This window comes from Prionailurus viverrinus, unplaced genomic scaffold (genome assembly GCF_022837055.1).
Source record: "Prionailurus viverrinus isolate Anna unplaced genomic scaffold, UM_Priviv_1.0 scaffold_63, whole genome shotgun sequence".
NCBI classification, from domain to species: Eukaryota; Metazoa; Chordata; class Mammalia; order Carnivora; family Felidae; genus Prionailurus; species Prionailurus viverrinus.
In genome coordinates this window covers 1-52,859 of record NW_025927625.1, presented here as the reverse complement: position 1 = coordinate 52,859, position 52,859 = coordinate 1, and the positions used below count along the sequence as shown (strand labels likewise).

General features: G+C 62.2%; 1 protein-coding gene across 1 annotated transcript; it reads right to left on the bottom strand.

The window, feature by feature from the left end:
* Positions 1–10,720: 10,720 nt before the first annotated feature.
* SLC6A3 (solute carrier family 6 member 3) lies at positions 10,721–48,225 on the bottom strand. The gene is made up of 14 exons (XM_047848429.1): positions 47,886–48,225; positions 46,757–46,888; positions 40,122–40,347; positions 32,513–32,651; positions 31,653–31,787; positions 26,744–26,847; positions 25,436–25,560; positions 22,681–22,793; positions 21,377–21,505; positions 20,492–20,591; positions 16,812–16,912; positions 15,451–15,618; positions 14,233–14,304; positions 10,721–10,807 (listed from the first exon to the last, which is right to left on the bottom strand). Exons 1-14 carry the CDS (start codon positions 48,223–48,225, stop codon positions 10,784–10,786), a joined length of 1,908 nt encoding a protein of 635 aa, XP_047704385.1. The 3' UTR covers positions 10,721–10,783.
* Between the last annotated feature and the right edge of the window lie 4,634 nt (positions 48,226–52,859).

Sequence of the window (52,859 nt, the reverse complement as noted above, 5' to 3'; positions counted from 1 at the left end):
CTCCTGTCTCTCAGCGAAGAGAGATTTCTTAAGTAGGGCACAGTGTCCAGACGCAGGTCCCTCTGTGTTGCAGCGTACGGCCAAAATACTGGCTAAATACCTGTTAGCGTGGAATGGGACCCCCAAACCCATGTCCGCCCGGCCTGGGCCTGCTGGGGGTTGGGGGTCAGGCATCCCTCCGCCTGTGGACGTCCCCACAGCCCTCAGAGCCACTGCTTAGGGCGAGGAGGGGCTGGGGTGGGAGGTGGGAGGCGGGGCCGAGGGGCACGGAGTTGGGGGCAGGTGCCCAGGAGGTGGGGTGCTGGCCCCCGGGGGCTCTGGCTGCGTGGAGAGAAGCTGGCCTCGGCGGCGGCGGGCCGGCGTGTGTGGGGGAGGCTAACTCACCTCACCAGACAGGCAGTGGCCTTGCGTCTGCCCCGGGAGGGAGGCGCAGGGAAGGGGACGGGAGCAAGTGAGCGCACCTATGGCACAGCAGCCCCGGGGCCAGCTTCTTGCACACACCCCGGGCCTGCCGAGGCTGCGTCGCCGGGACCCATGGGGCAGCGGCAGCCCCTGGCCGTGGTCAGCAGGACAGCTCAGCTGGTAGTTTCGATCTGTTTGCATCTCCAGCTAGAAAGTCGCGCGGAGCCGTCAGAAAGCTACTCACTGGATTAAAAACCAACCCCTTCTACGTGCTGGAAACACCCTCTCAGGAGCCGGTGGCCTGCAGAGCGTCGTCCTGCGGCCGGGACCCACGCCCCCACCTGTCGGGCCCCTTGCTAGGGTTCAGCTCCCGTAAGGCTTCTGACAGCTGCCCGGGCACGGTGAGGGAGCAGAGGGAGTGGGAGAGGCCTGTCCTCCCCTGCGGTGCGTCCCCCTCGGCGCACAGACCCCAGAGCGCCCCCCCTCCCCCCCCCCTCCCCCCCCCCCCGGCGCCCAGAAGAGTTAGTTTGCCGCCTTCTGGAATGGATCTGTAGGTGACTATCACCTTTTCCTTCTCAGCTTTTAAAATGATCATTTTGTGTATAATAGAACTTTTTAGAATCTTCGATTGAAGTTTCTTGTGTGAAAAAGGCTTAACGGATATCCGAATGTTTAATAGCTGGTGGATTGTAACCCGCCTTTGAATGCGTTTGTCGAAAAGCCTCTCCAAATATTAGCCTTTGATCCAGACGGAGAAGGAGCGTGCAGTGAGGCCCCAGGGCGGAGGCGTTCTGGTTTGAACCCGACGAAGCGTCTGCCGGACCCTTCATCCACACGACTGATAACTTGAAGAGAGAGGAATTTAGCTCCTGGAATAAGTAAAATTATTTAGATTCTAGACAAATACATTTAGTGCATAAGTCAATACTGGCTGGGTTTTTAAAGTTCAGTTATAGAAACAAGTCCTTTGCATTCTGTTTGGAAAAGCCAGACTTCTAAGCAAATAGCGTTTGTGCTATTTTTTCCCATGCCTTCTGTTCACCCTGTGTGCTTGGAGGGACACCTGAGGCAGCCGTCCCCAGGGGGGCAGCCTTCCTGGAAAACACCACCCCCTCGAGAGCAGGGGCCTGCTCAGGGCAGAAGTTCCCCGTGTCATGACGGTCCCATGGTAGTCTAAGCCCCTCGGGGAGAGCAGGGGGAAGCCGGGAGGAACAGGAGGGATGTCTTTGGTCCCTCGTACGTTGCTGGAAGACCGGAGCCTGGGGAGACTCAGAGTCTGAGTTTCTGAGCAAGTTCCCCTGGGTGTCAGACTCACGGCTTTGTAACAGACCAAGTGAAGTCACAAGAAAGGGACTCTGCCCTTTCTGGGCTACGCCGCAGCCCGCGTGGGGTGGATGGCCGTGGGGGCATTGCCGTCCCCGCGTGACTTCCTGTGGGGTGCCCAGGATGTGCACCACGGCTAGCCAGCCTCCGCTGCGATCTTGGCTCTGGCGGTGGCTGTGGGAGGCGCTGGCTGGGCGCCAGGGCAGGGGTGGTGGGGAGGCCTGCCCCTAGGCCAGCTCCCGTGTCCCCTGCACAGACCGGCCGTTCCCAGGGGCCTCTGTGAGTGACCCCGGGTCCTCTAGTTGGGTGGAGGTGACAGATCTTACCAAGGATCCTGACTGACACAGCGTCCTACACTCGCTTAGGAGTCTGAGGTTCTGGCTTCCCTCCTCGGAGACACAGGTACCGGCCGACACCAGGCCGCATTTCTATGTGATTGAACGGTTCTCTAACATCAGCAGCCTCTTGCTCTGCTCTGCACCCATTGCCCTCATCTGCCGACCCCTGGCCAGTGCGTGCGGGTGTCTGTGACCTGTGGCCCCAGGGCCCTCGATTCCTGCTGCAGACAGCGGTGCATATTCCTACACTAAAGGCCGGGAGGCCTTCTGCCCAGGGAAACGGGGGTAACTCAGCGCCTCCCCCCCCCAGTCCACCGGGGCTCCGTTGCCTTTCTGTCGTGTACCCGGGCAACGAGGGCAGTCTGCTGTCCTCAAATCCCCCTCTTGGCCACCCCCACCCCTCGGGACCCAGTCCCTTCTCAGACTTGCCTGCCCTGGGCCTTCCCCTTCCCCACCTGCCAGCTTGGGCCGAGGGGCGGAGTGGGGCCTGGGGCGATCAAGTGGTTGCCCGCTCTACGGAGGGGGTGCAGGGCCCCGAGTCTTCAACCTGACCTGAAAATTCGTGTCTCCCGCTCTCCTTCTCCCCGCCCCTTCCTCCTGCCTCGCCACCCCTCCCCCTGCTCTGTCCCTGTGTCTCTCCATCTCTCTCTGTCTCTGATCCTCTCTTGCTCTCTCGCTCTCACGTGCACACACCTGAAGCACATGTTCCACGCAATGCACCTTGCCCTGTTCTCAGGTGCACTGACTCGTATCTTCTGTGTTGTTAAAATGAAGAATGAAGCCAGACTCACTAAACTGAAATATTCTGCCATTTCCATTCTGCGTAAGGACACCAAAAACGGCAGCTGGAAGAAGGCCGTGGCTCTCGAGCCTGGATGAAGGGACTGCTCCCCCGGCCAGCCAACTCCGCCCCGGGAAGCTGGGTGGGGGGGAGTCCAGGCAACCCCCCACCCCCACCTGCAGACACAGGCGGGGGAGCCGCTGGCTTTGCTTTGTTTTCCCAGCCCTGGGGTGAGCCTTCTCTGTGCAGTCAGGCGGGCTGGGTTTTAGGACCCTGCTCTGCGGGGCGGGCGGGTGCCCCAGGCTCTGTGCTACGGTTGTGACCCAGGGGTCTTTGGGAAGAAGAGGGCAGCGGGCAGTGTCTTCCATGGGGACAGCGGCGCACAGGACTTACTAATTAACTGTATCTCAAAAAAGGCAACCTCTTTTTCTGCTGTCAGTGATCAGGAAGCAGGTAAAAGCCGTGAACTTTGGCTGGTCAGATGCATCTACAGAGATTAAAGCGGGATTGTGGAATAAATATAAGAAAAGCCAAACACGGAGAATCCATTTACTCCGTAAATCACCTATTTCACGGATACAGAAACTTTATTAAAATGCTTCTCTCAAAGGAAAAATCACATGGCTTTTCTGGGCTTTAACAGCCAGACTTTGTGTCCAAAGGTCACTTGGTGAAGAGCATAAATCCGATGGTAAAGTGCAGCGTGGACACAGGGACTCAGACCTGCGTAGACAGGATATGGGGCAGGGGTAGGCTCTTCCCTCCCAGGGAGCTTGCTTTCTGCAGGAGGTTAGTGTGGGGAGAAAACATGGCTTCAGGGTTTGGAGGTTAATTTCACTTGTATTGAAGAGTGCCATGTCCTTGAAGAATAAATGCTAAAAATAGCATTCATGTCAAGTCCCACAGCAGGGATTTGAGATTGGACCAGAACGACAGACTTTTAGGTGTAATAGAGGACCTTTCACTCATTCATACTCCCGTCCAGCATCTATGCTCCCATCCATCCACCTACGTGCTCATCCATCCAAGTACTCCTCCATCCATCCATCACCTATCCATCCAACCATTCACCATCCATCCACCCATCCAACCATGCACCTTCCATCCATCCATCCACCATCCATCCATCCATCCATCCACCTACCTGCTCATCCATCCAAGTACTCTTCCATCCATCCATCATCCATTCATCCAATAATTCACCCATCCAACCACCCATGCATCCACTATCCATCCACCATCCATCCATCCACCATCCATCCATCCACCATCCATCCATCCATCCATCCATCCATCTACCTGCTCATCCATCCAAGTACTCCCCCATCCATCCATCCAATCATCCATCCATCCAACCATCCATCCATCCACCCATCCACCCATCCACCCATCCATCCATCGTCCGTCCATCCATCCATCATCCATCCATCCATCCATCTACCTGCTCATCCATCCAAGTACTCCTCCATCTGTCATCATTCATCCATCCAACCATTCACCCATCCATCCATCCACCACCCATCCACCCATCCACCATTCATCCATCCATCCATCCATCCACCCACCCACCCACCCAACTAACCATCCATCCATCCATCCATTCATCCACCATCCATCCACCCATCCATCCATCATCCATCCATCATCTATCCATCCATTGTCCGTCCATTCACCCATCATCCGTCCATCCATCCATTCACCTACCTGCTCATCCATCCAAGTACTCCTCCATCCATCCATCATCCATCCATCCAACCATTCACCCATCCATCCACCCATTCACCATCCATCCACCCATCTACCATTCATCCATCCATCCATCCATCCACCCACCCACCCAACTAACCATCCATCCATCATCCATCCATCTTCCGTCCATTCATCCATCATCCATCCATCCACCCATCCACCCATCCATCCATCATCCAACCATCCATCCATCCATTGTCCGTCCATTCACCCATCATCCATCCATCCATCCATCCATTCACCTACCTGCTCATCCATCCAAGTACTCCTCCATCCATCATCCATCCATCCAACCATTCACCCATCTATCCATCCACCCATCCATCCATCCATTGTCCATTCATCCACCATCCATCCATCCATCCATCCATCCATTCACTATCCAACAACCCAACCACCTGCCCATCAATCACCCATCTGCATATTCATCTATCCATTCTTCCATCTATCCATTCATCATCCACCCACCCACCCACCCTCCCATCCATTCCTCTACTCCTTCTTCCTTCCTTTCTCCCCTTCTTCCACCTATCCTTCTGTTCATCCATCTACCCATTCACCAAATCCCTGCCTATCCGCTCATCCACCTGTTCATGTAAGTGCCCACCCATTAACTCATTTTTGTGTAAATATATATTAAGTGCCACTATGAACCATGCGCGGGGCCTATTCAAGACATTGGCAAAAATGATAAGACCGACTCCTCAGTCCTTGCTCCCAGCGGAGCTCCCAGCCCACTGAAGAGAGAGACAGCACTCCCCTTCCATGGGGCGCCTGCTGGGGCCAGCTGGGGAGAGTGGAGGAGTTTAAGAAGCAGTACCAGGGCTGAGCCCAGGAGCAGGGGTTAGAGCAGACTTCTAGAGGTGATGTCCAAGAGAAGCAGGGATGGTGTGAGGGTTCGGTGGTTAGAAAGTGGGGGATGGGAGTGGAAAGGAGATTGTTCTAGACAGAGGGACAGGCAGAGGAGAAGACCGGCGAGGTGGACCCCAGCATGTGGTGACAGGGAACCTGAGTTCCCATGCTGGGCAAACCCACCACCTATTCTAGTTCCCTGGGGCTGCTGTCACAGAACAGCCAGGGCCGGGTGGCCTAAAACAACAGAAACATACTCTCTCACTATCCTAGAGTCCAAGTTTGAAGGCAAGCTATTGGCAGGGCTGTCCCTTCCCCAGGGCCCTGAGAGAGAGTTCCTCTATCCCATGTTCCTCTCCTGGCTTCTGGTAGTGACCTCTGGTCTCGGGCCACATCGCTTCATACTGTCCCTTTGTGGTCACACGTCCTTCTCCCTGCGCGTCTGCGTCTCCGTCTCTCTCCTCCCCCTGCAGGTCACCAGACACAGTGGGTTACACGGACCTCCTTCCTATGACCTCACGTTAACTAATTACGTCCCGTTAAATGTCTTTCCCACGTAGGACACCACTTCACATGTGCAATGACAACCACTTGTGCTGTCGAGTGCGTGGGGCCACGGAAATGCTCATGGGCTCGAATATCCTCCAGAACCACCCTGGCGTAACAGTAATTACATCTCCAAACAAGGTCCTGCTCTGACATGCTGGGGGGACACGAGTTCACCTCCGATGCCACCCCCGAGGTCGTTGCCATCTGCCACAGGTCCTCTCCTGCTAAGCTGGACCGTGCTCAACCCCGGGCTGACCGGCATTTCCACTGGTCCCCTTGTGCGTTCGTAAGCACTCGCACGTGCTCCTGACAGATGTGCGCACGCTTGGGGGGGGCACATAGTTGGGGGTGGAATTGTGGCATTTGGGGGGGCACGTCATCCCCGGTTGGGACTCCTGAGCAGCAGAGCCTGACGGGGGTGCGCCCGATTCGGAAGGGGGGCACCCTCAGGAGAAAGCGAGGGGGAGGGGTGGCCAAGAACAGGTCTGGTTTCAGGTGCAGTGGAGCCCGGCCTGACCCTCGGGGGGCCCGGAGCACACTTCTGCCTCAGGTGGGGTGCCCGGCTTGTGTACACCCGGCTCAGCCGGGGCTTGGCAACCGGCCACTCCCGGGCGGGCCTTGAATGCCAGGCATCTGGGCGAGGCAGTCCCTGGGGTGCTCCGGACCTAAACTGCTAGGCTACAGCCCGGGCAGGTGGGGAATGGTCACACCTGGTGGCGGAAGAAATACCGCACGTGGGGTGGGGCCCCGGAGCACCCAAAACTGGGCTTGCGACAGTACGTTCAACTTTGTAGGCCGTGCAAACGCTTTCCCGAGTAGATGTGTTCATTTGCTTTCCTGCCCGAAATGTACGGGGGCTCCCTGCCCCTGCCTGCTCACTGGCACGGGGCGGGGGGCGGACTTCTCAAATTTCGCCGGTGGGGCAGGTGACGGGTGGTGTCACGTCGTGGTCTGCCTCGCACATCCTCCCTTCTTTAACAAGTCTGAGTGCCTTTCCGCATCGGCCACGGGGACACGCGTCCTCTGCTCGGCACCTGCCCGTCTCCCTACTGGGTTTTCGTGACGTTGCAACTTATAACTTACGCACATACTTGTATACGTTTGGTTTTCATCCAGGGCTCCTGGCTCACAGCTCCCAAAACTCTGAGAGAAGAGTCATGGGAGCATCGTGGGCGACAGCATTTGGTCTCTGGTCCTCGGCTCCTGAATCACTCGCAGCCACCAGGGTGAAGTGTGTGTCTTACCCGCAGCCCTTTCCCAGCCCCGCTGGGCTTACTCGACGAGGGCACTGTGGGAAACCCCGAAGGAGCACTGATTGCCAGAGGAACCCCCCTGAATTGAGGGTTGGAAGATTCAGCCCCACCCCTGGTTTCTGGGGGAGCCTCGGCTGGGGCTGGATCGGCGACCAGTGGCCCGTGACTCAGTCCACCACAGCGCGCGGTGAAGCCTCCTAAAACCCGGAAGGACGGGGTTCAGGGGGCATCCCGGCTGGCGGGCCGGACCGCTCCGTGCAGCACCGTGCTGGGCCCGAATCCCAGAAACCCTTTGGCTGGGGACGTCGCCCTGTGTATGTCTTCCTCTGGCTGTTGACCCGTCACCTTTGACACCCTTGGTAACAAACCAGTGCTCTTTGGTTTTCTGAGATCTGTGAGCCACTCGAGCAAAGCATTGAACCTGAAGAGGGGGCTATGGGAACCTCTGACTTGCGGCCATTCGGGCAGAAGCGCAGGTGACAGCCCGCACTTGTGACTCACCCAGAGCAGAAGTGGACGTCTTGCGGGACCGAGCCCTGAGCCTGTGGGATCTGGCGGATGGTGTCAGGAGTAGCCAAACCTCCAGACAGCCCGCCGGGGTCACACAGAACTGCCCGGCGTGGGGAAAACCCCCGCGTGTCAGAACTGGACTCAGAGTCAACACTGACCACTGACCAGCAACGTCCCGTTTCTATTGACTTGTAGGAGTTCTTTATATATTTGAGGGATAAGCCCCTCGTCGCCTCTGTACGTGGCTCAGCTCTGGGAAGCACACGGCTGTCTGTCCGCGGACTGCCTAGGCAGGACCCCAGCCCGGACACTTGGGGCCAGGACACCGGCGAAACTCCCGTCATAACCCAAGGGCTGTGGAGACCGGGTCCCTCAGCAGCTCTGGGGAGGCGTGGCTCTGTGAAGGCAGCTCCAGGCACCGTCCAGAAAGGCACTGCACACGCCTGGCTTTCTGGAGGATCTCTGCTGATTGCTGCAGACCGGGCGTGAGAGCACGTGGGCGTGCACACGCGTGCTCACGTGTGATGTGTGCAGCGTGCGTGGTGTGTGTGTCCACGCACACGTGCCGTGGGGGGGCATGTACGAAGAGGGCAGCCCACGTGTCTGCAGCTTCACGTATGTGGCGTGTGCAGCACACACAGTGTGTGTACGTGCGTGTCCCCGTGTGTCCAGGGACGCGGACAACCTGGCCTCCAGGAGTTTTGGACGTCCTTCCCACCCCAAGACCTCTGGCCCCACAGCTCTCCCAGGTATGTGACGCCCAGAGGCCTCCCCGTGGGGGACCGTGGCCACCGGCGCCTGGGGGAGGGTACAGCAGGAACGGAATAGGCCAGGGTCCTGCCTGAGCTGCCGGAGGCCACGGACACTGAGTCAGAGTGGACCTTGCCGGCTCCCGAGGCACCTTGGTGACTGGTGCCTCGGGAGGCATAACCACGCTAGGGCCCACGTGGCTCATCCCCTTGGGGCAGGGTTTCTGTCCCATTGGGGTCCATTGTGATGGCTCGTCTTCACCCTCGACATCCAGAGGCTGGCAGAGGTGGAGACACCTGGGGGCCCGGGAAGGTGGGCTGCAGCCATGCAGCAGACAGGACCCCGGGGAAACAGCGCAGGAAGCTCCGGATGGTCGAGGCCTGGGTCAGCAGCACGTGGCTGGGGCCGTGGAACTGACAGGAAGACTCTCTGTGCGTGTCCCACGGTCCCTGAAGGAAGCTAGGTGTCCTTTGGGGAGGGCGATCTGGGGCAAGCATGGCCACATGGGTGGGGGCAGGAGGGCCCTGATGTGGGTGTGCCTGCGGGATCCGCCAGCTGGGGGCAGGGCTGGGGGCCTTGTAGGAGTGACCGGTGTCCTGGGAGGTGGGTCACAGCCTGGCGGGAGGGACCAGCTGAGGGGCAGAGCTGACTGGCATCTAGAGGGACCCCTCTGGCCACAGACTGGACAAGAGATTCTCAGGGACCAAGGGCAGGGAGCCACACAGGACTCTGGTGTCCTGTCCCCAGAAGAAGGGCTTGGGTTGGGGGTGTGGTGGTCTGACTGCAGGGCTGGAGTCTGCACAGGTGGGGAGCCTGCGGGGGAGCGGACGAGCGCAAGAGGGCTCCGGAGAGTCGAGCCAGGGTGGGGCTGAGCCAGTGGGCACCAGGGACACCTGTAGGTGTGGGCAGGGGGCTCAGGTTAAGGCCTGCTCCCCAGAGGCCCAGCTGTGCTCCCTGTGGGTGAGGGAGGAGCTGGGTTAGAAGAACTGACTCAGGAGTGAGAGCCTCAGGCACAAGGTGGGTGAGGCCATCGCTCCAGCCAAGAAAAGGTAGCCACAGAGCTACGGTGGTTTTTCCCACACGGATTTATTGTTGGTGATACGTCACACAAGATGCCGACAACGGACACAGACAGACAGATGCGACACCCGTTATCTATGCAGAGTACTCAGCTCCTCAGAAGGAGGTAGACCCGGTTCCTGTTGGCCACGACCCCCGACAGTCCACGAGCTGGTTTCCCTGCGCCGGGAGCTCCTCGGCCCCGGGCACCAGGGACCCCTCGCTGGGCCACCACGCGGCAGGGTTCTGACTTCCGACAGCTGCTTCCCTCCAGGCGACGCGGGCCGCAGTCTGCACCGGCGTGGCTGATATTCCTTAACTGACAACTGGAACGTTGGCAAGCAGATGTTCAGAAACCAACCCTGCGTTCTGAGAACTGGCTTTGATTCACAGGGAAAAAGGATTTAAAACAGCCATTCCCTAACGTAAACGGTGTTGTTACTGATGCGACGTGTGCCTGGGAGAAATCAAGTCCCGGGGGCCTTCCTCTCCAGGGCCCAGGTCTCCAGGCCGCCTGCCACGGGCACGCTGTGTGGTCAGGGCCCGCCAGGGGGGCACGCGCTCCACACGTGAGGAGCACGCCTTCTCCCACGGCCGGGGGTCCACGTGAGGTGGCCACGGCTGACTGGGGTTCACTCGGACTCCCCGGAGTTTTATTTCTCTTGGCTAGAAGGAAATACAGAGCATCCGTGCTGCACACGCCGGGGCCCTTGGGGGCCGCGAGCGACTGGGTGCGTGGCGTGGAGACACGTGGCGGCCCCCAGTTTGTTGCCTTGTGCGGTTTCCCCGCTGTGCCTTCTGCACAATGAGGCGAAATATGACAATGGGCTTTCTTAATTTGAGCCCAAACGGAACACCCAGGAAGTTACAAGCACTGGGCTCTTGGCATCCACAATTACCACTTTTGTCCTCAACACACGGGCGACAGCAGGACCCGCGCTGCAGGGCGGCCGGGGGAGGGGAGCTGGCGGGGCACACACGGAACGCGGACGGACGGACGTCTTCTACCTGCGGGGACGGCACAGATCTACGGCAAGTTATCACGGCGACACAGCACGGACGGCCAGTCCCGTCCTGGCGGCAAGGAAGGGGCGCAGGGGGTCAGGGCTGAGCCTCTGCGTGGTGCGGTCCCGGGAATGCAGAAGGGGGAGCCTCCGAGCAGCCGTCTCTCCCGAAGCCCGGCTTCCCGCGGCGGGGCCCCCCGGCCTCTGCGTCCTCTACACCAGCAGCCAGTGGCGCAGCTAGAAAGGAAACGGCCTCTTCAGGAGCGAAGCGGGAGCCACTTGGGTAAAGGCGGCTCCTGGGCCGAGAGACCCGCCAGCAGAGCGCCCGGCCGCCACGCAGCACGCTCAGCCGGGCACGCTGGTCCGGGGCGCCCGGGCCGGACGCCCACGATGAGCTTCTAGGAACACGCCTCGCGTAAACAGCCTTCCACGTAATGTAAATGTACGTGAATACACCACACGTGAATACTTACACGCTGAGCCTCAGAGAAACAGGTAAACAAACCCGTTGGCGAGGAGCAGCCAGAGAGCAGGGCTGCGGTGGGCGGGCCGGGGCGGGGCCCCCGGGGCGTGTGTCACGCCAGCCGCCGGGCGGACAACGCCGGCTGGCCGACCGGCGATGCCCCGGGCGCCCCGGGGCCGCCTCTGTGTGGCCTCTGAGGCCCGTCCCCGTGGACGGCCGCACCCTGCGCTTCCGTTGTGTTTGCTCGACCCCGGAGGAGTCGGGGGCAGGCCCCACTTACCGCTCCGGGAGGCCAAGACCGACAAGAGTGGTATTTAGTCCTCCGGCAAATGTCACCACCTGCTATTATGCAGCTGTTACTTCGGCCTATTTTTGAGCACAAGCCGTTCGATCACTAAATGGCAAGAACCGTATGTTTTAAACGCTTCGAAACGAGAACATGCAGGCTCGTTCCTGACGCGGCCGCACCAGGGGCGGGAAGACGCTGAGTCTACCGCGGGTGGGACAGGGCTCCCCGCCCCCTCCAGGAGGACCCGCAGGGCGCGTCTGCAGTCCTGGCCGGGACACACACTGCCCGCCGGGGTCCCCGGGGGCCTGGGCAGGGCCGTGTAGGGCAGGCAGGTGGAAGGGGCTGGAGCCCTAGAGCTCCACGGGGACGCCCCACTTCAGAGCAGTCTGCTTTTCAGGGACACAGAAGTATCTATCGATGTGCGGGGACCACACGGCGCAGAGGTCAAGCGAGAGACCAAAGTGGTGGGGACTGTGTTTGCTTCAGGGGTGGGGGGAGGGGCGCGGGCAGGCGCACGTGTTTCTCAGCGTGGCGTCCGTGTGGCAGTTCACGGGCCTTTGTCACTTAGACAAATAAATCTAACAGGAGGAACTGTGTGTGCACGTGCCTGCATCGCAGAGTTCACGGAAGTTTTGAGGGAGCCGAGACCCGGAGGACTGGGCGAGTGTCACACACCGGAGCCCCGGGGGGAACAGAGGCAACGGGCAAGGGTGGGAGGCGTGGGCTGCAAAGTTCCCAGAACCGGCGACACCCACCGGTCCACAGACCCTGGACGCGCACGATGTCTCGTGCAAAGGGAGCCGCCGAGCGCAGCCTCAGAATGCCAAAGACAGCAGCTGTCCACCGAGAACCGTGCGCGCACGGAAGCGGTCTCCTGGGTAAGGGCAGAATAAAGTTCACAGACACACGAGAGTCGGGACGTGTGTCAGGCGCCCTCCTTAAAGGCAAGTCCGAAGGACTGTTTCTTCAAGCAAGAAAACGATCCTCAAAGGGGCGATGTATACGCCAAAAAGTCGGGAGGAAAAATAGCCAACATGCACGTTAACCCAAGAGAGCACTTCCATACAACACAGCAATAATTGTGATAATAATAAGTATCTAATCTGTGGGTTAAAAAAAAAGACAGAAATTGGACGCTAATAGCATAATAAGTCCTTGTAATATTAACGATGGGGGTACTTTATATATTTAAAGTGAGATACGTACGTACGATTTCAAAGGTAACTATTAAAGGAATAAAGTATAATTATGTAAGTAAAGCATATGAGTATGTAAGTTCCAAACAGAAAAAAGGGGAAAAAGGCGAGAAAAAGCAAATCCTCCAAAAAGCGATCCATAAAAAGGTAATAAAGGAAAAAAGAAACATTAAAAATGCAGCAAAGAGTTAAAAAGATCATGGAATCAAGCCTGAATGCGTTAATGATCACAACAAATGTAAATGGACGAACCTCTCTGTCAGAGCAAAAAATTCCAGGTGTACCCCAGGTCTGCAAAAGAGGCCTGCATTTTGAGACCGTCGCAAAGTTGAAAGTGAAAAGATTACACAAGAGGGCGCCCGGGTGGCTCAGGTCATGATCTCACGGTTCGCGGGTTCGAGCCCCACATCGGGCTCTGTGCTGATGGCTCGGAGCCTGGAGCCTGCTTCACATTCTGTGCCTCCTTCTCTCTCTCTGCACCTCCCTGCTTGTGCTCTCTCTCTCTCTCTCTCAAATATAAACATTAAAAAAACTTTAAAGGATTACACAAGATATTTCTGGGAGACTCAGGAGAAACCTGGTACAGCTATGCTCATCTCATCCCAGAGAACTTTAGCAGCAAAAGCACCACAAGGGAGAGAAGACGTGTGAAGTCCCGGGGGAGACGTGGCCGTCCGAAACGTGTCTTTACCTCAGAAGCAGCCTTAGGATATAAAGCAAAAATCTGTTGGAGCTACGGGGGGAAAGCGGACAGGTACGCTCCCCAGGTGGGATATTCTAGTGTTTCCCAGTCCTCTGGGCGAGCCAAGCCGAAGGCGAAGGCGTCGCGGGTACAAGACGGACTGCAGCGACCACAGCCTAGCGGGGCGGACGGAAGGGGGAGCGCGTCAGCGGCGAGAGGGCACGTTCATCTCAGGATGCGCTAGCGTCTGCCAAGGGTCAGGGGCTCAGCCGCACACAGGCCCGCACTCGCTTGCGGGAACAGGGTCGCAGACGTCTGAGCGAACGCGACTGCTTCACACACGGACCGCAGGCAGATCAAGGAGACATCCCTACACATCCGGGGACTTGAAGGCACCTCGCAGGGTGGAGGAGTCACAATGAAAGTTAAAATACCCTTAGCACTAAGCGATCGGGAAAACACCAGGTTAAACGTGGTGGAACGCTTTGTTAGGGAAGAAGAGAGCTTGGAGACCGAGGGCCCAGGGTCTCACTTGAGAAACTCGCGAAAGTTAAATGGAAGAAATCCAAGGACGGGACAGACCCAGTTCTGCCGCAGGCCCCGTGGGACCCGGCTCCTCCCACCCCGGGCGCCCTCCTGCCTCTCTGCAGCCCCCCCCCCCAAACCCGAAGCAGCCTGAGTGACCTCCTCAGGTGGGGCTCCAGACCTCCCGGCCTCTGGCCTCCTGCCCCCCAAGGGCAAGGCCGGGCAAGGCTCTGAGCTGTTTCAGACCGTCTCCCTCCCTGGTCCCCGGTGGGGCAGCCCCCTCCCTCACGCGGGAGGCCCCCTCCCTCACGCGGGAGGCCCCCTCCCGGGGCCCGCGCCCCACGCGTGACCCCTCTGCTCCCTCTTTCTGCCCCCTTGCCGCCCCGCCTGGTACAGGGGTGCTCAGGGGGCAGGCCCGGCACCGCACGGCCCGCTCCCAGTGTTTGCTCAGGGAATGAACGTGGCCTCGTGGCTCAGAGAGGCCCGAGACGGCAGGGGGGCACTCACCCTGAACTGGCGCACCTCCCCGCTGTCCACCAGCTCGCGCTCCTGCTCAGGTGTGATGGCGTACGCCAGTTTCTAGAAGGGAAGGGGAGGTGTGGGCACAGGCGTGTGCTCGGTGAAGTGCACAGGCCCCTCGGACACGCCGTGAGGCTGGGCCTGATGGCCTGGCCTCCCCAGACCCTGCAGCAGAGTCCAGCCCGCGTGAAAGGGGAGGTTTCTGTCTCGACACCAAGCTGGCTGTGGGTTCCGGGTGAGTGAATGGCACGTACTCCCCCTGGGAGTCTCTGGGCCGGGGACCCTCCACGGTTGCCACAGCCCACCTGCCTCACCTACTGAGATGTTCTGTGGTTTGTGTTCGGAGTCTGGCCCTTGGGGCTGCAGCCCTGCCTGCTCCAGGCTGAGAGAGGGCCCCTGGCTGGGCCCCGCAGGCAGTGAGGGGTCCCCCTGCGTCATGCCAGCCTGCTTTGCCTGGGGCTCCGGTGACCCTGGGGCTCCCTCTGTCCCTACCTCCCAAGAGGTCCCGGGGAATCCCAGGGACCTGGGGCCGTGCCTGCCCCAGACCCGGCCCGACTGGCCAGGACTGCTCATTCCAGCCTGTGGGGGAGCCGTGTGGCCCCAGCAGGGTCCCCGGACTGGCCAGGGCGCAGCCACGGGGCTCGGCTGCCCACTCTCCCCAGGAAACTGTGTGGGACGCAGGCACAGAGCGGCCTCGGAGCGACCTTTCGGGCCGTTCCTTCCAAGGAGGCCTGGGCCCTTTGTTGCTTCCAGGAATCCCGGGCCAGGAGATAAAGTGGTGGCTGGTCCCCCGCCCCCTCCTTTACAGGTTGGGGAACGAGTGTGTGTGGGGGGGGGCCCAGGGCAACCCCCACCACACAGACTGGACGCGGATTCCAGCCCCAGCCCCTGACCGCTGCCCTCCCACCTTCACCAGGCTCTGTGGAGCACGAGTGTGCACAGACAGGTACACACACGTGCGCACACGGGAGGGCACGTGAGACGTGAGCACCCACGGACACGCACATAGACAGCCGCGATTCCTCCTGCACCTGCCTTCTCCGTTGTGGCCCCGCCCCTTCCACGCCTCCTGGAGGTCAGAAGTCGTGGGGGTGCACAAGCAGGAGCAGGGCTGGAGGTGGGGGGTGGGGGGTGGACGCCCACTGGGCGGTGTGGTCTCCCGGCGGGGGCGGGGCGGGACAGGGTGGGGCCCGCGTGGACACGCACCTCCCGCAGGGAGCCGGGCAGACTGCAGAGCTTGTAGGCTGCGTAGACGGGCACCATACACATGGAGGATGAGGCGATGGCCCAGCCCAGGGCATTGGCCCACTTGGGGAAGGCGTAGGCTCCGTAGTGCGGGGGCCTGAAGGTCACGACGCTCACCACGACCACAAACTAAAAGTGAGGGCAGAGCTCAGGCTGCAGCTCTCAGCTGGCAGACCACGTGGCCCGGGAGTGAGGGTTTCACGGGGAGGGTCTCCCGGGCAAGGCGGCTCTGGGGTCCGGGCCCTGCAGACGGCGCCCCTCAGAGGGTGGGGGCGCTCACGTGCCGCTCCGCAAGGGCGGGGGTGGGGTGGGGGTTGCGCGCCCCCTCACCCCTGGTGGCCGTGCCTGGCGCACGCCCTCCGTGTCACCTTGTCCAGCAGACCCCCCCCCCCCCCCCCCCCCGCGCACCACGCCCCGGCCACCTCAGCTCTCGGACCGCCGCCGCCATGGTCTGGAGGCAGGCGCCGGCCGGGGCCGTCGGCGGCTTCGGGGTGTCTGGGTGCAGCTCGGGGAGAAACCCTGTCCGTGCTGGCGGCCGGGCTCCCGCTTCCTCCTGTCTCCCTGCCTCTCCGGCTCTGGCTCTGGCTCTGGCTTAGTCTCTATCTCTCTGTCTCCATCTCTCTCTGTCTCCGTCTCTCACTAGCCACCGGCTGGCCCAGGATGGCGCGTCTGAACCGCCAGCAGCTGCAGACACGCAGCTGGGACCGTCGGGCCGGGCGGAGGGCCGAGGGGTCAGGATGCTCGTCCCGGTGAGCAGCTCAGACCTAGACCGCCCTCGAACGGCCTCCCGGGGTCACCTGTCCAGGTGCTCTGGGCCACCGGGCCTCGGTCCGCGACTGCTCCGCTCTGCTGTTGAGGAAGCAGCCAGGGACGATCCCTACTGAACCCGTGTGGCCCTGTGCTAATAAAACTGGCGGCCCCGGGCCTGATGACACAAGCCAGGCAGCTCCCAGACGTGCCAGTGGTGCCCGGGGAGAGTCCCGAGGGCGGCGCTCGTGACAGGGCCCGAGTCACTCCCGTCCTCGGCATTAGAGCCCCCGTGCCGCACCCCACCCCCGAGGTGCAGATTCGCCGGCCCTCTCTGGCCTCGCCCCCGCGGCAGAGGTGAGACGCACGGGGGGACCGGTGCTGAGGCTTCTCAGTGTGGCCGGGGGCGGGGGGGATGCCGTCAGGAGGCCACAGAGGATTTTGGGGGCCAGGCCGCCCTTCTGGCTAAGGCCAGCGTGCAGGCCCCACCCCGGCCTCCCATCATCGGGGAAGCCCAGGTGTGTGCGGCCCCGGAGGGACCCGGACCGAGCCGTGTGCGCACGCGGGGCCCTTACCAGGAGGAAGCAGGGGCTCACGAACTTCCAGCACAGCCTCCAGTACAGGCTGGGCCGCCGCCCGGTCATCTGCTGGATGTCGTCGCTGAACTGCCGCACGCCTGGGCCGGAGGGAGCCAAGCAGGCTGGTCAGGACACCGCCCCCCCCCCCCCCCCCCCGGCCTGTGCTGGGTGCTCCCCCCCCGCTCCTCTGCTGGGGTGCTCCCCTCCCCACCCTCCACCCCCCTCCACCCCCGAGCCTGTGCTGGGTGCTCCCCTCCCCGTCCCTCCCCCCTGGGCCTGTGCTGGGGTGCTCTCCTCCCCAACCCTCCCCCTCCGGGCCTGTGCTGGGGTGCTCCCCCCACGCCCCTCACCCCCCGGGCCTGTGCTGGGGTGCTCCCCCCCCCCCTGCCCCTCACCCCCCGGGCCTGTGCTGAGATGCTCCCCTCCCCACCCCCCTCCCCAGACCTGTGCTGAAGTGCTCCCCACCCCACCCCACCCCCTGGGCCTGTGCTGGAGTGCTCCCCTCCCCACTCCCACCCACCCCATGCCTGTGCTGGGGTGCTCCCCTCCCGACCCTCCACCCCCTGAGCCTGTGCTGGAGTGCTCCCCTCCCCACTCCCACCCACCCCTATGCCTGTGCTGGGGTGCTCCCCTCCCCACCCTCCACCCCCCTCCACCCCCGAGCCTGTGCTGGGTGCTCCCCTCCCCGTCCCTCCCCCCTGGGCCTGTGCTGGGTGCTCCCCTCCCCGTCCCTCCCCCCTGGGCCTGTGCTGGGGTGCTCTCCTCCCCAACCCTCCCCCTCCGGGCCTGTGCTGGGGTGCTCCCCCCCACGCCCCTCACCCCCCGGGCCTGTGCTGGGGTGCTCTCCTCCCCAACCCTCCCCCTCCGGGCCTGTGCTGGGGTGCTCCCCCCCACGCCCCTCACCCCCCGGGCCTGTGCTGGGGTGCTCCCCCCCTGCCCCTCACCCCCCGGGCCTGTGCTGAGATGCTCCCCTCCCCACCCCCCTCCCCGGACCTGTGCTGGGGTGCTCCCTCCCCCCCGCCCCTCACCCCCCGGGCCTGTGCTGAGATGCTCCCCTCCCCACCCCTCACCCCCCGGGCTGTGCTAGGGTGCTCCCCTACCCACTCCCACCCACCCCTACGCCTGTGCTGGGGTGCTCCCCTCCCCACCCCCCTCCCCAGACCTGTGCTGAGGTGCTCCCCACCCCACCCCACCCCCTGGGCCTGTGCTGGAGTGCTCCCCTCCCCACTCCCACCCACCCCATGCCTGTGCTGGGGTGCTCCCCTCCCGACCCTCCACCCCCTGAGCCTGTGCTGGAGTGCTCCCCTCCCCACTCCCACCCACCCCTATGCCTGTGCTGGGGTGCTCCCCTCCCCACCCCCCTCCCCGGACCTGTGCTGAGGTGCTCCCCACCCCACCCCACCCCCTGGGCCTGTGCTGGAGTGCTCCCCTCCCCACTCCCACCCACCCCCATGCCTGTGCTGGGGTGCTCCCCTCCCCACCCCTCACCCCCCGGGCTGTGCTAGGGTGCTCCCCTACCCACTCCCACCCACCCCTACGCCTGTGCTGGGGTGCTCCCCTCCCCACCGCCCCTCCCCAGACCTGTGCTGGGGTGCTCCCCACCCCACCCCCTGGGCCTGTGCTGGGGAGCTTCCCACCCCCCTGGGCCTGTGCCGGGGTGCTCCCCTCCCCACCCCACCCCACCCCCTGGACACCGCCCCCTGGTCTTGCTGGCCAAGGTCCCCATGCACGTTCACTGTTGTGACACGGGTGATGTTGGCTCCTCTACCATCATGATCACCGAGGGACACGTGTGAGGCCCCAACGCTGTCCCTGCCTTTCTGCCTCAACTGTTCCTTTTTCCCTTTAAAAAACTGTGGTAAAATACACGACGTAAAATTGACTATTTTAATCATTTTTAAGTGCTGAGTTCAGAGGCATCAACTCACACTGCTGTGTAGCTGTCACCACCATCGTATCCAGAACCTCCCCCTCCCCCACACACACCAAAGCTCTGACCCCATGAAGTGCTGACTCCCCTCCCCCGCCCGTTCTGACCTGGCTTGTCTCGCTCAGCATGGCGCCCCCCAGCGGGCGTCACGATGTCCTTCCTTTCGAGGCTGGATGGTGTGCCAGCGTTATGTCCACAATCACTATCTTTTAAGGAAAGCTGTTGCCGGAAGCCTAACGAACTGGCACTTTCTCTAGACCTCAACAGTGACCTCTCCCTCCCTGAGTCTGGCCTCTGCTCCTACGACCACAGCTGGTCTGCTGAGCCCAGAGTGGGTCTCGTGGGTGTCACGAGAAGACACCTCCATTCAGAATTCCCTCCGCACACGCCAACCCCATCATCAGAACCCCAGACGCGGGGACGGACCAGGGGAACGGGGACAGGCAGAGCCAAGGCTGGCCCCTCGGCCCCTCCTGGCACCCGGTCGTCGGCTCGGGATGCTTGGTGCAGAGAGCCCCGCACACCGACGCAGCCATACAAGCAACACAGGCTGTGCGCTTGGATCGGGGGACGGGAGTTGCCGTTTGGAGAAACCACGCGGACTCCGTCTCCTGAGGCTTGGGGAGCTGGCGGTCCCCGGCGCCCCTCGCACCTCCACCAGCACTGAGCTCGTGACCGGAGGTGGGTTTGAGGCGCTTTCTCTTCCACTGCCAGGCTCGATTGGGGGTGGGGGAGAGAGTGCCACTTAAAGTGATAAAGCACTGACTCCAGGTGCTGACGAAAGCACAGAGTTCGGGGTTTCCCTTTTCTGTAGAAAAGAGAATAGGAAAAATGTTCTTGGAATAGGAGCTACTGTCAGGAAGGCTCTCAAAGCCCACGGGTCTCTCCAGGCCAAAGCGTCCGTGGCTCCGAGGCAGAGATGTGCCCCTCGAGGGGCCCTGGGGCTCCTGCACAAGCCGACCTGGTGTGGCACCACAGACCTTTAGCTCAGGGCTCAGTCGCACAGGGTCACGGACAGGTGCGCCTGCTGCACGGAACTTTCTCTGCTAACTCCCTCAGAAGCCCGGCCAGGCAGTGGGGCCAGCGCCACGGCCCCACCGTCCGGGACAGGGAAGGGTAGGGCCTTCTCCAGCTCGGGTGCCCGTGGCTGTCACGACTACACCTGGGCACCCTGGGACACAGCTCGGCAGCCTGGGAGGGGTCTGGGGGCAGCCTACCCCGCAGCGGCTCCCAACCACAAGGGGCTCGTATTTGGGACTCAGGAGGCGGCGGCTGACTCGGGGAGGTCTGCCACCCAGCTCGGCGGGGACGCCGGGTACGACAGCAGCGGTGGCACTTTGGAAGCCTCCCATCACCTCCCACCTCGGCGAACTGCGTTGCTGGTCAGGCTCCCCAGGAAGAAACAGGCCCGTTTCTCTGTGAGTCGCCTCACCTCCGCCAGCCGTCAGCGTCCCAAAGTCACCACAAGCCCTTCTCTGCCAGCGGCCAGCTAGGACGTCTGCACGGCACGACCAGGTGGCCACGCTGAAAGCTTCTGACCACGGCAAGCACGTGCGCGCCATCCAGGCGAACCGTCCTCGTTGACCCCGCCCGGCACATGGTTCCCCAGCCTCCCGTCCTCGGTGACGCTACGGGAACCACGACGCTCAGCTTCCGGGAGTCCACACGCACCCCTTTCCGAGGCGGCTTTGTGGGAAAGGAGGCGGCACAGGGACAGAGCCGGCCCCGGCGGAGGCTCCATCCTTACCGTAGAACCAGGCCACCCCGATGGCCTCGATGAGCACTCCAAAGAGGATGGACGTGCCGGCCGCGAAGTGGTCCAGCAGCGTGAACACGTAGATGCCCCCCTGCGAGAGGGGGAGAGCCCGCTCAGCTTGGGGTGTCCGGCGTGGCACGCCCCGCCCCGCCCACGGAAACCTCGCTCACAAAAACGCTTTTTCCGAAACGTACACCCGGCCTGTGGGTTCGGCCTCTAGACGTTCTTACTCCCCACACAGGCCGGCTCCAGGCACTGAAAACCAGTCCACACGCAGCTTCTCGGGGATGTGCCTTCTGTGCAGAGACCGGAAGGACCGCCCCACCCCTCCCCGCCCCTCCCCCTCCCTTCCCCTCCCCTAACACCTCCCCTCCCCTCCCTTTCCCTTCCCTTCCCTCCCCTCCTGGGGCTCTGGGTGCAATCAGAGATGAAAAGCAACCACATGCCAAACACAGTAGGGCCTCCGAGGGAAGGGAGCTCCCGTCCTCATGGACAGGCCTGTCCCAAGCCCCCAACCCCACAGATCCAACAGGCAGGTACTCAGCCACAGGCATTTTCCCGGCGGGTGGGTGGGTGGGGGGGCGTCCAGGAGCTGCAGTAACCTGAGGCTGTTTCACATGCCCCAGGGCTACCCCACGTGTGACCGCGGCTACTCACATGTGACCGTGGCTACCCCACGTGTGACCTCGGCTACCCTGAGTGTGACCACAGCTACCCCATGTGTGACCACAACTACCCGCGTCATTACAAGTCACGGCTTGCCTTGGGGGAGGCTCTCGGACACGCGGTTCTGTCTGGCCTGGTGGCACCAGCCCCCTGTCCGGCTCCAAGTGCTAATAATGAGAATGGTCAGGCCAAGCGCCAGCCGGTACTTACGTTGGTGACGCAGAAGAGGGAGAGGAAGAAGGTCGCCAGGACGATGGAGAGGGTGAAGAGCTCCCGGTGTCGGTGCAGCAGCTGGAACTCGTCGGTGAGCCCGGTGATCACCGACTCCATGCCGCCCATCTGCAGCAACAGCAGGGGTGCGGCACTGCGGGCGGGCCTCAGTCTACGCAAAGCCCACCGAACCCACACCCGGGGTGTGCACACAAGCGGGGGCTGCACGGCATCCGGGGTGCGAGTGCCCTCGGCCACCGGAACGTGGACGCGGGGGCGGACGCCGTCCCCCGCGGTGACCCCCGAGTGGCCAACGTTGGCCACACACTCACAGGACACCACCCGTGGCACCGCCACGAAACCTCAGCCCCGCCCGCCTACTCTAAACAGACGTCTCCCCACAGCACGGCCTGTTGGTTCCTGGGGAGACCTGGCGTGGCCACGGGCCCCGTGCTCACTGGGACAACCTCCCGGACTCCGTGCGCCATCGCGAAGGGGCGTCTTCCAAGCGTCCTCCTACTTGGTGGCCCTCTTTGCCCTACTCTGCCGAAACCACTTCCTCCAGGAGGTGCTGTTCATGGGATTCATCCCCACCAGCTGTGGGGCCCGGGGCCGTGGTCACCCAGCGGGCATTGACCAGATGGCTGGGACGCGGGGCCCAGGACGAGGGTCCGTGACCCACACACAGGGAGGGATTCGTGGTTCTCTGCACCTTCCAGGAAGCCATGGGGACCCCGAGGTCTCAGCTGTTGGTCCCGAGCAGGCACTGGGGACAGATGAGCCCGAGGGAGTCCTGTAGGCCCACGTGCTGCCTTCCTAGCGCACACGCACACGCACACGCACTCACTCACACCCACACGCGCACACACGCACGGGGCCACAGGGAAGATACTCGGTGGGCCGGGGCCGGGCTGCGGCGCCATTGCTGCCCTGCCCTGCAGGTGCGTCCACCCCTCCCGGGGGGCTCAGGGGTCCCGGAAAGCGGGGAGTAGGAGGGGCCGGCCCTGGCTCTGGGTGGTCCTCACCCCATTCCCTGTGCTGCCCCTGCCAATGGCCCCGCACGGGTGCGCTTAGGGTCTGTGGGACTCAGGCACAGGGCGGGGCTGGTGGCCCCGAGCGGAAGAAGGGGGAGTTGGCCCAGCTCCCCCGCCTCCGGAAGGGTCTCCAGCGGTCGTGGGGTCCCTCCTTCCCGCCAGGCAGGGTCTGGGGGTGAGCACAGAGACTCTGTGGGGAGGCCTCGAGGGCACCCAGCTGTGACCGGCAGGGCCCCTCTGGTGCACGAGGTGGGGGGGGGGGTCACTCACGGCGCTGTCGATCCCCAGGGTGAGCAGCATGATGAAGAAAACCACGGCCCAGGCCGAGGACAGCGGGAGCGTGGCCAGCGCCTCGGGGTAGATGATGAAGATCAGCCCGGGCCCTGAAAGCAGACCCTTCACTCGCTACTGGCTCGCAGCCTCCTGCCTCCCCGGCCCGGGGAGGGGGCAGGGTCCTTCCCGTCGCCTTCTTCCCCGTTCTCCCGGAAGAGCCCTCTCTCCTGAGGACTCGGTGGGCGCCTGGCCCAGGACTCCGGCAAATGGAAACCCGAAATCAGCCGGGGGGCGCGCGCCACGTTCCTCCAGTCCCTCGGTGGGCCAGGTGCGGGGCCTGCAGAGGAAACGGGGGCAGGACCGACACGGGACAGGGCGGGAGGGGCTCCGGCGACCTGCCCGGCGGCCCTGACAACCACAGGGACACCTCCGGGTCGGCTTTCCCGTGCACGCTGGAGACACACGCACCCACACACACACTCGTGCCCCAACGCAAATGCACGTTTTCATACACGCGTGCTCACACGCGTGCGCCCACACACAGTGCTCACACACTCATGCGTGTGCCCACACACGTAAAAGCTTGCACACGCTCATGCATGTGCATACACACACGCACGCTCACGCACGAACACGCTCACGCGATGGTACCCGTAGCATCACGTCAACAGTTTTCTGTGTCAACGCATCGCCCTGTGTCTGATCTTTGAAAACCACACAATGAGTATAGAAAATACCAGCTCAGCGAATGCTTCGAAGGGGCAGGTTTCTGCTCACATCTGAGCCCTGGGGATCATCCCCTTCTGGGACATCCCCGGGAGGGGGCCTTGGGTGCAGGACACACACACTCCCGCCCTCTTACCCCGTGAGTGCGGCCTGGGTGGGCGTGGAGGCCGTGGGCTCCGGGCCGGCAGGGAGGCAGGGATGGGAGCCGTGCGGGACTCAACCAGACTGAGTGCGGTGTGGTCTCAAATGATCCCAAAGTAAAAATATTCCCATGAGAAACTGGTAATTCACTATTTTCACGGGCACTAGCACACCTGCTGCACCTGTGCGTGTAAGGACATAACTTACAGCTTCCCGAATCTTCCTTCAGTCTCCAGCAGGGCCGTGGCGGGCCCCAGCTGACGGGATCGGGGCACTGAGGGATCGTGGTGGAAAATGGAAGAGCGGCCACAGCCAGGGTGTCCCAGGGTCCGCACGGGACCCCGTGCTCGGACCTGGGCTTCCCTGCGTTTCCTGTTCCCATGGAAGGGGCACAGTCCTCAGCGTGGGGGTGAGGGGCGGCTCATTAGAGATGCTCTTAGGTCCAAATGCCTTAAGCCTTGGACCCAGAAAGATGGCGGTCAGCCCGACTGAACGTGGTGTCAGTACCTCTTACTTTCGGTTCTGAACCTCAGTTAACATTTCACCCTGTTTTCTCGAGAATTAGAGCTAAATGACATTTACTTTGCCGGCCATGGAAACGCATAGAAGACATTCACTCTGAGCTCAGGGGTTAATGGGGGTTCTGTAAGCGATTACTATTTCTCATAAAAAAGGGCAAAGGCAGGAGAAATGCATAAATGCAGCAGTGAGTAAATTTCACCGCTCTGTATTTATTTGCAGTATGTTCCCCTTCTCCTGCCTTTATTGGATTTTTTTCCTGGAGGAAAGCGCGTGGACTGAGGAGGCACACGCCCAGCCCCTGACCTCCCTGCCAGTCCCGAAGGCCGGACCCTCGCCTCCTCCTTTCACGGCGGCAGTCTGAGGCCTCAGCGCTGCAAGGACCAGACGGGGTGATGGCTGCGAGCGGCGGGCACGGGTGGGGCGGCCCTCTGCTCCCCTCCTCCCCTCCCTGAGCAGCTGCCCTGCCCCTGACTTGAGTGAAAAGACCCAGGAGGAAATGAGTCAGTGAGACTCAGGGCTTTCCCGAGCCTGAGGAGCAGCCCCCAGGAGGATAGGCGCCTTCTCAGAGGGAGCGAGGGGTGAAGACAGAGGCGCAGGGGTAGAGTCCTCCTCTCTGACCTGCCAGGCAGTCCTGGGCAGGCGAGGGGTTGTCGTGATCTCAGGAGCCCCTGGAGTCCCACACCGACCCAATGCCAGGACTTTGCACCCGCGTGCCAGGACTGGGCAGCCCCCACAAATGCCCAGGGGGCCCCGTCTGCACCCCACACCTGAGCCCGGCCTCCCGGCACGCTTTCTGCTCCCCGTGTCACCCACCTGTGGCCACTTCCGCACTCACACACCTGGTGTCTGCGGATCGGCTGGGGGCGTGGGCTGGGAACACGTATCTCCATTGCCCTGTGTGTCTGAGACTTGAGGATCTCTCCGGCCATTATGCACAACCCCTCCAAATCTGTCCCAAGCCACCCAGCTGCTCTCCAGCCCTGCCGTCTGTGTGGCTTGGAGTAGCTCAGGGACCCCACCCCTGAGCTGCAGGGCCCCCCAGCGAAGTGTAAACGAAGTCCAGGGGGGTGCTGTGTGCCAGGTCCCACCCCAGGGACAGGGCGGTAGACCCTGGTGCTGCAGCTCCGAGGCCTCTGGCGGGAGCTCGTGGGCAGCGGGGAGGGAGCGGGGCGGCGGGAGCGTCGCTTCACCGAGTACCGTGGGTTCTCCGCTCTGGAACACGTGACACTCCCGTGAGCTGCACTTGAGGCCCCGGCTCTCCCTCCCACTGTGCGAGGTAAATGCTGGGAGGACCGGGTGGGGTGGCCAGGGCCGTGGAGCAGGCAGAGCTGGGGGCGCCCCGGGCCTGCCCAGGGGGACTCACCGTCCTTGGCCACGTCTCCGATGGGCACGCTGTGCTTCTGGGCCATGTACCCCAGGAAGGAGAAGACCACGAAGCCGGAGGAGAAGCTCGTCAGGGAATTGACCGAAGTGGTGATGACCGCGTCTCTGGGGGATGAGACAGCCCCGCCACGTGCTGCGGCAGCGACAATCTCCTGCCATTGTTCTTAACGTACCGCGTCTGGGGCAGGTGGCTTTGGAGGGGCGCTTTCCCTGAGGGACCCTGCCAGCTTCTCCACGGGCTGTACCGCAGACAGCCTGGTGCTCACGGTGGCTGAGCAGCTCTAGGCTCCGGGTGTGTCCAGGCTGCAGCCCCAGGCGGGCCCCGGGGTGACCAACCGTCCGTGTCCCGGCACCGAAGGTGAGACAGCGCCCACCTTCAATGCTGGGACTCCGGGGGTGCAGAACAGACAGCCCAGGGTGTCCCCAGCCATGTCCGACAGGGCTCCTAGATGCCTCGGGGGGATCTTGGTAAAATGCAGGTTCTGAGGGGAGGGTCTGGTGGGGCCCAGATGCTGTACGTCTGTTGGTTCCCAGCGCGGGGGTGCCCGTACCGCCGGCCCGGGGGCCCCGCTCTGAAGGCTGGGGACTGAGAGGGCTGGAGGACAGCAGGGCAGGGGCAGCCCATCGGGCGCCAGAGTGGAGGAGGGGCAGCTGCACGGTGCCCGGACCCGGGTGAGGACCAGGTGGGCTTGGGCAGAGGCTGTCCTCCCTCGTGTGCGGCCCCTTGGCCGTGCACACTGTATTTTCACTGCAGTTTTTGTCCCCATGACGCGAAGAAAACAAACACGACCCCATAAGGATCAAAGAAAGCAGGTCCCAGATGAACTTGCTCTGGTTTCTGCAACCATTTGGGGTCCAGCGTGTGGCTGCAGCTCACCGGGCCTTCCCTGGGTGCCCTGCACCGGGTCTGGGGCCTCCGCTCCCTCGGTGCGGGACCGGTGGGAAGACACATGGGCGCTTCGTCGTGGGGGGGGGGGGGTCTCGGGGGAGGCCTGAGCCTGGACACTGGGGGGAGGGGCAGCTGGAGCTGGAGGAGGGGGATCCTCGGGGGAGCGGGAGGAGCTTCCTCCTGGGGGTGTGAAGAGCCACTTCGTGTGTTCTCTGTACCTTCTTTACAGGGAAAATCAACATTTTGCCTGTAACTTCTGCCTTTCAGTTCCCACTTAAAAAGCCATTCTGGCTCAGAGGCTCTGCAAACAGCAAACGCCCTCCCTTCGTGTGGGGACACGTTCTCTCCAAAGCTGGGAGTTGGAAGGCTCTGGGGCAGGGCCAGGCGCTCGGCTCTCACCTGTAGCAGTTGTTGGTGAACTTATTGTAGCTAGAGAAGGCGATCAGCACCCCGAAGCCGACGCCCAGCGAGAAGCACACCTGGGTGGCGGCATCTATCCAGACCTGCGCAGGGCAGAGGGGAGAGAGGGCGCGCTCAGGAGGGCAGAGGGGAGAGAGGGGCAGGGGTGCAGGGGGCGCGCTCAGGAGGGCAGTGGGGAGGGAGGGGGGCAAGAGGGGCTCAGGAGAGGTGGCTGTCACAGGCAACCATGCGAAAGACCGCCACCGGGGGCCGTGGAACAGGGCTGAACTTAAACACGACATTGTTACCAACAGCAAATCGCAGCGACCACATGATCGGCGGCAAATGCTGTCTCCGGGAATAACCCTGCCGTGTCGCTGGCCCGAGAGCCCAGCACGCAAAGGGGCCGTGTCTTAGGGCCTTGTTTGCAGCTTCCCCCGGAATGTCAGGAGGTCATCCACGCGGCCAGACCCGTCACTCATTTATTAATGCTACGGACGTTGGTGCCTCGATTGGACCTGTGCCCGCTGACACAGCTTTACGTCTCTCCCGTGGCACGCGGTATACACTTAGTGACCCACGTGGACGGGCCCGGGAGGCCTGACCGCAACTCAGACACTGGTGTGTGCTTGCTCGGCCCAGCACGGATGACACCGGGGCAGCACGCACGTGTACAAGGCGTGTGGCCGATGACTGGACCGATACGGTATCTGAAGTCCCACAGGAGCGTTTGCGTCCAGGTGACACGGGAGCTTCTCGGGGAGGTGGGCACCGCCTCACTCCCGCACGGCCTTGGCTGGGGGTGGAAAGCAGATGGCCCCCTCCCTGGGGGAACCACCCCGCAGAGTCGAGGCCACAGCTGCCGTCTGAAGGGGCTGGCTCGTTCCGGGGCCCGTGTCTGCAAGACCCTGTGGCCCGTGGTGGCCCGTGTGGGCGGGACCCTCAGGCGGTGCCTCCAGGGCTGCCGGGGGCCGGCCGTCCACCCACGCTCAGGACCAGCAGGGCTCCTGTCATCTGGGCGGCATGCTCGGGGTCTTGGGATCACTCTGACGATCGGTGTGCTACAGGCAGCTGGCTGGGCCTCAGCACGAGGCCGAGGGTGGCTGAGTGGGCAGTGGGCCAAAGGACCCCTGCTCGGCCATCTCCCGTGCCCCCGTGTGCCGGTCACCGGTCAGCTGGCCTGGCCAGGCGGCTGCAGGCAGGAGCTGAGGTCACCGGGGGCTCCTGCCTCCTGCTTAGCCCTGGCCGGGTCAGCGTGCACCCGGCCTCTGCACGTGCGGCTCGCCAACCAGGATGTGCCTCCCGGACTTCGGTCCAGGCCTCTGTTCCTTGCCCCCCGTGGGACCCAGCTCCGGACCCAGCCCGAGACCCATGCTGGGACCCACCCTGGGACCCACCTGGCAGCCACTCTGGGCTGACCTGGAACCACCCTTCCTTCCTTCACTTCCTGACCTCTGCTCCCCCGCTGGAAGGGGAGCTCTCCCAGGACGGGTCTCCTCCGCCCCCGCCTGGACCTGGCCCACCCCGTGGAGCAGCCCCAAGGTCGGCCGATGGAGGAACGAGGGTCTAGATGCACCTGAGGATGCTGACCCCTGAGGAGGAGCCCCCTGTCCGCACGGGGTCCGGAAACGGAACCTCAGGATGCAGGGCCGCCTCTGTGTCAGGACAGGGCAGGGACACGGGAAGGGACGGGGCAGACGCTCTCTCTGCCCTGTCTGCTTGCCAGGAGCCTGTGCGTAAGCCCCGCTCCAGACGTTCCCGAGAGTAGTGAGGGTGCCTTCCGGCAGGTCCCCTCAGACCGAGCCCCGGGGGATGGGTCGGGGCCAAGCCTGGGAGGAGGCCTGCCAGGGAGCCAGTGACCTGATCTGGGCCAGCCTGGGCAACCACGTCCCCGGGTGCACCTGTGGGGCACGGCTCCGCTGCCATGCCCCAGGGAAGGACGCCCGGGTCACTGGATGTCTCTGTGTGTGGCCACCAAGAGTCGAGGGTTGGAAATACCGGCAGCACCTGGGCCGGAGGAGCCCTGGGAGGACACCCCAGCACCATCAGCAAGCCAGTGAGGCCCCATCTCTGCCACACCCACTGGAGGCCTGGAGGAGCTGCCGCAAAGGGAAGCCGGGACCCCACAGCAGGACAGGAGTGGCTCTGCCCTCTGGACCCGGGATCGCAGGGACCTGTCTCTTCGGGACCTCAGGCTCACTGGAGTCCAGGGGCCGTGGGCCTGCTCTGTCCTGGTGTACATCCCTTCCTAGCCCTGAGCTGACAGAGTGGTTGGAGAGGACGGGTCACGCTGACTGGTCCAAGGTAGTCATCATCTATCCATCACCCATCCTCTGTGTCCGTCAATTGGTCACTGAACTGTCTACCCATCCACTGGTCATCCTAGCAACTACCCACCATCTATCACCTGTTTTACCATCATCTATCTATCCAAACATCTATCATCCATCCATTACCTATCTCTCCATCAATCCATCATCTATCTATCCATCCATCAATCCATCTATTCATCCATCCATCATCTGTCTACCTACCTACCATCCATCTATCCAATCCATCCGTCCATCCATCCATAATTTATCTATCCACCTACCTATCTACCTACCCATCCATCTATCCAATCCAATCCATCCATCTATCATCTATCCATCTATCTACATACCTACCTATCTACTTCTCCATCCATCCATCATCCACCTACCTATCTATCCATCCATCCATCCATCCACCCTTCATCTATCCATCCATCTATCTACCTACCTACGTACGTCTCCATCTATCCATCCATCCATCCATCCATCTATCATCTATCTACGTACCTATCTATCCATCCATCAATCCATCATCCATCCATCACCCATCTATCCATCTATCTACCTATCTATCCATCCATCATCCATCTATCCAATTCATCTGCCTATCCACCCAACCATCATCTATCTATCCATCTACCTATCTATCTACTTCTCCATCCATCCATCCATCATCCCTCTATCCTTCATCCATCTATCCACCTACCTACCTATCTATCCATCCATCATCCATCTATCCAATCCATCCGCCCATCCATCCACCCATCATCTATCTATTCATCTATCCACCTATCTACTTCTCCATCCATCCATCCATCAACCTATCATCCATCTATCCATCTACCTATCTGTCCATCCATGATCCATCTATCCAATCCATCCATCATCTATCTATCCATCCATCACTATCTATCCATCTATTTACCCACCTACCTATCTACTTCTCCATCCATCCATCCATCATCTATCCATCTACCTACCTACCTACCTATCTATCCATCCATCCACCCATCATCTATATATGCATCTATCTACCTACCTACTTCTATAAACATCCATCATCCATCCATCCATCCATCCATCCATCATCTATCTCCCTACCTACAGACCTTTCTACCTATCCATCGATGCATCTATCCATCCATTTATCTATTAATTCTACCTTCCATCTATCATCCATCATCTACCTGATCTTCAGCAACCTCTCACATCTGCCATTTCCTCTTCTCTGCCTCACACGTGAGCGTCTTTCTGCAGCATCAGTCTGGCTTCTTCCTGTGCACTGCCCGGTTTCCCTGCGCGAAGTACTAGCCTCTTTACGTTGTTCTCACGTTATTTTCTTCGAATTCTTCCTCCTCCCGCCACTGGCCTCTGACACCCACAGCCTCCTCCTCCTGCAAGAACACCGCGTCTGCCCATCGGCCTTCCCCACGTGAATGCTCTCCCGCTTTCCTCGCTCTCACGGAGCACCCGCCTGCTGCTCTCACGGCTTCACTGCCTGTCCTCGCGTGGACCGCTGTGTGCTGCTCACCCGCCCTTGCCTGCGGTGCCTCTCACCGCTGCTGCAGCTGCACAACCTTGCCCTGCCACTCCCCTGCTCCCTGGGGGCTAGGAGCTGCACCTGCCTCCCCTCCTACCTGTTCCCCCCATTGCTGCCTGGGGGCCGCGCCTTCCCTCCTCGCGGCTGAGCGCCACACCTGACTCTCACCGCCTTCCGGTGGCATCGGGCAACAATCTTCCAAAAGGCCCCCGGTCCCCCGCCTCGTCCCCCCAAATCCCGGCCACCCTTCCCCGTGAGGCCATTCCCCGGGCAGCCACTGGGGTCCCCACTATCTGCTAAAATCTAGTGCACCCGAATTTTCAATGATCTGCCCTGAATGCCTTTTCCATCACCGCCCGCCTCTGCCCATGGCCACCCCCATTTCTGGGTCTTGTCTCCCTAAAATGCTGCTGTGGCTTCTCTCTCCCTGTCCTGGGAGACCTCTGTCCCACGGCCTGGCCAGGCCTCCTCCCTTCACGAGGCCGTCCCCCAATATCTGCACACAGAACGAACGCGTCCTGTGCTGGAGAAACGCATGGCCCGCCGCAGACCTAGTTTCTGATGTGGCGTGACTTAGACGGCTCCCGTGTGCCACGGTCACCAACAAGGTCTGGCTTCCCCAGGAGGGGGCCTTGGTCCGTGCACCCGTGCTGAGCAGGGAGCCAGAGCTCGGGCTGCGTTCCAGGTGCGTGGCCACACTTGCTGGCACAGGCTGGGCAGAGGAGGCCGAGGGCCTCTGTCCGGGAGAGGGGTGGGCCACGCGGAAGGTGCCGGGTGGAAGCAGCCTTCTGTTCTGTTCCTGCAGAGACGGAGCAGGGGACCCGCTCCCCCAACTTTCTCATTTGGTCCATTCAGCTCCCTGCCGCGCCCGCACGTCCCTCTGTTTGGCCTGACAGTGCACTCGGCGGGCGGGGCCCGGGGCCGGCGGACACAGCAGGGCAAGTAAGAGGCTCTGGCCCCGCTGCCGCCTCCGGGGTCCCTCGCCTCCGGGGAGCCCCGCGGCACGGAGCCTGCTAGCGCGTGCGCACAGCGGGGCCACGAGCGAGGCCGTACTCACAGAAGACTCGCAGAGTCGGTGGAAGTCTACGCTCAGGTACGCTCGGATGCCGTCGACGGCCCCAGGGAGAGTGAGTCCTCGAAGAAGCAGGGCAAAGAGGACGGCGTACGGCATGGTGGCCGTGATCCACACAACCTGGGAGAACACAGTGCCACCAGGCGTCACCGGCCACCCACCGGCAGGGCGGGCACAGCGTCACCGTGGTTGGTGGCCTCCGGATGGGAAACCCATCGTCCCAAACAGTCACGGGATGCCAGCTCAGCAAAGTCTCCCTGCAGCGCACCGTTAATGCCCTCTACCCTGTAACTTTCCCAGGGATTAAAATGGAACAGACCATTTGGCAGAGAAGGGACATTCCTCTTCTGCATTTGGTCTGCAGCAGTGGGCGGGAGGGGCTGAGTCCCTGATGAGTGAGACGCAGTGAATTTGCACTAGGTGCGCACACGCACGCATAGTCGGCGTGTAGCCGACGGACTCCGGGCTGGGAGACGGAGGGAGGAAAGGAACCCGTCTTCACCGAGAGGCTCCCGGGGGTTGGTATCCTACTCCATGCATACAGCAAGCGATGCACGTTTTGGTCAAAATTGCTCTGGGTGCCCAGATAACCACCAAAATATTTTCATCGGCAAACACCAATTTATGTGTGCTTGCGTTCACGCTGGAAACACCCTGCCGTGAGCGCCTTTCTCTTGATGCCATTCCTTACCCACGGCCACCTGTCCACTTGTCAACCTACCACAGCCACCTGCGCCCTCCCCAACGTACCACGGCCCACCTCTCCACTCCCAACCCAACCGCGGCCCCCAAGTTCACTCCCCGAGCATGGCCGTGTGTCCTCTCCCTAGTGGGCAAGGCCTCACCTTCCCAGAAGTCTTCACTCCCTTCCACAAGCTAAAGTAGAGGAGGATGATGACCAGCACCAGGCAGGATGTGAGCTGCCACCGAGGGGGGCCCAAGTCGTCGATGCCACGGCTCTCATGAAGGTGCAGCACGCCTCGCCTGGAGAGGGTGGGACAGGCGGGTGCTTCAGGGTGCTGCCTCCCTACCCAGAACCGGAACCGTAAAGCTGAGCTTGCCCAGAGAACTCCCCGCCCCCAAGAGGCCTGGCGGAAATCCCCCGGCCCGATGGGACCGGAGACCCCGCTCAGAAGGGTCAGGCCCAAAAGCGTGGCTGGGGGGCAGGGCCCATGCCCTCGAGGGCTGTATCTTGCCGGGAGCCCGCAGAAGCCCAGCCCCGACCTCTCGCTCTCAGCGTCCCCGCTTTGCGGAGCTGCAGAAACCAGAGGGAAGGTGCTCAGTGATGTGGTGCCCTGCGCGGTGATCCAGGGCGCCCTCGGCAGAAACGAGGCTGAGCTCAGGACACACAGACGCCTTCGCCGCTCTCTCAGGGGACGGCGGAACGGCTGGCAGCACCCGCTCTCACGCTCCAGCTGCCTCGAGCAGGGTTCCGCGGGTAACGGACTCAGGACGACTCTGCTCCAGGCTTGCCCAAGAACCCGTCTCGTGGAGGGAACCCATCCTCAGGGCAGGCCACGAGGCCACGAAGAAAGGCAGCGGGACTCGTGGCCCACGGAGCACTCCCTGGGGGTCGGTCTCTCCTTAGATCCCTGCGAACATCTGCGGGGGTCCCGGGTGCCTCTCTGCCCGGCATCCCCTTAGATCCCGTGCCCGTGTGCGAGGGTCCTGGGCACCTCTTAAAATGTTTTTCTTTTTTAATGTTTATTTATTCTTGAGAAAGACAGAGACAGAATGCGAGTGGGTTAGGAGCAGAGAGAGAGGGAGGCACAGAATCGGAAGCAGGCTCCGGGCTCCGAGCCGTCAGCGCAGAGCCCGACGCGGGGCTCCAACTCACAAACCGCGAGATCGTGACCTGAGCCGAAGTCGGACGCTCAACCGACTGAGCCACCCAGACGCCCCCCTGGGTGCCTCTTTACATGCTTTCTCCTTAGATACACAGAACCCTTAGTTCCCGTGACCACCTGTGGGGTCCTGGGCGCCTCCCTGCACCGTAGTCCCTTAGGTCCCCGTGACCGCCCGCGGGGAAGGTGGCGGCACCATCACACTCGCCGTGCACCCGCTGCCTGGCCTCGGCGGCCGGGATTTCGGATTGACCCTGACGGCAGGCTGTGCCGCTGCTCCAGGAAGCGCAGCGGCCCCGTTTTATGAAAGGAGCCATCACTGCCCAGGTTTGCTGAGGTCCTAAGAGAAGAATCCTGATGCCCACGGGAGAAATCTGCGCACCCCAGAGCTTCCCACCAGCTATAGGCGTCACGGAGCCATGGTGGAGGAATCCAGGCTTCCAGACTCCGGAATCAGAGTTTCGTGGCGGCGGGGAGGGGGTGACGGGCACGAACAGAGCCCAACTCGACACTCCCAGCTCCCTCAGCACCACCAAAGTGTCACATCAACCTGTCTCCTCTATGGAGTGCAGGCCACCCCTCACGTGACAGGAGCCCCCGACCCGACACACACACATGCTGTCTTCTGTGTGAGGTCTAGGAGTGGAGATCCCTGGGGCAACAACGCTCGGGCAGCTGTGCCCTGCCCGTCCTCCCCGAGTCCGTCCTCCCGGAGGGCTGCCCTCCCCTGAGTCCGTCCTCCCCGGAGCCTCCCCCGGCAGCACGACTTCCAACGACTTCCTTCTCCTCTCCCCTCCCCGCAGCCCTGGCCCTGCCTGACGCCCCCGCGTCCTGGCCCCCCAGCCAGACCACTTCACCCAGGCCCTCTCCTCACCAACAGAAGTCTCTTTGGGACGACAGCGCCGAGGGAGGCCGCGTGGCCGAAGGCCCAGTCACACCTCGGCCTCCCTGCAAGGCCTCACACACGGGTACCGGTCTGCGACGTGGCAGACAATCGGAAGCCGGACGAAGGACACCAAACGTGTGTTTTCAGACGAGACCGGAGATGATGCAGGGCTGCCCCCCCAGGAGAAGGCAAGGGATGAGGTGAGCCCAGTAACGCCCCAGCTTCCTGTCTGGCAGGGCGTCCCCGAGGCTGGGGCAGGCGTGTCCCAAGGACCGCAAGTGACGGCAGTGTCGATAAAGCTCAGGTGGCCGGAGGTCTGGGAAGGACGCGTCCCCGTGTCCACCAATTCACGGTGCAGGTCCTGGGGGCTCCCGCAGGCCAGGGCGGGGCACCTGTGGGTCACACGGGGAGCTCAGGGGAGGCCCGGAAGCGCCACACGGCAGTGCCCAGAACCACCGAGAGACAGCTTACGGACCGGCGTCAGGACGATAAAGCTCTCCGCGAGCAAATTAACTTCCCGCCAGAACGCAACTAACAGTCCTTAAAGGAAGACGACAAAACCTAATGCAAAAGTCAAACTTACTACGTCCGACGTGGAAGAAGAAAATTAGCAGACACACAGGCGGAACACGTGGCTTACAACCACAACACGAAACTTAAGTCGAGACGGGAAAAGGACCCGATGGAAGAGGTAAAATGGTAACGTTCTTGGAAGAAAAGGGCAAGTCTTTGTGACCTTGGGTTTGGCAATGGGTTTTCTGACATGACATCAAAATCACAAGCAACAACGACAAAATAGATAAACCGACTCCATCAAAACACAAATTTTGTGCATCAAAGGACACTACTGACAGAGAAAAAGGTAACTCACAGAATGAGAAAATAGGTAAGCGAGTAACAACCAGAATATGGAAAGGTTTGTATCTCGATAACAAAATGCCCCCCAAACAATTCAATTTAAAGATGGGCAAAGTGGGGCTACATCAGACTAGGAAGTTTCTGCACAGCATAGGAAACCACCAACAAAAGGAAAAGTCAACTTTATCCGAAGAAGATGAAAACACTAACTCAAAAATATACTTGCACCCCTGTGTTCACTGCAGCTTTATTTACAAAGGCCAAGACAGAAAAACAACCCAAGTGTCCATCGACAAATGAACAAGAAAAATATGGTTCATCCATACAGTGGAATAGGGATCAGCCTTAAAAGGAAGGAAACTGATAGCTGCTACAGCAGGGATGGCCCCTGGGGACATCACGCTGAGTGAAATAAGCCAGACACGAGGACAAACGCTGAACGATTCTTCCTACACGAGGTCCCTACGGTCATCGAATTCATAGAGACAGAGCACAAGATAGTGGGCGCCAGGGGCTGGGGTGGGGGTGGGGAGGGAGTTAGTGTTTCACGGGGACAGAGCTTCAGTTTGGGAGAACGAGAAAGTCCTGGAGATGGATGGTGGTGACAGCTGCACGGTGCCGTGACTGTGTAATATTAAACCGCACGCTTAGAACGGTTAAAGAGATGTATTTTGTTATGTAGAGTTCACCACAATTTACGGAACTCCCCCCAAAACAACGCAACATGTTTCAGAAAAACTAAAGCAGAGAGAATTCGTTGCCGGCAAGTCTATGCTGTAGGACGTGTTAAAGGAAACCCTTCAGAAAGGAGGAAATGATGCCCAAATGGAAATCTGGATCTGCACAGGGCAGGGAGAGCACCAGAAACAGCGGACGTGCTCGTAAACATAAAAGGTGTTTTTCCACTTAGACGTACCCGGACTATAATGCACCGTTTAAAGCAAAAATAGTAGCAACGCGTTATGGAGTTTATAACAGATTGTGGAAACAAAATCTGTGACAATAAAGGGCAGGAGTGAGAGTGGGAGCACGTTGTTGTAAGGCTCCTAGTTTCCGCGTGGAGTGGCAGGACGCCATCTGAAGGTAGACCCTGACGAGTTACAGACGTGGGTCATAAACCCGGTAAACAGCCACAGAAATGAAAACAAAGAGCGGCTATAGCGTATTAGCCAACAGTGTAACTCAAACGGAAGCCTAAGTGTTCATTAATTCCAAAGGAGGGACGAGTAGAGGAAACAAAACACAAAGAGATGGGACACAGAGGAAAAACGTGGAGACGAAAGACTTAAACCCGACCTCGTGGAAGATTATTGAACGGAAAGCCCTACGACGAGGCAGAGATGGCTGTACCGCATAAACGGCAAGAACCATGTCTACGCCGCCTGCAAGAAACGCGCGCTCGGTACGACACACGTGGGTTAAAAACACAGGATGGAAAAGGTGCCGGTGCAAACGCGGCCCACCGCGGGCCGGGGAGGAACGCTGCTGCCGGACAAAGCTGCTCCAGGAAGAGGAACGTGACCAAGGGGGACATTTTATATGGAAATGGGTCCGCTCAAAGACTTGACACACACCCACACACACACACACACACACACTTCGCCACAGAGTCCCAGAAGCACAAGTCAGGCAGAAGCCGACGGAATCAAGACGAGGCACATGCACAGCCCACATTCCCATGGTGCGTCCCACAGCCGGTAGCACGGTGGACAGTGAGGACGCAGAAGACCCGGCGGGTGGCACAGGAGCTCACGCGACCCGTGGGTGCAAGTCCCTTCCCGGTGACAGCAGGACTCACGTTCTGTGCCAGTGCACCCACGATACCCACCAGCGTAAACCACACACTAGGCACGAAAGGTCTCAGTAGAGTTTGGAATAATGAGGCTTTGTACATATATTATGTCACTAAATCAGAATTAAATCAGAAATCAAGAACAGAAGCGGATCTAGAAAACCTCCAAAATTTTCGACACTAAACGGGAATGCCTCCAAAATCTCCCATGAGTCAAAGAAGAAATTACCAAGCGGATCAGGGAATACTTGGAACCGAATGAAAGTGAAAACAGCACCGGGAGCTTTGGGGGAGCAGCCAAAGCCGTCTCCTAGAGGCAAACGTGTAAGTAGTTTTAAACGTATAGCTCTCTAGTTTACAGTGGAAAGTAGGCGACGGTGGTGTCGATAAGTGTCTGTGGGACTCGGGGACGTTTAAAGTGGTTGGGGTTACACGAGCCTGTTTGGGGGTCTCCAAGCCCACGGGCGCAGTCCTGGCTTGGCCCTCACGGCCGTCCAGCGAGTCCCCCGCGCGGTTTCTCAGCCCTGGGAGCCACAGCCACGAGCCTCTGGCTTCTGCTCCGAGCCTGCAGGGTCTCCTCGGGCACGCCCACCAGGGACTGAAACTGGGACCCTCGGCTGGCGCAGGGGCTGCCGAGGACAGCGGTTCTGGGGCTCCGCTTTCTTGGGGAAGATGTGACGAGAATAACAGCAACATCAGTTTTCACTCTGGGGTCTCAGGAGGAGCCACGTGCTTGTCGGAGTCCTTTCCCCCGTGAATCCGTCCACGCCTCCGAACAAAAGACAGGTGGCCCCCAATGGCATTACTTGGCACCTCTCAGCCTCCGTGAGCTCTCCAAACTTCAAAATTGCACGGGTATCCATCTCGAAATAGCGAGAGACGCCTCAGCACGAAACCTTAGTCCCCAATCTGTTGGTGTAACGACGGATTAGACCCAAGCCAGCACCGAGCGGCTGAGCGTCCCTCAGCGTGGTGGGCCTGACCGCGGGGCCCCAGGTGCTCGCGCGCCACTGGGTCCTCATCTCCCCTTCCTGGTGCAGGGGGTCCCCTGCGGACCCCTTACCTCTGATCCCAAGCTGAGCCGGCTCGGGCCACAGGGGGAGGGCACACGCAGCCGGGGCCCGGCCCGTCAGCGAGACACCATCACGTTCGGGAAACGGAGCAGTTATCGAGACAGCGGCAAGCGACAGCAAACTCGACTCCTCCTTTCCTGGGCAATTCTCGCTTCCTCGTCGCACCGCAAGTCCCACCCACACACTCAGATAAACTTCCCCCGGTCTCCTTTCTCACAGACGCGCCTGGCCTGGGTCTCTTGGGCAAGTCAAGAGGGACAGACAGACCTCTGAAACCAGCCGGCCACCCCGGAGAGCTGGCGGGGCTCACGGCCCCCCCGCTCCCCTCAACCCCCCGTTCGCTCTCCTCCAGTCGCCAACCACCACCGACGGCGTCCTAAAAACACAAGCAAGTCCCATGGCACACGACGGTCACCCGCCCTGACTGCTCTTCCTGGCCACGGTCTGGGGAGAACATCCTCCCAGCATCGCCCAGACCCTCCCAACCCACCTGACCTGTCCCCGCCCCTCGATGCCACTTTCCACGACAGAGATTTGGTCCCCGCTCGGGGCTCAGAATCCCAGAACAAAGCATTCGGAGTCTCAGTGTCCGAAATGCAGTTCAAATCCAGGACACCCACCTCCCTGCTGGCGGTATCTTGGAAGTCCACAGGTCGGGTCACCCGGCTGCCCGGAGGCGCTGTTTCTCTCTCCCCTGTGCCCGGGACAGGGCCCCTTTCTCCCAGGAAAGGCCTCCTCGAACCGTTCTGGGACAGAAATGGAGATCCTGGGGGGGGGGGGGGCGGTGGGTGTCTGTCCACCTGCCCAGTCCCTGGGTCTTCTCGGAAGGACAGGGCTGACGCCTAGACACCCAGACACTGTGTTTCTCAGCTCACGGTTTTCAACTCCACGCGTGTTTTGCAAACGTGCCTATTTGCTGGTGAAACCACGGTTGTTTTATTTTCGTCGGTCGAAGTTCCTTTTGCTAAGTTGTGAGCAGACTCATTTTCACATAGAAACGTTAACAGAATATATGTAAGCGGACAGCTGAGACTCAGTCCCCAAAAGAAACGTCCCCCTGGCTGTGAAATTGTGGCGTCAGCGGGAAGCCCCCGGGATGCCCTGTGCTCACCTCTGGAAGAAGCTGCCTGTGGGGACACTGAGGCAGCCTGAGCTACGCGGGGACCCGGGAGGGGCTCCTGGAGCCGCTCCACACGCCACCCGGCCCGCTCACGTTTACCAACGTGTCTCAGGCACACCACTCCGCCAAGGCCAGGTCGGCGTCGCCCCGGCAGGGCGGCCTTGGGACACAGCGGGTCCTCGGCGAGTGTCTGCATTCTGAGGAGAAGCGATGTACCCATCGGGCCACTGACGGCCCTTCCAGGCTGGGTCGGGCCACGTGGGATAAGAGCGAGGGGGGCAGGAGCCGTGGCAGAAAGGACCCCGAGAAGAACAGGTTCGGCCAGAGTGACGTGTCCGCAGGTGGTGGATGCCAAGTGGCGCAGAGGGCAGGGGCTGGAAGGGGGGGCACCGGGAGCGCCATTGGACGTGGGGACCGAGGGCAGCCTCGGACCAGAACTAATGTTGCGTTTGTACCGGGAACAGAACATCTCGGAAAAAGCAACAGTCAGCGTGTTGAGCAAGGCTGGAGACCAGTCCTGCACAGCGTGCAGGGGTGGCCGGGGGAGCGGACGAGGCAGAGCCCGGCCCACTCGGGGGGCGCCGCCCCCCCCACCCCCCTGCCCTCCGTGCGCCGCCTCCGCCAGCCTCCCACACCCACACCAAGGCTGCCGAGGACTCACCCCGCGAGAGCGTCGCTGGGCCACCAGAGGTGGGATTCGGCACGGCGCCCCCCCCCCCCCCCCGAGAGCCCACGGGCACGGGACGGGGGCGCAGCACAGGGCAAGGGCCCTCGGCACACCTCGCGGGCAGCGCGGCCGGGGCGCCTGACCCCCGGGGCTCCCGCATCCCGCCCTGCCCAAGGCAGCCACGGAAGGGCCGTGTCCCCGGAGCCCCACTTACTCGAAGTACTCGGTGGCGGGCGTGGTGTGGAGGGTGTGGTTGGGGCCCGAGCCGGGGCCGGCGGAGCGCGCGTCCACGCAGTCGGGGCTGTTCCACGTGTTGTTGCAGTGGACCCACGGCAGCTCCGCGGCGAAGGAGGAGAAGAAGTAGTGCAGCGCCCAGGCGATGATGACGTTGTAGAAGAAGCCCACGTACAGGGAGATGAGGATGACCGTGAAGCCCACGCCTAGGGCAGGGAGCACACCGCGTCAGCACGCGCCTGGGCGGGGCCACACGGCGTCAGGGCAGGGAGCACGCGACGTCAGCACGCGCCTGGGCGGGGGCACACGGCGTCAGGGCAGGGAGCACGCGACGTCAGCACGCGCCTGGGCGGGGGCACACGGCGTCAGGGCAGGGAGCACGCGACGTCAGCACGCGCCTGGGGCCGGGAGCACACGGCGTCAGGGCAGGGAGCACGGGGCGTCAGCACACGCCTGGGGTAGGGAACATATGACGTCAGCACGCGCCTGGGCGGGGGCACGCGACGTCAGCACGCGCCTGGGCAGGGAACATTTGACGTCAGCACGCGCCTGGGCGGGGGCACACGGCGTCAGGGCGGGGAGCACGCGGCGTCAGCACGCGCCTGGACAGGGAACACATGACGTCAGCACACGCCTGGGCGGGGGCGCACGGCGTCAGCAGGCGCAGCCACCTCCCCTCCCCAGGCCGGCTCCTTGGACCTTGGACGCCCGGCAGAGACAACCAGTGAGCGCTCAGTTGCCAGAATTCCCGCCAGGGTCACAGAAAGAGGACTGTGCCCAACCCCCCGAAACAGCCATGGCCATCTCTGAGCACCCAGAGACATGCAGGGTCACCAGGGCCACCCTGGCGGAACCAGGCACCCGCAGACAGTGTGACTAAGGGCCGTCTGTGGCCATCCACTACCACTTGCGGCCGCTCAGCATCAACATGGTCATGCAGGGCCCCCAGGCCACACAAAGCCATCAGAATCATCTAGTGCCACCATCACAATGTAGGACCATCCGGGACACCCAGGAATGCAGAGCACCACCAAGACCCAGCGGAGACCACCCCAAACCATACAGGTCACCCAGGAATACCCAGTATCTTCCAGAGCCATCCAGGGCCACCAATGGCCATTAGATAACCAGGGTCCTCCACATTCACACACAGCTACCAAGAGCCACTCAGAGACATTTATGGCCACCTATGGCTGCTCACACCCCCTCAAGACGACCCAGGGCAAACAGAGTCATCTGGGTTTACTCATAGGTACCCAGAGCCACCTGGAGTCACCCGGGGCCATGCATGAGCATCCAGAGTCTCCTGAGGCCACTGATGGCCTTTTCCAGTGACCTTTCCAGTGTCACGAAACCTGGCATTTGGGATCTGTCATCGAGGGGCTCCTGGCCCCTCGTGAACGAGGGCAGAGTGGCAAGCAGTCTTTGGGGCTGTGCTGTCCTGACTCACGGCAGATGGGTCTGGCCTCCGCCCACTGGCCAAGGTGCCCTTGCTCAATGCCAGGCAAGGCCGCCCCGGTCCTGCTACGGCGGCTCCCTGCGGTAGGCGCCACGCACGGCTATTTTCCTTCCAGCTCTGCGTCTCGGCTTCGCAGGCAGGACTCGTGTGGACGAGAGCTCTGGCTTGCTTTACTAAAGTCTGTTTGGCTGCTACGTCCCCGTCCTGCCTGCTCGTGGCCGGGAGGGGGCAGGAGGGCGGGGAGCATGCCTTCGAGGTGGTGTTTATAGGAAGAGGCTTGGGTTGTCTTTTATGAACGGAACCCTGAGAAGAAGTAAGTCAATGCTCAGGGCACTGCACCGAAGTCGCCTTCCTCCCCCGGAAGCAGAAAGAGGCAGTAAAGTTCATTGGTGCACATACATTAAACAGATCCCGAATCGGGAGGGCCCTAAAGTCAAATGGGCCCTGTTGTGCAAACCCTCTCGGAATATGTGTGCAGCAGCAGTGGTGACCACAACACAATTTTCTGTGCAAGGTCTTCTCCCACGTGGACTTGGTCAACACTAAACCAAGCTATATTGCAATTCTGCTCCCTGGGTTCCCAGGAGAGAGGCCGGGCCACGGTTTACAGCGAATCTGCCCGGGGCAGCCGTGCTGTGGGGAAGCCGTGTTCCCAGGAAAACGTGCTGTGGGGAAGCCACGGTGCTGGGAAGCCGGGCTGTTTAGAAGAGCATCACAGAAGGTTCTCCCTGGCAGGGGGCCGACTGTGGATGCCTGACCTGAAACCATTCTGAGGTTAAAAGTGTGCAGCCTGACCCTTGGGGAAGTCAAGGGAGCCTCTGAACCAACCCGAAGCAGATCCAGATCCACCTTGCGAAGGAAGAGTTATCTTGGCCGCGGCCCTTCCTGCACCCGTGCCCCGTGCACAGCCCCCTGCTAAGCTAGGTTTCTCCACCTTCCTGCCAGAGTGACAAGGTCGCCACGGGCCGATGTGGCTCCCAGAGCACGAGGGCCTGCCCCGTGGCAGCCGGGCACCAGAGGCCCTCCCGCATACGAGGGTCGCCTCCCCTGGGCTGCCCTCCAGGTGCCCACATGCCTGGGCAGAGGGCCCAGTCCCCAGGAAGGTGGCTGTGAAGGTGGGCTATTTGTGGGGTCACTCCAAGTCTGTCCTAGGTGGACACAGCCTCACAAGCCCACGGGCTGGGCCACCATCACCACACTCCGGTTCATGTCACTTTGGGCTCCCTCCCGGCGGCTGCAGCGATGTTCCTCCTTGCAAGAGCCTCTAAATAAAGCTGCACCTGACAGAACTCTTCTGTCGCGGATGGCATAGGACCGCGTCCCCCAGTGGGCGGGCTCGCCCTGTCCCGAGTTCCCAGGAAAACATGGGAAATCCGCCCACTCCCGCCACCCCCCTCCTTCCCCCAGCCCCTGCTCCCCCCCGCCCCTGCTCCCCCCCAGCCCCTGCTCCCACCCCTGCTCCCCGCCCCACACGCCCAGCCCTGGCTCCTGCTCAGTTCCTGCTCCTGGGACCCCGGGACTAACCGTGAATTCCAGCCACGGGTCTTAATGTCTGGTTTCTGAAGCTTCTGTTTTCCTCAGTACTTCTTTATGTTGACTCTATAAACTTTAGCCTTTACAGTTAACTGTGTGTATTTTATCTCATTTTAAGCTACTTCAAATTCTTTTTTTTTTTTAATTTTTTTTCAACGTTTTTAAATTTATTTTTGGGACAGAGAGAGACAGAGCATGAACGGGGGAGGGGCAGAGAGAGAGGGAGACACAGAATCGGAAACAGGCTCCAGGCTCCGAGCCATCAGCCCAGAGCCTGACGCGGGGCTCGAACTCCCGGACCGAGAGATCGTGACCTGGCTGAAGTCGGACGCTTAACCGACTGCGCCACCCAGGCGCCCCATCAAATTCTTTTTAGAAAGAGGAGTTTGATGAATCACACCGAAAATATCACAACTGTCTCCCACTCGGGAAAACAGGGTGCCGTGTCTCCACAGCACCGGGAGGCAGGTCCGTGTCTGGCAGGTAACTGGGCCACCTAAGGGGGGGCATCCCGGTGGAGCCCACCCCCCACCCCCAACTGCGCAGGCCGCTGCCTCCGGGAGCCTGTCGGGAGCACCGGCCACAGAAGGTGCTCCTGGAGGAGTGGCCTGGCTGTCCTCACGAGGGTCACTGCAGGCCACTGCGAGGAACACACAGGATTCCTCCGGACAGTCTGGGCATCCTGAGTGTCTGCTGGGTCTGTGCGTGTGCGCACGTGTGCGGAGGAGAGGGACAGAGACAGAGACAGGGAGACAGAGAGGGAGAGACAGGGAGAGACAGAGACAGGAACGCAGAGACAGGGAGACACAGATGGGGAAACAGAGAGAGCCAGGGAGACATAAAGAGAGACAGGAAGGGAGATGGGGGCAGACGGAGAGAGATGAGAGACAGAGAGACAGGGAGAGACAGGGGGAGAGAGAGAGTCCACCCACAGGGGCCACGCAGCCCCAGCACGGCCCTCCGCACGGATGGGTGTCCAGAACTGGACAGAAGGTGTCTTGGGCTGCAGGCAGTGTGGACGTGGGGCTGTGGGGCAGAGGGAAATCTGAAGGAAGCAGTGTCTGCCCGCGGGTGCTCCGGGCGGAAGGAGGTGAGACGCCCCGCACCTGGGCTCCCCTTCTCCCTGAGGGTGCTGGAGCTCCTGCTACCGGGGTCACGTTTTCCTATTAACCCCTCCGTTGGGTTAAGTCGTCCTAACGGGCGCCTGGGGGGCTCAGTCAGTCAAGTGTCCGACTTCGGTTCAGGTCACGATCTCCCGGTTCCCGAGTTCGAGCCCCGCGTCGGGCTCTGTGCTGGCAGCTCGGGCCTGGAGCCTGCTTCGGACTCTGTGCCTCCCCCTCTCTCTGACCCTCCCCTGCTCGCACTCTGTCTCTCTCTCTCTCAAAAATAAATAAACAAAAAATTTTAAAAAACAAGGATTAAGTCGTCCTTTGAGATCTTCGGGAATCAATCGCTATTGACACTTTATAAACTGCAATATAAAAACCTCTCTACGTTGGCAGCTTCTCTGGAGAACATCCTTCTCCTGGCAGGACATACGGAGGCAGGGCGGTGGGTGCTCGGGGGTCCCCGGCGGGAGCGGGGGGGAGGTGGGGGGCCCCCCCGGCTTGGGGCACGTGAGAAGCAGACACACTGCAGACGCACAGGGCCGCTGCCCGCAAAGCCAACAAGGCAGCCGGCAGCGGGAGGCCACCCCCGCCCCGCACTGCCCCCCGGGGGTCACCCGAGGACGCACGGACAGCACTGACCACGGCGCTGGCGGTGCGCGGGCCAGGGGGATGGGCCGCTCCGGCCGCGTCCACGCTGCGCGCGCACGGAGACGCCGCGGTGCCAGCTGCTTCCCCCGCCTCATCCCTCCATCGGGGCTTCACGGAGGAAGAGACCAGCGTCCGGCCTCTTGTGTGGCCGTGCAGAGGGGACGCCCAGGCCCGGCACTGGAAGCCACAGCCGCGGGCCTCGTTCTGAGGTTGGGGGGGGGGGGTGGGGAGCGGGCAGGCCTCTCCTGAGTTCTGTCTGGGGGACCCACCGGTCACGTAGCGGAGGGACAAGCTGCTACCATCCCGAAGCTCGGCAAGCGGGCCCTTAAGAAGGAAACCCGCACAGCGCCGGAGGGGACATCGGGCCGGGCCAGTCCCCGTGCTTCCGCTGCCGGGCGGGCGGTGCCCCCGGAGCCCCGGCCACACGGCCGCGCGCCGTCCTCGCTCCCCGGGCCCCGGCAGCTGCCATCTCTGACCATGACCCACCGGCCCATCCTCGCGCGTCCCGGAGGACGGGGGGGGGGGGGGGGGGGGGGGGGGGGCGGGGCTTCCGTCCTCCTGCAAACACACCGACTTTTCAAGGATTTCTTGGGAAGTCCTTGGACTGATCTCTCGGCAACCGTGTTCGTGATGAAACCCGGCAGCGCGCCCGCGTCTCCCCACGAATCCTCCCCGAGCCACGGGCTCCGCAGGCGCGGTGTGGCCCGGAGGCCGCGCTCAGGGGGACACGGCCGGGACTCAATCCCACGCTGCCCCCGGCCAGGGACATCATCCTTGGTGCCCGAGTCTCCAGGATGGGGACAACACAGAGGGCCCTTCTTCCCTGGGCTTCTCACGAAGGTGGAGGGAGGCGCCCGCGGAGGAGCTGACTGCCAGGCTCTCTACCTCGGCTCAGTACAAGGCGCCCCTGCCTCCTGGCGCCCTGGCATCTCAGCAGGCGACTGGAGGGAGGGCTCAGCACAAAACTAGATCCCTAGATACACACAGGTGGCCCGCTAGAGAATAGATAGTGAGAGAGATGGAGATAGATGGGGGACGGGGGATGCGCAGGTGCAGGGATGGGTCACGGAGGGATGGGGGATGGGGGCGCGGGGGGACAGGGGGGTGGGGGACAGGGGATGGAAGAAGGATGACAGGCAGATGACGGGGGTTGATACATGACGGGTGACAGGTGGATAGATCCTGGACGGCAGGTGATAGGTGGCTGACGGGTAGACAGAGGGACACAGGTGACAGATGACATGAGTTGAATTGCGTCCCCTCCAAAATTCACTTGCTGAATTTCTAAGCCCCGGTAGGTCACGGTGTGACCTTATTTGGAGGCAGGGTCTTCCCAGGGGTAATCAAGGGAAGTTGGGCTGTGAGGGTGTGCCCCCGTCCCGTGTGACCGGCGTCCTCAGAGTTATGGGGACGCGCGTAGGGGAGGTCTGGAGCAGATTGTGCCTCACGGCCTCAGGAGGAATGCCTTCTACCCGTGCAACTCGATTTCGGGTTTCTGGCCTCGAGCAACGTAAGGCAACAAAGGTCTGCTCCTCAGGCCGCCCGGCGCGTGGGGCGTTGCACACGGCCGCGGCCGGCCGGCGCAGAGAGACGACGGGTGGATGGACGGACCGTGACGGGCAGAGGGCAGACCGACAGACAGACGGGGGGGGTTTCCCCCTGTCTAGCGCATAAACGCCGACAGCACGGCCCCCGGACGGCAGGCCTCACGGCCGGGACGCGCGCTCCCGAATCCCGTCGCCGCAGGCCGAAAGGAGGACCAGAGTTGAGATGCTGCGTCCGGGGGCAGAGACGGGGAGCGAAGCGGGAGCGAAGGCACTCGGCTTGGGCGTGCCACGGCGGGGTGTGGGGGCGTCCCGCCGTTACCTTTCAGCAGGGGGCAGATCTTCCAGACGCCCGCGGCCCCTTCCCTGGTGAACTGCCCCAGGGCCAGCTCCATGTAGAAGAGCGGCACCCCGGCAACGGCCATGAAGAGCAGGTAGGGGACCAGGAAGGCGCCTGTGGGGCAGGACAGCGCGTCAGCCCGCGGGCTGCGGCCGCCCCGGCGCCACCGCGCTCACCCACCTCCCGCCGGTCCCCCCCCGAAGCTCCCTGCGTGGCCACCCTCCGAGGGGAAGTCCCTGGCTGGGCCGGGCGAGCCCCCCGCCTCCCTGCCCGGCCCCCACTGCCAGAAGCCCCGGCCGTCCCTCGGGCCAAGCTTGAAATCAACCCGAGAGCAGAGCAGATGAAGCGCCCGCCCACACCCCGCCTCTGCTCCTGGGTCCGGCCTCCCCCCTGCCCCGCGTGAGCTCTAACTGCCCGCCGGGAGCTGAGGTCCAGTGCTGCCCTTCGTGGGGTCCGTCACCCCCCCCCCCCCCCAGCTCTCCGTCCTCACAGCCTGCCTCGGCGGGGGGGTTACGTTGACAGGTGCCGCGTGAGGAGCCGGCGTCCCTCCAGGGTGGCGCCCGGCCCTCCTGTGGCGGCCCCCCGTCCCGGGCACAAAACTCGGGGCCTCGCGGGCCCCGGCCCACACGAGGGGGCTTTGCCACGGCTCCGGTCCCGGGGCGGGGAGGGGCAGGCAGGGAGGCCCCGCGGCTCCTCGCACCTGCCTGGGCCCCAGTGTTCTCCCCTCGGCACGGGGTGGGGGCTGGGAGGGCCTCCCACGGAGGTCCTTCCAAAGCCCTCGTGTGTGCGGCACTGAGTGACCACGGGGAGCGGCCACCAACTCAAGGGGCTTCTCCGCCTGAGGGCTTTGGGTGACCCGTGCCTGTTTTCGTTTTCTAGTCCCCAGGCAGCTGTGGGGGAAGGGCTGGCTGGCTTCGGGGCAGGCGGAGGGACACTTTCTCCGCTACTCCACGCTCAAGGGCCTCCGCACCGTTCGCAGACACTGGCTTAAGTCGGCCAAGGGTACCGCTCTGCGGGCACCTGAGAATGTTCCCCGCAGGGTGACGCCCCGCCTCTGCCCCCGTGTTTGCGGGCTCCCCCCGCCCCCGGGGACTCCGTGGGCCCCACTCACCGCCGCCGTTTTTGTAGCACAGGTAGGGGAACCGCCAGACGTTGGCCAGGTCCACGGCAAAGCCGACCACCGACAGGAGGAAGTCGACCTTCTTGCTCCAGGTCTCTCGTTCTTGGGTCTCCACGGGCGTCTGCGTGGGGTTGGTGAGGGCGGAGCTGGTGAACTGCACCCCATTCCGCTCCTTGACCAGGACGAGTTCCACGGCCTTGGGGCCCGTAGCGTTGGGCTCCTTAGCCGGGGCCACGCCGGAAGACATGGGCACCTCCGGGCGCCGGCTCTCACTGGTGCGCAGCCTGGGGCCTCGGACTCGGTGCGTCCTCCTCCGGCCTTCAGCCAGCATAGGAAGTAAGCACACACAGGAAGGCAGCGGCTCAGGAGCCCGGACCGCGGGGCGCCTCGCCGCAAGAGCAGACTCGGGCAGAACAAGCGCAGGCCAAGCACCTGAGACGCCACGGCCAAGGTTGAGGACACTAGGAGAGGGGAAGTTCCTGTGGGGGGGGGGGGGGGCGGGACAGCCCGTGGAAACCTCGGGACAGACACCTGCCACCTGCCTTGCTCCCCCCCCCAGCACCCTCTCTGTTCCTACACCTGCCTTGCTCCCCCCCAGCACCCTCTCTGTTCCTACACCTGCCTTGCTCCCCCCCCCAGCACCCTCTCTGTTCCTACACCTGCCTTGCTCCCCCCCCCCCCCGGCACCCTCTCTGTTCCTACACCTGCCTTGCTCCCCCCCCAGCACCCTCTCTGTTCCTACACCTGCCTTGCTCCCCCCCAGCACCCTCTCTGTTCCTACACCTGCCTTGCTCCCCCCCCAGCACCCTCTCTGTTCCTACACCTGCCTTGCTCCCCCCCAGCACCCTCTCTGTTCCTACACCTGCCTTGCTCCCCCCCCCAGCACCCTCTCTGTTCCTACACCTGCCTTGCTCCCCCCCCAGCACCCTCTCTGTTCCTACACCTGCCTTGCTCCCCCCCCAGCACCCTTTCTGTTTCTACACCTGCCTTGCTCCCCCCCAGCACCCTCTCTGTTCCTACACCTGCCTTGCTCCCCCCCCCAGCACCCTCTCTGTTCCTACACCTGCCTTGCTCCCCCCCCCAGCACCCTCTCTGTTCCTACACCTGCCTTGCTCCCCCCCCCCAGCACCCTCTCTGTTCCTACACCTGCCTTGCTCCCCCCCCCCAGCACCCTCTCTGTTCCTACACCTGCCTTGCTCCCCCCCACCCGGCACCCTCTCTATACCGACACCTGCCTTGCTCCCCCCCCCAGCACCCTCTCTGTTTCCTACACCTGCCTTCCTCCCCCCACCCGGCACCTCTCTGTTCCTACACCTGCCTTGCTCCCCCCCCAGCACCCTCTCTGTTCCTACACCTGCCTTGCTCCCCCCCAGCACCCTCTCTGTTCCTACACCTGCCTTGCTCCCCCCCCCAGCACCCTCTCTGTTCCTACACCTGCCTTGCTCCCCCCCAGCACCCTCTCTATACCGACACCTGCCTTGCTCCCCCCCCCCAGCACCCTCTCTGTTCCTACACCTGCCTTGCTCCCCCCCCCCAGCACCCTCTCTGTTCCTACACCTGCCTTCCTCCCCCCCACCCGGCACCCTCTCTATACCGACACCTGCCTTGCTCCCCCCCCAGCACCCTCTCTGTTCCTACACCTGCCTTGCTCCCCCCCCCGGCACCCTCTCTGTTCCTACACCTGCCTTGCTCCCCCCCCAGCACCCTCTCTGTTCCTACACCTGCCTTGCTCCCCCCCAGCACCCTCTCTGTTCCTACACCTGCCTTGCTCCCCCCCCAGCACCCTCTCTGTTCCTACACCTGCCTTGCTCCCCCCCCCAGCACCCCTCTCTGTTCCTACACCTGCCTTGCTCCCCCCCCCCAGCACCCTCTCTGTTCCTACACCTGCCTTGCTCCCCCCCCAGCACCCTCTCTGTTCCTACACCTGCCTTGCTCCCCCCCCAGCACCCTCTCTGTTCCTACACCTGCCTTGCTCCCCCCCAGCACCCTCTCTGTTCCTACACCTGCCTTGCTCCCCCCCCAGCACCCTCTCTGTTCCTACACCTGCCTTGCTCCCCCCCCCAGCACCCTCTCTGTTCCTACACCTGCCTTGCTCCCCCCCACCCGGCACCCTCTCTATACCGACACCTGCCTTGCTCCCCCCCCCAGCACCCTCTCTGTTCCTACACCTGCCTTGCTCCCCCCCCCCAGCACCCTCTCTGTTCCTACACCTGCCTTCCTCCCCCCCACCCGGCACCCTCTCTATACCGACACCTGCCTTGCTCCCCCCCCCAGCACCCTCTCTGTTCCTACACCTGCCTTGCTCCCCCCCCACCCAGCACCCTCTCTGTTCCTACACCTGCCTTCCTCCCCCCCACCCGGCACCCTCTCTATACCGACACCTGCCTTGCTCCCCCCCCCAGCACCCTCTCTGTTCCTACACCTGCCTTGCTCCCCCCCCCCAGCACCCTCTCTGTTCCTACACCTGCCTTGCTCCCCCCCAGCACCCTCTCTGTTCCTACACCTGCCTTGCTCCCCCCCCCCCCAGCACCCTCTCTGTTCCTACACCTGCCTTGCTCCCCCCCACCCGGCACCCTCTCTATACCGACACCTGCCTTGCTCCCCCCCCCAGCACCCTCTCTGTTCCTACACCTGCCTTGCTCCCCCCCCCCAGCACCCTCTCTGTTCCTACACCTGCCTTCCTCCCCCCCACCCGGCACCCTCTCTATACCGACACCTGCCTTGCTCCCCCCCCCAGCACCCTCTCTGTTCCTACACACTGCCTTGCTCCCCCCCCGGCACCCTCTCTGTTCCTATCAAAGTTCAACACTGTGTCATCTCTAAGTCTGCTTTTTAAAAAAGGTTTATATATTTATTAATTTTTTTTGAGAGAGAGAGAGAGAGACAGAGCATGAGAGGGGGAGGGAGAGAGAGGGAGACACAGAATCCGAAACACACTCCAGGCTCCGAGCTGTCAGCACAGAGCCCGACGCGAGGCTTGAACCCACGGACCGTGAGATCGCGACCTGAGCTGAAGTCAGATGCTCAACCGACTGAGCCACCCGGGCGTCCGTGATTGTACTTTTAATAATAACGCGAAACGTCACCTCTGCCCACGTCGGCAGGGACTCATTTTATAATCTTCACGTAGCACTCAAAAGTCAAGTCTTCGTAGCAGGTGCATATGTGTTCTTGACACACAGCAGTAAAGGTGAAGAACAAATTTTTATACCCAGGGTCGCCCACGGTGATTCCGCTCCTCGTGGAATGCCCCCGTGATGCCCTCCACCTGTGGCCGGGGACTCAGGCGCCCCCCGCTGCAGGCGGGCAGCCCACAGCACTGTCGTCACTTAGCTGGGGGCAGACGGGATCCCCTGGTCAGAAACTTTCCCAAGGAACTGCTTCCAAGATACTTTCCTAAAACTCCACGCAGCATAATTAGAACAGAAGGATTACGCACAGACATAGCAGGTGGCCCCGACGGCTGCGACGGTGCCTTCAAACAGGACCCCTGGCTTTGGGGTCCATCAGGATTGTTTCCATTGCACACACATGCGTGTACACACACACGCGCGCGCACACGCACATACGCACATGCACACACATGCACACACACATATACATGCACACACACGCATACATGCACACATACACGTGCACACACATATACACATACATATGCACACACAGATACACACGTATATACATGCACACATACACGCACACACGTACACGCACGCGTGCACACACATGCACACACACCCATGCACACACACATGCACACGCACACTGTGCACACACATGCCCGGTTGAGGCAGAAAAAACCGACATTGGCTCTAATGGGCGTCATTTTTCCTCCGCGTTCAAACTGGAACGAGGACTCTCCATACAAGTTACTTCCCCACCACTTGTGTGCGGCCCCTTCTCCTCCAGTGACAAACCCAGCCTTCCCGAGATGCCGGAAACCCCGGGCCTGGCTTTGCAGGGGCTGAGGACCAGTGGGACTGGCCTGTGGGTGCAGCAGGGAGGGCTGGAGGGTGCCCACGGCCCACAGCAAGCCCCACCCCCCCACTACAGGCACACCCCGGGAGCCCACGCTAGTATCTGGGGCGAGCAGACCCAAACCTTGAAGCCACGGCCTCAGGGGCCAGGTTTGGGTACAGAAAGCAAGGCGTGGCCTCTCGGAAAGCTCCGCTCTGTGCCCAGAACGAGGCACTGCGCTGGCCGATGAACCCGTTCGCTCCTGTACTCCCTACCCTCAGCCTGGGCCCGCAGCCCCGCGTCTCCGCGCCCGCACCCCTTCTTTGCAATCCCACAGTCTTCCCGCCAAGACGAGGCGCTGGCCGAGAAAATCACCCGGATCGGTGATTGCTTCGCTCCCCGCCGGCCTCGCCCGGTTCGGGCCTGTGCGCCCTCTTCCCTCCCCACCCCCCCACACCCCCGGCACTCCAGGGGCCACCGCGGCGCGATCGTCCCCGCGCCGCCTCCTCGCGGCACACCTGTCGCTGCACGCCCCCGTCAGCCACTTTTGGAGACGCCGCGGTCTGCAGCCCGCGGGGCCCCCGACGGTGCCCGCCCCGGCTCCGCGCCTCCGGGCCAAGGGGCTTCGGGGTCCGCGGGGGGGAGCGGCGCGCCCCGCGGATGCGCCCCGGCTTACCTGCCCGCCCCGGCCTCGTCGCCGCGCTGGGGTCCCCGCCGCCGGGCGCCCGCGAAAGCTCCAGCGCCGGCTCGGGTCCCGCAGCGCCGGGCGGTCGCGGCCTCGGGGCTCTTATGGTGTCGCAGGCCCGCCCCGCCCCGCCCCGCCCCCTCCCCGCCCCGGGTGGGCGGAGGACCAGACCCGGGCGCGCCCCCGTCCCCGCCCCCGCCCCCGGACCCGGCAGCCCGCGCAGCTCCTCTCCGCCGGGGACCTCGCGCATCCCGGGGCCTCGGACGCGTGGGAGCGGGGACACGTCCGGGCTCCGGGTGTCGCGGGCCCAAGACGGCGGC

Bases quoted from the DNA above. Each gene is read 5' to 3' on its own strand.
- SLC6A3 (XM_047848429.1), bottom strand. From the start codon at position 48,225: ATGCTGGCTGAAGGCCGGAGGAGGACGCACCGAGTCCGAGGCCCCAGG. The intron at 26,848-31,652 runs GTGAGTACGGCC...TGCCCTGCGCAG, and splicing joins ACCGACTCTGCGAGTCTTCT to GTCTGGATAGATGCCGCCAC. The intron at 22,794-25,435 runs GTGAGTCCCCCT...GTCTGCTTTCAG, and splicing joins CGGAGACGTGGCCAAGGACG to GGCCCGGGCTGATCTTCATC.